Below are 59,944 nucleotides of genomic sequence, written 5' to 3'. Positions count from 1 at the left end.
AAATGTGATATTTGTCAAGTTTTTGTCCATAATGCATTGACACATAGTCGTATAGATCAACATGAAAATTTAAGCTTTGTATTTGTCAAAAATTCGTCAGAATGTGTCGACACATTCGTGGATAGGTCGACCAGTTGAATTAATTTTTCAATTCTGGTTTAAATGCTTCAGTATATGCCGAAACATAACCTTAACAGGTCGTCACATTAACTCAGAGGTCGACTCATATTCCCTTGTTGGTCAAAATATCTTCATTTCATATTCATGCACCCAAAGTTCTCAAGTCTCCAAGCTTCATCTTATCTCATAAAAATCAGTCAATCCCATTAAATCGCGTTTATTTCCCTAAATCCATCTCTTTATCATTTAGAGTTTCCTCAAATCTCTTTCATTCATATAATTTTTCCATCTTGTGTTCTTCAAAAACCCTCTTTATTACCCTAAGTCATAAAAGTTCAAAAGCCATACTTGTTCTTGTTATATCCTTACTTCCTTGTGTGTGTTATTGGTTGGTTGTCTTGTTTGGGTGTGTGGGTATTCTTATATTCCTCATTCTCTATCACATTTTATTCAAACATTCTCTCAAATACTTGGTATGCACATCTTATCTCAACTTTTTCAATGGCTCCTAAGATAGCTAAAACTAAGATTGATGCTAAGGGAAAAGGAAAAGCCAACTCTTCATCTACAGCTATAGAAACTTCTTTTCTATTGGTATCTTGAAGGTGTATTAAGGAATTTTAAGAGAAACACAAGGATAGGCTCGTTGTCAAGCAATATGTGTGGAAAGCCACTGAGGTTGCTAAGTTGGCTCTTTCTGAAGTTGTTGCTTTTGTCTCGTATCAGAAGATTGTCTACTTCTTGCAGCTCTCACAAGAAAATAATGAGGACCTTATTCGCGTATTCTATTCTGGACTACATGACAAAGATGGTTCATGTTTTAAGTTCATTATTGGAAATGTTGTTTATGAGTTTATAGATGATTTATGGAGGTCACTATTTGGAATAACTATTATTGATACTGATGTGGGAGATGAACCGGATTCGTTGGTGATAGATGTTCATACTCATATCTATTATAGAGGAAATACTGTTGTGAATGAAATGCTTAGAGCTCCTCGTTCTGGAGGTAGCTTTGAACCTCTTACTACTGGTCAGCTAAAGATGGTTCCAAGAATTTTGTTGTGGCTTGTTTCTCATGTTCTCCATCCAAAGAATGGTGGTTTCTCAAGAATTGACTATTCTGAAGTTCATCTGATCTACATTCTTCTAAACAAGGTTAAGATTAATTGGCCTCATTACATTGTGTCAAGGATGTTTTCTATAAATAAGTGCAACAAAGGTACTTCTTTTAGCTATGTCTCTATGATTTCAAAGATTTTAAAAATTTTCAACATTGGCCTGCCTAACCTGTCCTACAAATCTCCTAGGTCTGCACAAGAGTTTTCTTAAATGACTCTTACAAATTTGGGATACCTCTGGGATGTCCAGCGTAAGGCATATTACTTCCTTGCTAGTAAGAATTCCAGAAGAATTTATAACTTTGATGATCCTACTGCTTTTGAGGATGAAGGTGAAGAAGAAGGTGTCCATATGGAGGATAAGCATCATATTAGGGATCACCAAATCTCCATGAAGAAGATTATATGATGTATGATGAACCTGTTGGAGATAATCATTGTGCATATTCTAGTGATAATTATGCTGCCAGTGTCACCGTTATTACTATGCTTCAAAACATGCAGGTACAACAAGATGAGCGATATGCTGACGAGTGTCGAAGGTGAATTGCATTTGAGGTTGCACAGGTAGAGCAATACAATTTGATGCAGCAATGCTTGTCTACCCAAGATTCCAACTTCTAGGCCTTTGCTTCATACTCGACTGAGGCATTAGTGTCCTTACGCATGGATATGAATGTGAATCATGAAGCCATCGTGGCCAGAATTAATCACCTTAGTTCTGCAGATAAGGATAACTCTCATTGTTATGAGAGTTTCCAGAGGAAAATGTGTAATGTTATTGATTCTCAATACCGCAATGAAGGACCGGGTTGGCATAGAGGTGAATGAAGAGGACGTGAAAGAAGATGGCTTGGTGTTCAAATGATGTATTGTGAGTTTGATCTGGTGGTGTCTAATTATGTTTGGTGTCTTTAGTTTTTCTACATTTTACTACTTCATATTTCGATTCGTCATGCATTTGCCTTTTTGGATAATGGTTTCTTTGGTGTTGGTTTATGTATTTACAATGGTTCTTTAACTGTTTGGATTTAGACAATGATTGTTATATTAAAAACTTATGGTTATTGTAATTGTTGTGTTGGTTATTAATTGTTATATGTTCTAGTATATCTTGAGCATATACCTTATCTTTGCAAATTGCCTCTGTATAGTGAATATATGTTATATTTCTAATCGTATGTTTGGTCTCTTTTTATGTTGTCAAAGGGGGAGAAGTATGTTGCACGCATTCAGGGGGAGCTTTCCATTAACTAGAACGCATTGTCTCAAGTTTTTCCATCATAAAAAAGGGGGAGTATGTGAGTGCATATTTTTGTTTAGATAGGTTTTTGTATGATGTCAAAACTAGGAATTAGTGTATATGTATATTGGACGGTATCAGCTGAGTCTAGATGTGCATTCTAGCGTTCTTGCATTAGGGAAATGGTTTGGAAAAATATTATGCAACAAAATATTGTGTCATTAATGAAAAACTAGTTTTAGGTGAAATTTTCACATGACAGGTCGACACATGCGTGAAATAGGTCGACACATAGCTCATCTGCAAATGCATAGGTCGACACATTATAGGAACAGGTCAACACATACGCTACAGTATTAAAGCCTCTCAGATTCTCTTTTATGTGTTGATTGAACAGGTTGACCTATAGGCATCACATTTCCTTGATAGGTCGACACATGACCTCGGACAGGTCAAAACATTTCTTCAATAGGTCAACACATGGCTCGTACAGGTCAGCCTATTGAACAAAAATGTTGTAAAATCACTCTTGTTTTCATTCCTTTTGCATTCTTTTTGCTCTCTATTGGTCACATACATATAAATACCATATACATGCACCATTATCTAGTAAGGTTTCTAGAGTGAGTAAAACCTACAAGAATCCAGGATTTCAAAGAATCTCATCATCTTCAATTCAATCTATGCATACACACAATCAAATTACACATAATCATTTTTTGATTGGGTGTCATCTAGATTAGGATTGATAACGTCCAATTAGGTTTGTTGTACCGAGAATATTGGGTTGAGATCTTTGAGGGATTCAATCAGAAAAACGAGTTGGGGTTTTCCTTCAAGATCTTTAGGGTTTGAAGGTTTTGGACAAGATTGTACAACTCGAATCTGATCGAGTGAAATCCTTAGGACTAGGTGTGTCATGCAAAGAAGGAGCGTGGAACGATGGATCATGTTGACAAATCTTGGGTTCAACAAGTGTGGGCTTGGGATTAATTCAGTCAGGTGAAAGCCTTGAGACAAGGAGGTCGTGCAAGGAAGTAGCAACAATAGGTGAATTGAAGCGGCATTATTGGTGTCTTAATCAATCTTTGATCAAGGTTTTTGGAGATGTTATAGTCAAGAACAAACTTAGGATTTGCGGGTGATCTCTCATCTCTTGTTTATATACATTTGCAAAGTAAGACTTATTATAATAATATCTCAATTTGAATTCGAATTCGAATTCGAATTAAGGGCAGACATACCCATAGCGAGGTCGATTGGGGAACTACCTAAAAAAGTCCTTGTGTGCTCTCTTTTTTTCTATCTCTTTTATTTTTCGATTCGCAAATTGTCAATTGCTTTGATCACCGGATCAACATAGTTTGGATCATAATTTTGATTGCATTTTGAATTTTGTGTTTGTTATATTGATCACTAACCATTTGATTGTGATTGGATTTCTTAGAACAACAAACACCATATAAAATTCCAAACTTTATTTTTTGCACATCAAGTGTTCAACAAATTGTTTGACTTAATTTGACTTTAAATCATTGGAGATAGATTATACTATTATAGAGTATTCAATTAGTTGTGCTTAATTGTTATTGATTGACCTATGGATTGTTAGCATAACATTGACACCTTTATGCATATCCGGGTTATTCAATAGTAGGTTCAGTTAGACAATTTTTGATCCGAGAAATATTTGAAACTTGCTTCCGCGTCATAAATTTTTCTAAGTCAAATTTTTGAATAATTTTTTAACTTGGGATATATCCTCAGCATAACATTAACACTCGTGTGAGCTGGTCGGGTGTCATTATTTGGATTGGCTCTACCCTTTTTTGCTTCTTTTTTTCATTTGCCAGCTATTGGATCTTGTGAGGGATTTGTGGTTACTCTCTCTTATTTTGAAAACAAATGACAACCAACTATGTGGCGGGGCCAATTAATTTTCTCTTTTGATTGATCCCCTACTCCAATAACAACTAATAGGATGTTATTAAGTTTTTTTGTAGTTTTAAAATATTTTCAACATTTCCTTTTTGATATTTGAGTTCAAAATGAGATAAAACTAAATAAAAACATACATTCTAAAATAATCGAAATAAAAGTGAAATGAGTATATAAATAAACCTATTTATATCTTACGAACATGTTCACAAAAGAACAAACTTAAAAGGACTCAATGAATAAAAATTGAGGGTAAAATTGATCGAAAAATTAAAATGAATGCACCAAAATAATCAGCGCGAAATAAACTTCTATAAAACATATATGTTTTTATCAAATTTTGAAGTAAAAAATGACCAATTAAGAGGCTCAGGTTTATTAAAATGCGATAGAAAAAAGAGTAAAAAATAAATAAAACGAGCACACCATATTAAACTACGTGAATCGTAGATTAATAAAATTGACACCTGCAAGCTCAATTTTAAAAAAATTTGTTGGATAATTTTTTGTTTGATAGTTTTTGAAAATTGACTCGACCAGTCTGTCTGTAAGTCCGAAAATTTATTCCGGTCGATATTTTAAGCATTATTCGAGTTTAAATGCATGCTATGTTATGCAGGTGATGCAAATATCTTGATAAATGAATCAATTTATTGAATGAGGGACAAATTTGGGGTATGACATACCCTAATTTCGATTAGAGTATTTAAATTGATTTATTTGTGACTATTACATGATTTGTTTAATTATTATGTGTTCAATTAAATAAATAAATGTTGGAGGGTGTATGGTTAGTATTGTGTAGAGTAGAGAGAAAAACTAGATTAAATCTAGAATATTAGTAATTTATCAATTAAAATAAATTAAAGAAATAATAAAAAACTAGATAATAGTAAGAGATTGGGCTGAATTAGGAATTAGTAGAATAATGGAGTGAAGGAATACGAGAGGAATAGATGTGAGGAGGAAAATATAAATATTGGAAGTGGGAAAGTTAGGTTAAGTCTAATATAAGATTAGAGATAATCTAGTTCTAAATGGGATACATAGAAACTTTGAAAAAGAGACAATGAGGCAAGAGTGAGACCAAAAAAGCTAGAGGTAGAAGAAGAAGAAGAACTCATTGCTTCTAGGAAAATAAGGTAAGGGGGAGATTTCTTCTTTAATGGGTGTTAAGCATGAGGGATAGAGTTGAGGAATCCTTAACCTCCAATAAAATTGTATGTGTTGTATATGAAATATGTATAATTATGTTGTATTGAGGTTATATGATGATTTTGATTATCAAATTCGTGTACCAATATGTGCTAAATATTTTATTATGAGTGTTTTCATGTTATGCCATTGTTGATGTATTTTAATGTTAAAGGGTGTTGTGAAAATATGAAGTTAATTGAGTAAGGATGTTAAATTGGTGCAAATATTAGGATATAGATGTGTATATGATATTTTAGATCGTATTTAGGTACTAGAAGTGGAAAATCAGAGTTCTGAGTTGAACTCCATGCAACAAAACGAATTCTGCAAGTTGCAAGTCAATGGCAGGCGCCATCGTCATGGCGCCATCGTCATGGCGACCAAGTCGCCACGGGCTTAGAGTTGATGGCAGGCACCATCACCATGGCGGGTTACCTGCCATGCATCCAAAGTGAGAATGAGCTCTTGTGCATGGAATTGAGTCCTGATTCCAGTTTTTTCTATTGTATGATAAATCGAGGTGTTATTGCATACTGCTTGGTGTCTATGATTGATTATTAGAAGTGCTTAATTAATTTTAATATGATTTAAATGATGATTTGTGTTGTGTGGTGCAAATAGTGAATATTATGGTGATACTTGTCGTGATTAAATGTTGTTGTATATTGATACATTGTCTATCATGATTATGTTGTTGGTGTTATTGGTGTTGTGCACGGTCAGAATAGGGACCCTATGTGCATGTGTTTATGTACATGTTGAGAGTCATGCATCATGGTGTACGGACTTTGATCAATTTTTTGTGTGCTTTGGTCCCATGGTGGGGATCGGGAGCGAGTAGCCGGTTCTAGGTGGGGACTAATGAAGTGTTACCTATGGTGGTCATAATGACTTGGTGTGCTCTGATCCTATGATGGGGACCGAGAGCGAGATGAGTCTGAGTGTTCATATTGGTACCACGTGCATGTTAAGTTGGTTGTTGAGTACAAACGCATTAGTGTTGCATTTATGATTGATCATTTAGTGATATGTTGTATGGATGAGAATATTTGGTGTGTGGATGTTGGTATGATTAACATGTGTACTTGTTGTTGTGTTATATTCTACTTTTGCTTGTTTACACCGCTAAATTATGGAAGTGTATTTTCACCCCTTTGCTTTTATTTTGTCCATCATGGACATCTTGCAGATAACTAGGATTCGAAGTTGGTGTAAGTGGCAGATAGCTCTTGGAGTTATTTTCATTAGTTTATCGCATTTTCAGTGGTTTAATGCTCTGATTCGATAATACTGGGTAGGGCGAACGACGTTATTCTATGTTTATGTTTTTGTTAATCGAGAGTTTGATGTTATACTCTTGATGTTTGAGCTTATGTTGGTGGTGGAGACTTTTGCCACATTTGTTTTAATTCAAATAAAATATTTTAATGAGACTTAATTATTGTGAAGCATGCTTATTTGATGAACTCCGCTGCGATGATACCCTAAGTGAAGGTGAGCATGCGATGGCAGATGTATGTGATTTTTTTATCTTAATTGATAAGTGTTATGGAACATGTGTTGTTTTATGACGACGAGTTACATCTTAAATGTGTGTTTTGTGATCAATACTTAAATTATTCTATAATTTAACGCGTGGGGGATTTAGGGTGTTAAAGTAAGGACTCTAGCTCTATTTTCGAAATTTCTTGTTTTGTAGGTGTTGAACCTTCTATTTTTAGTATTTCAAAGCTTTGGCCTTAAGGAGTGGGACTTTCATTCAATAATTCGTTGTATGCTTCAGATTCCTCATTTTTATTCTCTTGGTTAGTATTTCCAACCAAACATGTTTTAAATCCATCAAGAGGAGGTGGTTCAAATGAGCACTCTTTAACACAATGGTCTATTATGTCAATTTTGCAACAGGAATCTCTAAAGAAGAATTTTTCAAGAGTTTTGATAAAATAAATTCGATCTTTTCACCTGCCACTTCGAATGCAAGTTTTTCAGGTTTAACATCTATGATGACTCAAACTGTGGCAAGGAAAAGTATGCCTAAAAGCATGACAAATTGAGAATATATCTTCCTCCATTTCCATTACGAAGAAATCGGTGAGAATAAACTTATGTTCTATCCTTATTGACAGATCTTTCCAGATTCCTATCAAATATATTATGGAATGATCTACTAATTATAAGGATATATTCATTGATTTCATCTAACCGATATTAAATTTTCTACAAATTAGTAAGGATGTGAGACTCGCACTTACCCACAGATCGTACATGACTCTCTCAAAACTCATGATTCCAATAATTGAATTGAAAAACATCCCAAACCTTTAAATTTAATGATAATTTATTTTAGACTATAGCATTGCACTCTTCGATCAAAGAATCGCTAAAAGATGATGGTTAAATTAAACTCTGGGAATGATTTAGCAAAGCAGTCATGAAATTTAAGAGGCTATGCCACAATAAAGAGAATACAATCCAGTTTCTTGAATTCTCTACAATATTCATTCCACTTACCTCTCTCCAAATAAACTTAATTCCCGTAAGTGAGAACTTAAAAAAATTAAAGTGTATAAATTCAATAAAAAATGAGAGAATTTTTTGATGTCCACGGGTGCACCCCTTGTACTCACAATCTCATAAAAATCACATACCATCAGCCCAACTCTTGAATGGTACAAACAATTTCATGTAATTTAGCTCATGTAGCACTTCTCTCATTCTTCCACAACTACTATTGGATTTTTCGAAAAATCCAGTTTGGACTGAAGTTTTATTGTATATTTAAAAAAAGGGGTAAAAAATCATATTCTTTTTCTAAAAATTTATGATTTTATACCATATATTCGAAAATCTGATATAAACAAATATATTTTATATTAGAGTTTTCAAAAATTCGATATAAAATAATAAATATCTAAAAGATTATTAAATTTCATACCCATTTCTTAAAAACAAATATAAAAAATATGTATTTTATATCTATTTCAAAAATTCCGATAAAACCTCTAAAATTTTCCAAAATTCAAAAATATTTTTTTCTAAAAGATGCAAAAAAGTTAAAAATATTAAAATAAAATATTATTAATATAGAATATCAATATAATCCGAGAGATGGCAGAATAAAACCTCATGTATAACGAGACTCTTGTAAATCCACTATATTTTTTCTATAAAGAAGATAAGTGTTTTTGACAGATTCTTTCCTTAAGCACCCTGCAATTTCAAGTTTTGTAAATGATGAAATTTATACATCTCATCATTAGTTAATCAACTCTTGGTGAAAGAAAAAAACGGTTGATTTGTCTTCCAAGTGTTCATAAAAAAATTCAAAAAGGAGATCAAGAAAAACAAGCATTGTTACTTGGTAAGATAACACATGACTTATTACTTAAACCTGATCATGGCTATTATTATGACTGTATGCATTTGAATTTAAATTATTGACTGGTTATATTCTTCTACTTTTAACAAGTACAATATTTGCATATGGTCAAGAAAACATATTTTCATAGTAGTGCCTAGTGATACTAATTATATTGTGGGATATGTCTAAAAAAACTCAAAAAATAAGATTTTTCCTCCCATTGATTTTTATCTCGAACGTGAATCATTTTGTGAGAAGTGTGAGGCGTTTCATAGAGAAATTTTAAAGGATTTGTTACTTCCTCAAATGTCATGAACTATTATTTTGAGAAAATATGACGTTTTGAGAGAGTGTTATATGTTTTGTCTTAAAAGTTGTGTCATATTTAAAATTATATATATTTTTTGAGATGATTTTTAGAGAGATATAAAGATAAAGAGAGAATTTCTTAGGATTTATTGTTCTAACCTTGTGGTAATCTTTGAAGGTTATACAAGGGTTATAAAACACTTTTAAATACTTTGAGATTAGATTAAGTGATTCATGTATTAAAAGGAGAAAATATCAGGTCATAAATTGAGTACAAAATTGATGTTTTTCTTAGATTGGAGAGCTACTTTCTTATAAATTATTTGTAGTATATTATTGAAGCCTCTAGATTGGTAGTGGACTAAAGAGTTTTTTCGTCGATAAAGTATATCATCTTAGATTCTATCGGATATCAAAAAACTATGCGTGTTCTTGTTCTTTATTATTTATTTTGTGGTTTTTTTGCACCTAATTGATAAATTAACATTGTTTGATATTCTTTAGTTTTGTATATTGGTTTTGTCTCATTCATCAAATTTTTGATGTGTTTGAATCCTTCATTTTTCATAAATGTGATGAATCACTGTATATGAACAAGTACTTGAATTATGGGTGATATTTAAAACAACTATGCTAATTTTGAATGGTGAAGAACAAATCCACTATGAAGTAATTGATATAATTCAAAAAAAAATTATGATAGTGAGGTGAATATGAATGATAAAGAAAAGTATTTACATTTGTTGATATCTTTACTTAGAGATTTTAAACATTTCAATGATATCTTTTTTCATGAAAAGGAATACATTACCACCTTTGAAGAAGTCCAAGTGACAATAAGAACCAATGAGTTAACTAAGACGTAAGATTTGAAATTAGATGATAGTGAAAAAGACTCGAATATTTAAGAGGTGTGAGTGAGAATAGGGAAAACTAAAAAGGGTTAAACCTAGTACTAGTACACAAGAGTTGGCAAGTGAGAGTACAAATGCTTCATAATCAAAAAAATATGTCACTTTAAAAAAGGATTGTTCCGAAAACGGGAGCAGAGATTACTCTATTAAGATTGTAGTTGCCACAAATGAGAATGACTTTGAGAGCTCTAGTGTATTAGTGGTAACAAGTTTGAAAATAGAAAAGAGTTGGGTCATGAACTTTGGATTCTCTTAAAAAAATGTGAAGTTTTTCTACTCGTAATAATAAGACTTGCAAAATTTATGGGATGGATATTGTTAAACTCAAGATATTTGATAGTTGCGAGTCCCTTTTACGCAACGTGAGTTATGTTATCTGATTTAAGCAAAATTTGTGTTCTTTAAGATTTTTAAATGGTTCGAGTTATTGCAGTATAATTGAACAAAATATGTTGAGAATTTCTCATGGTGCATTAATAAATATTAAGGGTCTAAAATATCTAGTTTGTATACTTTATATGATTCCACTATTATTTGTATGAATCATTAACTAGTCAAGACTTTCTCGATAAAATTAAACTATGATACTTAAGATTATGACATATTAGTGAAAGGGATTTGGTTGAGTTAACTAAGCAATGTTTTTTAGGTAGTGATAAATTAAGCAAATTAAAAATTTATTATCATTGCATACTCATCAACCAATATAGGATGGAGTTTAGAAAGGGTATGAATAATTCTAATAAAATATTTGAATCTTTGAAGTCAAGCAAAAGTTGAAGCACATGGAAGTGATTTATATTTTTTCATTGTGATTTATGATTTTTTATAAGAGTATTAGTCCATATTTAGAAAAATAAAAGTGACACTATAAATTTTAAAGAATAGCATGCTCATATATATAATCAATTGGGAAATAAATTGAAAGTTTTAAGAAGTGATATGGCATAGAGCTTGTTTCGGAGAAGTTTAACGAGTTTCGCATGACATGAGGTATAAAGAGAAAAGAATAAGATCATTTTGGAGCATAGACAATTTACTGAAACAAAAAGTTGAAGAAGGGAAAAAGAAAACGAAGACTCAAACAACTAAACCATAGACTAAAAATGTTTCCAATTACATGAAATATTCCCTGTAGCATACTAGTGCAGCTTTTAAAAATTATTCCTTACTGCAATTATTTCAGAATCTCTAGCTTATATATAATTGCAATAGTAGTTTCATCAGATTAAATGAGCATAAAAGAGAATGACCTGGTGTACAATAACACAGGATTAGATGACAATTTTCAATGGCAAAAAGAAACTTTTAACAGTTGCCATTAAATTCTTAGAGGATATACACAGAAGCAATGGAGCCTTGTGAAATCACACTCAATGGCATTTTCGAGTTTCGCACTAGTCCGATCAATGTATCTCGCCACTCTGTCTGCTGCTTCTGCTACCGTTCAAAGAAACCGAACTCTGGCTTGAGAGATGCGCCACATCAGAAAGCGAGACAGACCCGCCTTGTGAAAAAATTAAACCGACAGAAGTTCCAGAAGAATGCATTCTGGATGAAATTGATGATTCCTTTTTGGACCCTAGTTCAGGCCGAAACTCCGAAGGTGTTGTTGAAGGAACCAGGTTAGACAGTAAAGAGCCGACCGGGTACGGAGCAACTGGAACATCAATAAGAGAAGATGCTGATGGACTGTATCTCATCGACCCCACAGCCACGGGATGATCAAACTTGCACGTCGAGCCAAACTTGCAGTGCCCATTTTGTAAATAAAATGAACAAGGCTGTACACCCTGTTTTCTAGAAAATTAATTAAGTACGAAAAAAAGTCCCAAAAGAATACAGAGATTAAGGTTCTAACCAACATTAGAATAAGAACAAGAAAAATTAAACGTAATCACAAGTTTCAGTATCGGTTTCGGACACCGACACGTACACCTTTTTTCACATTTCACAGTCTATTAGATTGAGTTTAAAACAGTCACAAGCTAGTTAATTTTATTTTTTAACACATACAACTTTTGAATTACAAACACTTATAATGCACCAAGTATTAATATTCTCAGGTTAAAATTTAAAAGGAGATATAGATTGAATAGCAAGTTTTACATTAAGACAGTTACATATATATATTCCAATCATGTGCATTCATCCAATAACTTGAGCTTAGGAGAGTTGCCCCTTGACATGGTATCATGGCTTCAAATTCAATGACCAAAGACCAAAGTTAGATTCATGTATCCCCCATTTTTCGAAATAAACAGACAAAGACTGTGTCTCAGACCAAGCTTTTGTGTGAGGGAGCAGGATAGATACAGAAAGCCAATCATGTTCCGTCAAGGAATCAAGCAAGGTTGTCAAAATCGAGATCCTTCCTAGGATCAATTGGGGAGAGAGAAAAAATTCAATTGTGTGATCATATATCATGATCAATAGAAAAAATACAAATATTGATAACCTTAAAATCATCAAACATTTATTTCAACTCCTGATATAAATGCATGTATTATCCACACGTTTATATGGATGATATCCGAAATTATAAGTTCAAGAAGCATAAATGTAATCAAAATGTAATCGAAATGAAAGAAAGCTAAACAATCAAATCAACAAAGAACCAAAATTGGATATCATTCATACCGGGCGTAGAGGAAGACCAATGGGACTAAGAACTGGCCGTGCAGCAGCGTGGTCCTGTGGATGATGATATCGACAAGCCAATCCAAATTTACAGTCCCCATTTCTCAGATAGTATTGGCAGAGCGGTTCGCCAGGTCTTTCAGGAAATACTTTTTCCTGCAGACTGCTTCCTGCAGGGCCGGGAGAAGATGGCAGAGGAGTATAAGGTCTAGCAAAAGCTGATGTCGATGACGACAACTGGGTCACTCCATATAGAGAAGTAGCCCCGACAGCAGGTTGCGCACCAGGAGATAACACGGGACTTACAGGAGCCTGCACCAATAAATTCATCACAATGTTGCAAATACTAATGCAAAGAAACAAAAAGACTTTTCCCATTTTTCAAATCATGTATAATATATACACACACATAAGTGCCTCTCACCGAATAAGGACTCCATCCAGGAAAAGGAACAACCCCTGGGGAAAGAAGCACAGGACCATAAGCTCCCTGTACATATGAACCGGGTAACACAGGAGGTCTAGCCACTCTCAAGCTTGTGGAAGCTCCTCCAAACTGCTCGGGCAGAGGAACAGTTGGAGATTGCACCTGTTGATAAAATTGAGGTGCAGATGCTGGCAATGACGTGCCTGCAGGTTGAGGATGGTGGAATTTACATGTTACGCCAAATTTGCACTGCCCCGTTTTCAAATAATAGGAGCACTCATTCTCACCCTGTTTAAACAAAAGGCATGACTTAATCATTAGCACAATTATATGTAAATTACATAAAGAAGAAGAGAGAAATGAGGGATCATACCGGACGTAATGGGTATCCATAAATATTTAGTGGAGCTTGGCTTAAATATCCCCCTCCATTTTTGGGATGGTGGAATTTACAGGACGCGCCAAATTTACAGGTTCCAGTTTTTAAATAATACTGCTCATAAGAAGAAAGTCACAATTAGTATAATATTTATAATATTTATTAAATAGTAAATATAAGAAGTTTCTGAATCATGTAATAAATTAATAACAGTATCATTTGAGTACATCTCAATTTAAACCCGCAATTCCCTACTTGTCAGCACTCAACATGCAAGTGTTTCACAGCTAGGCTCTTTCGAACCAGTGTTCTTGATGGAAATCCAGCCATACAAGCCACTTTGCGGCACCGCTATAGTGGATTATGGTGGAAATACCAGCATTATCGACTGATATTTACCATTGCAGCGATATTTAAATCGCCATGTATATCCACCATTGCGCTGCCGTGGGGTGCCGCCATGGCCAACATTTCATAACACTGCGAACCAAAAAAAAGACATCATTTAAGAAACTATACCTGACACGGAGGTTCCCCAAGCCGTTCAGGGTAGTCCCCTGTAGCTCTTACGGCAGCAGCAACCTGAACAATATCAGACTCAGTTGATTCATTTAAACACTTTAGCAAATACATACTTAAAGGCTTGTGCATGCACCTTTCAATGAAACTCATTCATAACATAAACCATTCATGAATAACACAAAAAAAAAACATCTACTACTAAAACAAACAGCACCGAAACACTTGCATGAAATTCTAACATAATGCAGATATCTCAAAATGGCAAAAACCAAAAACCCTTACCGCAGCTCGATCACGGGGGTGATTGAAACGACACCTGCCACCATAACCACAAAACCCAGTTCTCATATAATAAGCACAATTAGGCACACCATGTCTCTCCGGGTAAGATTCACCACCACCACCACCACCAAGCGTCAAATGCCACATCGACTCTGCACATGCAATACCAAATTCAAAACCCTAATTACAAACCAAAACAAAATCCCAAACCTAACCTAACCTTAACCTAACAAAACACTCACAAACAGAAATAGAAACAAAACAACCTCCGAGAGCAGCTTCAGCTGTCGGTGAACGCCATTCATGTTGTTGACTAAGCGGGTTGGATCCATTTCTAGTGGGGCTCCGGCCGTACAAGTCCATTCGTGTGAGGCTCCTGTACAGAAACTTTACACTTTGATCTACAAATGTTCCGGAAGATCGGCGAGCTTAGCTCGTCTTACTTCCTCGTGAGACAAAAATGGGTTTTTGTTCTCACACGTTCCTTGTGTTGTTCGTTCGTGTGTTTGTGTTTGTGTCTTTCTAGTTTTTCACTCTCTCTCTGGAACTGTACGGTTACTGATGATACGTTGGTCTTTTCAGCTCAATTTTCTTTTCAGTATTAATGATTTTTTCAATTTTTTTTCTCAGCACTACTATAGTCGCGTGCGCGCCAAATAGCAGAAATGTTGTGTTTCGCGGAATATTATCGCAATTATCGCATTTCATTATAGCTCGTAACGGAAAAGGCTATGCTTCAATCTTCACTAGTTTCACCAACTCCTCAGATCTTAGCCTAGAAAAATAATTTATTAACTTTAAACTTTTAATGGTAACATAGCATTAATTAATAAATGTATAGTCTATTTATTTCATAGAAGAAGTAATGATACTAATAATGTGGCACATAGTACACGTATTTTTAGATGGAACTCATTTCAATAAACTATAAAGTGAAGTAGTGACCGACACTCGTTCTTGGGAAAATGACGAGATTGTCCTTCGCCTTCCTACTTGTTTTGTTTGGTAGGTTGGGGTTGATATTTAATAATATACGGATCTATGGATGCTATAATTGAGTTTTACAGGTGTTCGCATCAAAGCGATGTGAATTTAAACGGAACTATTTTTTAAAGTGAGACTATTTCTTTTTTATTGGGAAAGTCAAAGTATATTAATTACTACTAAGAGAGTAAAAATATGCTTAAAGTAAGAAAATTCATTGCATGGAAGTCTCCATGATTGACACGTTACAGACTAAACACCCCCAAAATATGATGGATCCTTCCATTATATAACATAAACTTTTCTGATTAGAATTCGGAAAAGTTTCATAACATATTCTAAAAATTTGACTTAGTCGGGATTAATTTCACTTTTAAAAAAGAAAAGAAAAAAAGGGAGATCATCAAAGATGACGATATAGAGGTAAGGTTTGAATTTCATAGAATACTCTAATGGTAAAAGGCGTAAACGATTCGTTTTATATGTTCATTCATAAGAAAAATAATTCATAAAAGATCTCAGATTATCAGCCTATATCATTGGTGGGTGTATTTTAGATTGAAAAAAGTGAGAGAGAGTTGTGAGGATACTATTCTATTGAATATGTTTTGAATGAAGTCAAAACTATGATACTTAGTATTTGTGTATATTGGATCTTGTTGTTTATGTTTAGATTTGCATTATCATATTAGGACATTTAAAATCATACTAAATAGGTCATTACAAGTCAAACCTTATGATTTTTCATGAAAACAAGTCTATATGTCGATACATCAAGCCTGTGAGACAATACATAATGAAGAATGATTAAAAACACAATTGTGCCTTTTATGAGTCAATGCAAATTGTGAATGAGTCGACTCAATCTGAAATCTTGTTTATCTGAATCTCTAAGCTCATATCAGAAACTTCGACAAAAATTCAAGGCTTTAAAAAAGTTCTTAAAGGAACCATTGAAGAATGTGATAAGCTTGAGATGGAAGTTTCTGAATTAAAAGATAACATTTTGGTTTTGGAAAGAGAAAAGGAAATTTCAACTAAACAATGTTTAAAACTTGAAGAAGCTTTATCTCAATCCCCACAAACTTCTAACAAAATCATATACAAATATGAAAAAGCATTTCAAAAGTTTCTGAAAAATGGGCTAGAAAGAAGTAGAATGGCTTATATGATTTATGGAGTTAGTTAGAATAAGAAAAGAGGAATATGATATGATTCTGATGAAGATGAGCAAATACCTTTTGCAGATGATAAATCTAAATCTCCTTTTTCTTATCACTACACACTTACACAAACACAAAATTTTACTAATGCCAGAAAACCCAAAGTTTCCAGAAACTCTGGGAGAACTAATCACAGAAGACCCAAAAGATTTTGTGTACCAAAGGATAAAATAGTCTATGTTGCAGATATCCTATGCAGCAGAGTTAAGACACCAATCATGGTACCTGGACTCTAGATGCTCGCGACACATGACGGGAAGAAAGCATATGTTCCAAAGCCTGGAACTTAAAGATGTTGGCTTCGTAGGTTTCGAAGGAAATCAGAAAGGAAGAATCAGAGGCTCCGGAATAATTGGTAATGGATCTCTTCCCTCTACCTCTGATGTTCTTTATGTAGAAGGATTAATGCATAACCTGTTATCCATAAGTCAATTAAGTGATAACGGTTATGATATAATCTTCAATCAAAAAACATGCAAAGCAATTAATCAGAATAATGGAACAGTTCTTTTCACTGGCAAGAGGAAAAACAACATTTATAAAATTAATCTTTCAGATCTAAAAGATCAAAATGTAAAATGTTTAATGTCTGTAAATAAAGAGCAATGGGTATGACATAGACGTTTGGGTCACACTAGTATGAGAAGGATTTCTCAGCTAAATAAACTCGAGTTAGTCAGAGGTCTACCTAGACTGAAGTTTTCTTCAGATGCTCTTTGTGAGGCATGCCAGAAAGGAAACTTTTCAAAAACTTCTTTCAAAAAGAAAAATGTTATTTCTACCTCTAAGCCTCTGGAACTCCTTCACATTGACTTGTCTGGACCTGTTAAGACAGTTTCAGTCAATGGAAAGAAGTATGGACTGGTCATTGTTGATGATTATAGTCGCTGGACATGTGTAAAATTTCTAAAGCACAAGAATGAGTCACACTCTGTATTCACTAGTTTTTGTTCAAAAGTGCAAAACAAATTTGACTCTAAAATCATCAGAGTCAGAAGTGATCATGGTGGCGAATTCGAAAATAAGTTGTTTGAAGAACTTTTTGATTCAAATGGAATATCCCATGATTTCTCATATCCTAGAACTCCACAATAAAATGGGGTTGTAGAAAGGAAGAATATGACTTTCCAAGAAATGGCCAGAACCATGATCAATGAAACAAATGTGGCTAAGCACTTTTGGGTTGAAGTAGTAAATACAACGTGTTATATTCAGAATAGAATCTCTGTAAGACCTATTTTGGAGAAGACTCCTTATGAACTATGTAAGGGAAGAAAACCCAACATTTCTTATTTTCATCCCTTTGGATGCTCTTGTTTTATCCTTAACACTAAAGAACATCTGAACAAGTTTGATCCAAAAGCACAAAAAGGTATTATGTTGGGATACTCAGAGTGCTCTAAGGGCTACAGAGTATACAATACAGAAACTAAAATTATGGAAGAATCAATACATGTCAGATTTGATGATAACCTTGACTCTGAAAAGTCAAAGCTAGTTGAAAAACTTGCAGATCTGGAGATAACACTTGCAGGTTCTGACGAAAAGACTAAAAAATCTAAGGAAGCTGAAAGGCAAAACCCAAAAACAACTGAAATCTCAATGATCACACTAAAATATACGTATTTTTGACTCCGATTTCACATGCATTCTAGTTGTTTTATTATCATTTTATTGTGTTATTGCTATGTTTTTCTTTGTTTACAGGTTTTTACTTTAATCGGAGCCCCGATCGAGAAAAGGAGTGAAAAAGGGCTAAAAACCCTAAAATTCAGCATTTTGTGCTTATGGCCTACCCCATGGCGGACGCCACAGACCAAGCCATGACGTGTCCAAGTCCAACTTCCTCAACTCCCACGTTTCCCCACTTCATCCACTAAGGCGCCCCACTTTGTGCTTGTGGCGGGCGCCATAGCCTTGTGGCGGGCGCCACAAGAAGGAAACGGTTTCCTCTATTTTCAAGTTGAAGGGCATCCAAGTCAATTCCACTTTTTTTATTTGCTTATAAATAGAAACCCGAATTCAGTTTTACAATCACCCAAACTTAAAGCAGACAAAGATCTGAACGTTGGAACAAGGCGAAATCAGAAGCAACTTTGTTTCACTTAGGCATATATTCAGTTTTATAAAGTGGTAATCGCTTCGCATTGGAGTGTTACCACAATTGTGTAATTGAGTCTGTGATAGAGTCTGTACTCGAGTTTGGAGCACTTTGGAAGGAAGTTAATCCTGCCGCCATTTTCTTTTCCACATTGCAATTTACTCAGCCCTCCGATTGGAGCAGGTTTTTATTACTCGCCTTTACTTTATTTATTTTCCGCACTCGCTTTTACTTTATTTATTTCCCGCACTCGCTTTTACTTTATTTATTTTCTGCACGCTTTAAATTATTTATTTCCCGCACTCGCTTTAAATTATTTATTTTCCGCAATCGCTTTAAATTATTTACTTTCCGCACTCGCACTACTTTTATTTATTTTAATGCACTTTTACTTTACCATGTCTAGCTAAATTTATAAGGCTAGAATGTAAGGATCGTAATTAAACCAGTAATTCGTACAATTGTTCGTAGAAACACTTAAAGGGCTATTTGAACTTTCAAATTAAGTTTTCCCGCACTTCAATTCCGTTGGGTAAGATCAAAAGCCGTCCAACGTCTTTTTAAACTTAATTGTTTTTAACTATTTCAAAAACAGCGAAAGCGCTTTGTCTAGTTCATTAGGAGTTTTTAACATCAAGAAGAAAAGAGATTTTGAAACTATTTTCGGACGCGTTTATAAGTTTAGAGTCTGGTTCGTGAGAACCTCTTTTGGTTAAGAAATCCAGGTTATAATACTTTTTAACTTAGTCCAGATACTATATTTCTTAAAAATAGGTTTACTACTCTAACAAAATGCGCGCCTTTTTATAAGTGACAATAAGAGGGTTTGATTAGGGAGTACAACTCGGTTCTGAATACACGAAAGCGACAGTTCCTGTTAAATTAGTTCTTTTCAAAGTAGGAAACATTGCCCATAAGTAGTTCTATTAGCAAGTACTTGGATTATCATTTAATTATGTGAATTACATTCGACCTTGTCTTTATTAATTAAATTTATTTTAAAACTTTACTTTTCAATTGCACACTACAAAAACACCTATTTTAATTGCCTTTGATAAACACCATAACAATAGATAACGATAGATTGACACTTGGTCTCTGTGGTTCGATAATCTTTTACATTACTCTGACGCGTTCGTACACTTGCGAACATCAAGATTTACAACGCATCAAGTTTTTGGCGCCGTTGCCGGGGACCAATTTCGTCAAATTTCATTTTCCTGTTGTTATATCGTTTAGACTTAGGTTATTTTCCGCCGGTCGATGCGAAGAACTCGCAGCACCGGAAGTTTAAGTTTAGTAAACCCTCTGGCAGAACCTGAACGTTACGCTCGCGCACGTTTATTCTTTCATAGAATTAAGAGAGCTATGGCCGAAGATCAAAACCAAAGACCTCTTAAGGACTTCGCTCAACCATCTAACGAAGAACCTAGTTCTAGTATAGTAAACCCAATCATCCCAGCCAATAATTTTGAACTTAAACCGTCCCTGTTGCAACTAGTGCAACAGAGACAATTCGCGGCTCTCGCTACCGAGAATCCAAACCAACATTTAAAAATATTTCTTCAATTAGCAGATACTTTTAAAACCAATGGAGCTTCTCCTGAGGCAATACGTTTAAGATTATTTCCTTTTTCCCTCAGAGATAAAGCTCTATCATGGTTAGATTCCCTTCCACCCAATTCCATTACGACTTGGGATAACCTTAGAAGAGTTTTTCTTGCTAGATATTTTCCCCCGAGTAAGACCGCCGTTCTTCGAAACCATATAACTAGATTTACCCAAAACCAAGGAGAATCGTTGTTCGAAGCTTGGGAGAGATATAAAGAGTTGTTACGAGCATGCCCACATCATGGCTTAGAAAATTGGTTAATCATTCAAACCTTCTATAATGGACTTCATTACAACACAAAGATGACCATCGACGCTGCCGCAGGCGGTGCTCTGATGAACAAACCTTACCCTGAAGCTAGTGCCCTCATCGAAGACATGGCTCAAAACCATCAATCATGGGGAGTCGAACGAGCAACAGTTGAGAAGAAGGAAGCCCAAGGAGGAGTGCATGAACTAAGCTCTATAGACATGATGCAAGCTAAAATGGATGCATTAGCCCTTAAGGTCGAGCATATGTGCATAAACCCGAATATTGTAGCCGCAGTTTCGTCGGATTGTGAGATATGTGGAACCCAAGGACACCAATCCGCAGAATGCAGTCTATTAAACGAAACCCACTCCGAGCAAGTGAACTACACCCAAGGGAACCCATATTCGAATACCTATAACCCTAGATGGAGGAATCACCCTAACTTCTCCTATAAAAACAATAACCCTATTCAAAATAATGCACCTCCGAGACCTAGTTATCAAGCCCCTAGATCAAATCAACCTATGCAACCTATACCACCAAAGCCGAGCCTTGAGAAAATTATGGAAAATTTTATCACCGCTCAAACCCAACAAAACAAGAAGTTCATGAACCAAAAGATTCATGTTAACGAATTGATTACTTAGTTAGGAACCAAGGTTGACCAAATAGTTACTCATACCAAGATGCTTGAAACCCAGATCTCTCAGGTAGCTTTAAACCAAGCTCCTCAAACTACACCTGGAGGACAATTCCCTGGACAACCTCAACAAAGTCCGAGAGGACAAGCCAATGCCATTACCCTACGAAGTGGGAACGCTTATGATGAGCCACCAAACCCAAGATTAAGTGAACCCAAAACTTCTAAGGAATGTACCAAACCCCCAGACAAAGTAAAGGAACCAGAGGAATCTGAAAACCAGGAAGGTCGAGAGAAAGGAGAAGAACCTAAAGATAAAATTTACGTACCACCCCCGCCATATAAACCACCTATACCATATCCGCAAAGACTCAAACAAACCCAAATCAATAAACAGTATCAAAAATTTATTAAAGTTATAGAAAAACTTCATGTAGAAATCCCTTTCACAGAGGCCATCACCCAAATACCTTCTTATGCAAAGTTTCTGAAAGACATCCTTACCAACAAACGTAGACTTGACGATCCGAAGCCTTTGGAATGTAATGCAATTTCCGAGGACAAATTAGCAAAGAAAGATAAAGATCCTGGAAATTTCTCCATTCCTTGCCTTTTGGGTAATCATGTCATCGAAAAAGCTTTTCTAGACTTAGGAGCTAGTGTGAGCTTAATGCCTCTAGCAGTTTGTGAGAGATTAAATTTAGGAGAATTACAACCCACTAAGATGTCACTTCAGTTAGCCGATATATCTGTCAAATATCCGATAGGCATTTTAGAAGAGGTTCCTGTTAGGATAGGTCAGCTGTTTATCCCTACTGATTTTGTCGTCATGGACATCAAAGAGGACAATGATATACCAATTCTTCTAGGTAGACCATTCTTATCAACTGCAGGAGCCATAATAGATGTCAAGAAAGGAAAGTTGACATTTGAGGTAGGCGACGAGAAAATAGAATTTATACTTTCGAAATTTCTTATGGCACCTGTGATGGGAGACTCGTGTTATGCCTTAGATATCATTGATGAATGTATTAGAGAATTAGAACAAAAAGAAATTATTAAGTTACCATCAACCCCTATAAAGGAAGATGATGACTTTGAAGAACCTTACATCGATGATAACCTTTACGAATGTTTATCCCTTACTCCAGATCCTATACCATGCCCTAAGAAACTAACCTTAGAACTTAAGGAGCTGCCTAAGAACCTGAGATATGAGTTCCTCGATGAAAAGATGAACCGTCCAGTTATAGTAAGTGCTACCTTGAGCCAAGAGGAAACGAACCAACTTTTAGACGTTTTACGAAGATATCCCCCAGCCTTAGGATATAATATCTTTGACCTGAAAGGTATAAGCCCATCCGTATGCATGCATCGGATCTCGCTCGAAGAAGATTCAAAACCCTCTAGGGAGCATCAGAGAAGAATAAACCCTATAATGAGTGATGTTGTTATGAAGGAAGTTCTTAAGTTGCTTGAGGCAGGTATAATCTACCAGATCTCGGATAGTAAGTGGGTGAGCCCTGTGCATGTAGTACCTAAAAAGGGAGGCATCACAGTCGTGCAAAATGATAAAGGCGAACATGTAGCAAAACGTTTAGAAGGAGGATGGCGGATGTGTATAAATTATAGAAAATTAAATAAAGCAACTAGGAAGGATCATTTCCCTTTACCATTTATAGACCAGATGTTGGAGCGTCTAGCCAGACACTCTTACTTCTGCTATCTAGATGGATACTCTGGATTCTTCCAAATACCTATTCACCCCGAAAATCAAGAAAAAACTACCTTTACATGCCCCTATGGAACTTTTGCCTACAGACGAATGCCTTTCGGCCTCTGTAACGCCCCATCTACTTTCCAACGCTGCATGATGTCAATCTTTGCAGATTACCTAGATGGTATCATGGAAGTGTTTATGGATGATTTCTCAGTTTGCGGATTTGATTTCCACAATTGTCTTGCTAACCTTGAGAAAATCCTTGAGAGATGCGTGGAGGTGAACCTCGTGCTAAATTGGGAAAAATGTCATTTCATGGTGACCGAAGGAATAGTTTTAGGACATATAGTTTCTGAAAAAGGTATAGAGGTAGATAAAGCTAAAATAGAAGTTATAGAAAACCTAAAACCACCAAAAACAATCAGAGAAGTCCAAAGCTTTCTTGGACACGCTGGATTCTACCGGCGTTTTATTAAGGACTTCTCCAAAATAACTAAACCGTTAACCGGACTTTTAATGAAAGATGCTGAATTTATTTTTGATGAAAAATGTAATGACGCATTTAATCTTTTAAAGCAAGCATTAATCTCAGCACCCATTATGAAACTGCCCGATTGGTCGGAACCTTTTGAGATAATGTGCGATGCTAGTGATTATGCAGTTGGAGCCGTTCTAGGACAAAGAAAAGATAAAAAGTTACATGCCATTTATTATGCCAGTAGAATCTTAGATGCTGCCCAACTTAATTACGCAACAACCGAAAAAGAATTACTCGCTGTAGTTTTCGCTATAGACAAATTTAGATCTTATCTAGTAGGAGCAAAAATTATTGTTTACACCGATCATGCTGCCATTCGTTACCTATTAAGAAAAAAAGATGTCAATCCCAGGTTACTCCGATGGATTCTATTACTACAAGAGTTTGATTTAGATATAAGAGATAAAAAAAGGCACTGAAAATGTAGTGGCCGATCACCTTTCTAGGCTAGAACATCTAAAACCTGAACTAATACCCATAAATGATGATTTCGCCTATGATAGACTGATAGCTAAAGTAGAAACCATTGAAGCAAATAACCTAGATCCTTATGAGCATTCCCAAAATTCCTTAGCAATAAATAACGTACCCTGGTATGCAGATTTCGTTAATTACCTAGCTGCTGATATAGTACCCCCTGATCTTGACTACTACCGCAAGAAGAAATTCTTCCACGATGTGAGAAACTTCTATTGGGACGAACCACTCCTTTTCAAAAGGGGTAAAGATGGCATCTTTCGCCGTTGCGTCCCAGAAGAAGAAGTAAATAATATTATCGAGCATTGTCATTCTGCACCTTATGGTGGACATGTGAGCACCTCTAAGACATACGCCAAGATTCTTCAAGCTGGCCTATTCTGGCCTACCATATGGCGCGATGTCTATGCTTACATTGTCAAATGCGACAGATGCCAACGCACTGGAAACATTTCAAGACGTGATGAAATGCCTATAAGAAACATTCAGGAAGTAGAACTCTTCGACGTATGGGGTATAGATTTCATGGGACCTTTTCCACCATCCTTAGGAAATAGGTATATCTTAGTAGCTGTAGACTATGTGTCTAAGTGGATTGAAGCTATAGTTGCACCCACGAACGACACTAGGGTAGTAATCAAATTATTTAAAAACTATATATTCCCTAGATTTGGAACACCACGTTTAGTCATAAGCGATGGAGGATCACACTTTATATCAAGAATATTTGACAAACTTTTAAGAAAATATGGAGTTAGGCATAAAGTAGCAACACCGTACCACCCACAAACTAGTGGCCAAGTAGAAGTATCTAATAGGGAGATAAAACAAATCCTAGAGAAAACTGTTTCTATTTCTAGGAGAGACTGGTCTCAGAAGCTTCAAGAAGCGTTATGGGCCTATAGAACCGCTTTCAAAACCCCTATAGGAACTACCCCTTACCAACTAGTTTATGGAAAATCATGTCACTTACCATTAGAATTAGAGCATAAAGCCTATTGGGCCATTAAAACTTTGAATTTAGACTACCTAGCCGCTGGAGAAAAGCGTACCCTAGACATTCATAAATTAGAAGAACTTAGGCAATCTGCCTACGAGAATGCAAAAATATATAAAGAGAGGACAAAAGCCTATCATGGCAAAAGAATAGTAAAGAAAAACTTCAATGTAGGCGATTTTGTTCTCCTTTTCAACACTAGGTTATGACTCTTCCCTGGAAAGCTACGTTCAAGATGGACTGGTCCTTTCGAAGTATCCAAGATTCTGAGATCCGGAGCCATAGAAATCAAGAACGATACCTGTAGTCCATTCATTGTAAATGGACAAAGACTGAAGCTCTACGAAGGAGGAGACATTCCAGCATACTACTCGAGCCACACCCCGATTGATCCGCCGATTCATACTACTACAGGTGTATAAATTCTAATCGTCAAGCTATTGACGTTAAACAAGCGCTGCGTGGGAGGCAACCCATGGTTTTTCATTTTACTTTTTCGCATTTATTTTATTTTATTTTATTTTATCATATTTTCACCTAATGTTCCTGATGAGGCGGGACATGACACTGATGATGAATATGATCGGCGAGAGAGATCTCCCGTACCCCATGTGTCCCCCCATCATCCTTCACCACCACACGCCGCACCATCTTCTTCTTCTGCAGGTACCACTCCTGGCTTCTATATTACATAAGAGATGTGGCGTGACCACATGGCTAGAGAGCAAAGGCGTGATGACCTCCTCTCTACCATCCAGCAACAAATGGCGGACAACATGAACTTCATGCATGAATCACAGCGGAGGACAGACAGGTCCTACGACACTGTTCTACAGTCCCTGCAAGTGATTACAAATACGCAAGCCCATCAACAACAATACAACCAACGACACATGGCACTCATTGAAGCTACTCAAGGTTCCATTATTGGTAACCTTCGAGAGGTGAGGACCGCTCAGGATTCCCTGCAGGCGAGGATGGATCAGAGAGACCATCGTCGTACCCGTTCCCGTCGTCCACCTCAGGATAGCGAGGGCACTAGTGGTCAGCAATAGGTTACCAGGTAACTCTTCCCTTATCTTATTTCGAAACATTGGGGACAATGTTCGATTTAAGTGTGGGAGGAGCATTTATCGTTTTCCTTTTATTTTCAGTTTATTTGCTGTTTTTAGATTATTTATTTCCTTTTAGTTGTTTATTTTCCCTTTCAGTTGTTTATTTTGCTTTTTAGTATAATGCATGAGTCTGACGAGTCACCAAATATAGTAGATCCTTAGTACAATCTAGTCTCCCCATACCTTTAGCCCCACCAATTTTATTTTATTTTGCAAAAGAAAATAGTGTTATTCCGAAAGTTTTCAGGTTTTTAAGACATGTTTTGAGTAAGGATGCGGTGACTTGGGATAACTTTGCAAAACATCAGTATCTGTTTTAGCACCATAAGCTTCGTAAATATAAGAATCATTCACAAAACCCCATATACCATGGCCTTAATCATCATTTCTGTATAAGTCCTTAGTAGTTTATCTCAGCAGTCAGCTCCGGCCTACGCATCCTCTACGTAGGGGACCAATGCAAATAAGTGAATGATCCAGAAAAACAAAAAAATAAAAGAAAGCAAAAAGGCAACTCCGGTATAGGTGACCCTCACAAAGTCATTTAAACCAAAGAATTGTAAAAAATTGCTACAAAAAGAAAAAGAAAAGTAGTACTCACTGTTAGTTGGTTCAGAGGTATCTGGCACTGAACTCGGTAGGGCGGATTACGATCTGATCCCCCACAACTACATTTGGGTCCAGAAAAGGATTTACACATATTTATGTGTCAGAAATCCCATGCTCTGATCATAACCACTAACAAGCCACTCTACTATGAAGTATGTACGGATAACGGGCTTAATGTGATTGCGCCTGAATGAAAAGGACACAAAAGAGATGAAGAGGCAGGCCTAAGTATTGTGGGATAATATGGGTTGGTTAATATAGGAATAAAGTTTATGTCCGTATTTGCGGATTAGTGTCATCATGATACCCTTAGTTCACTCAGTTAGTACCTATCACTGCATCCCGACTTGAACTTAGAATTTTTACCTGAAGCACTCGTTTACACAAATTTTCTTTTATGAGCTTTTCAATGTTTTGCTTGAGGACAAGCAAAGGTTTAAGTGTGGGAGAGTTTGATCACACTAAAATTTACGTACTTTTGACTCCGATTTCACATGCATTCTAGTTGTTTTATTATCATTTTATTGTGTTATTGCTATATTTTTCTTTGTTTACAGGTTTTTACTTTAATCGGAGCCCCGATCGAGAAAAGGAGTGAAAAAGGGCTAAAAACCCTAAAATTCAGCATTTTATGCTTATGGCCTATCCCATGGCGGGCGCCACAGACCAAGCCATGACGTGTCCAAGTCCAACTTCCTCAACTCCCACGTTTCCCCACTTCATCCACTAAGGCGCCCCACTTTGTGCTTGTGGCGGGCGCCACAAGAAGGAAATGGTTTCCTCTATTTTCAAGTTGAAGGGCATCCAAGTCAATTCCACTTTTTTTATTTGCTTATAAATAGAAACGCGAATTCAGTTTTACAATCACCCAAACTTAGAGCAGACAAAGATCCGAACGCTAGAACAAGGCGAAATCAGAAGCAACTTTGTTTCACTTAGGCATATATTCAGTTTTATAAAGTGGTAATCGCTTCGCATTGGAGTGTTACCACAATTGTGTAATTGAGTCTGTGATAGAGTCTGTACTCGAGTTTGAAGCACTTTGGAAGGAAGTTAATCCTGCCGCCATTTTCTTTTCCGTATTGCAATTTACTCAGCCCTCCGATTGGAGCAGGTTTTTATTACTCGCATTTACTTTATTTATTTTCCGCACTCGCTTTTACTTTATTTATTTCCCGCACTCGCTTTTACTTTATTTATTTTCCGCACTCGCTTTAAATTATTTATTTCCCGCACTCGCTTTAAATTATTTATTTTCCGCACTCGCTTTAAATTATTTACTTTCCGCACTCGCACTACTTTTATTTATTTTAATGCACTTTTACTTTACCATGTCTAGCTAAATTTATAAGGCTAGAATGTAAGGATTGTAATTAAACCAGTAATCCGTACAATTGTTCGTAGAAACACTTAAAGGGCTATTTTAACTTTCAAATTAAGTTTTCCCGCACTTCAATTCCGTTGGGTAAGATCGAAAGCCGTCCAACGTCTTTTTAAACTTAATTGTTTTTAACTATTTCAAAAACAGCGAAAGCGCTTTGTCTAGTTCATTAGGAGTTTTTAACATCAAGAAGAAAAGAGATTTTGAAACTATTTTCGGACGTGTTTATAAGTTTAGAGTCTGGTTCGTGAGAACCTCTTTTGGTTAAGAAATCCAGGTTATAATACTTTTTAACTTAGTCAAGATACTATATTTCTTAAAAATAGGTTTACTAGTCTAACACAATGCGCGCCTTTTTATAAGTGACAATAAGAGGGTTTGATTAGGGAGTACAACTCGGTTCTGAATACACGAAAGCGACAGTTCCTGTTAAATTAGTTCTTTTCAAAGTAGGAAACATTGCCCATAAGTAGTTCTATTAGCACGTACTTGGATTATCATTTAATTATGTGAATTACATTCGACCCTGTCTTTATTAATTAAATTTATTTTAAAACTTTACTTTTCAATTGCACACTACAAAAACACCTATTTTAATTGCCTTTGATAAACACCATAACAATAGATAACGATAGATTGACACTTGGTCTCTGTGGTTCGATAATCTTTTATATTACTCTGACGCGTTCGTACACTTGTGAACATCAAGATTTACAATGCATCAAGTTTTTGGCGCCGTTGCCGGGGACCAATTTCGTCAAATTTCATTTTCCTGTTGTTATATCGTTTAGACTTAGGTTATTTCCTGCCGGTCGATGCGAAGAACTCGCAGCACCAGAAGTTTAAGTTTAGTAAACCCTCTGGCGGAACCTGAACGTTACGCTCGCGCACGTTTATTCTTTCATAGAATTAAGAGAGCTATGGCCGAAGATCAAAACCAAAGACCTCTTAAGGACTTCGCTCAACCATCTAACGAAGAACCTAGTTCTAGTATAGTAAACCCAATCATCCCAGCCAATAATTTTGAACTTAAACCGTCCCTGTTGCAACTAGTGCAACAGAGACAATTCGCGGGTCTCGCTACCGAGAACTCAAACCAACATTTAAAAATATTTCTTCAATTAGCAGATACTTTTAAAACCAATGGAGCTTCTCCTGAGGCAATACGTTTAAGCTTATTTCCTTTTTCCCTCAGAGATAAAGCTCTATCATGGTTAGATTCCCTTCCACCCAATTCCATTACGACTTGGGATAACCTTAGAAGAGTTTTTCTTGCTAGATATTTTCCCCCGAGTAAGACCGCCGTTCTTCGAAACCATATAACTAGATTTACCCAAAACCAAGGAGAATCGTTGTTCGAAGCTTGGGAGAGATATAAAGAGTTGTTACGAGCATGCCCACATCATGGCTTAGAAAATTGGTTAATCATTCAAACCTTCTATAATGGACTTCATTACAACACAAAGATGACCATCGACGCTGCCGCAGGCGGTGCTCTGATGAACAAACCTTACCCTGAAGCTAGTGCCCTCATCGAAGACATGGCTCAAAACCATCAATCATGGGGAGTCGAACGAGCGACAGTTGAGAAGAAGGAAGCCCAAGGAGGAGTGCATGAACTAAGCTCTATAGACATGATGCAAGCTAAAATGGATGCATTAGCCCTTAAGGTCGAGCATATGTGCATAAACCCGAATATTGTAGCCACAGTTTCGTCGGATTGTGAGATATGTGGAACCCAAGGACACCAATCCGCAGAATGCAGTCTATTAAACGAAACCCACTCCGAGCAAGTGAACTACACCCAAGGGAACCCATATTCGAATACCTATAACCCTGGATGGAGGAATCACCCTAACTTCTCCTATAAAAACAATAACCCTATTCAAAAAAATGCACCTCCGAGACCTAGTTATCAAGCCCCTAGATCAAATCAACTTATGCAACCTGTACCACCAAAGCCGAGCCTTGAGAAAATTATGGAAAATTTTATCACCTCTCAAACCCAACAAAACAAGAAGTTCATGAACCAAAACATTCATGTTAACGAATTGATTACTCAGTTAGGAACCAAGGTTGACCAAATAGTTACTCATACCAAGATGCTTGAAACCCAGATCTCTCAGGTAGCTTTAAACCAAGCCCCTCAGACTACACCTGGAGGATAATTCCCTGGACAACCTCAACAAAATCCGAGAGGACAAGCCAATGCCATTACCCTACAAAGTGGGAACGCTTATGATGAGCCACCAAACCCAAGATTAAGTGAACCCGAAACTTCTAAGGAATGTACCAAACCCCCGGACAAAGTAAAGGAACCAGAGGAATCTGAAAACCAGGAAGGTCGAGAGAAAGGAGAAGAACCTAAAGATAAAACTTACGTACCACCCCCGCCATATAAACCACCTATACCATATCCGTAAAGACTCAAACAAACCCAAATCAATAAACAGTATCAAAAATTTATTAAAGTTATAGAAAAAACTTCATGTAGAAATCCCTTTCACAGAAGCCATCACCCAAATACCTTCTTATGCAAAGTTTCTGAAAGACATCCTTACCAACAAACGTAGACTTGACGATCCGAAGCCTTTGGAATGTAATGCAATTTCCGAGGACAAATTAGCAAAGAAAGATAAAGATCCTGGAAATTTCTCCATTCCTTGCCTTTTGGGTAATCATGTCATCGAAAAAGCTTTTCTAGACTTAGGAGCTAGTGTGAGCTTAATGCCTCTAGCAGTTTGTGAGAGATTAAATTTAGGAGAATTACAACCCACTAAGATGTCACTTCAGTTAGCCGATAGATCTGTCAAATATCCGATAGGCATTTTAGAAGATGTTCCTGTTAGGATAGGTCAGCTGTTTATCCCTACTGATTTTGTCGTCATGGACATCAAAGAGGACAATGATATACCAATTCTTCTAGGTAGACCATTCTTATCAACTGCAGGAGCCATAATAGATGTCAAGAAAGGAAAGTTGACATTTGAGGTAGGCGACGAGAAAATAGAATTTATACTTTCGAAATTTCTTATGGCACCTGTGATGGGAGACTCGTGTTATGCCTTAGATATCATTGATGAATGTGTTAGAGAATTAGAACAAAAAGAAATTATTAAGTTACCATCAACCCCCGTAAAGGAAGATGATGACTTTGAAGAACCTTACATCGATGATAACCTTTACGAATGTTTATCCCTTACTCCAGATCCTATACCATGCCCTAAGAAACCAACCTTAGAACTTAAGGAGCTGCCTAAGAACCTGAGATATGAGTTCCTCGATGAAAAGATGAAGCGTCCAGTTATAGTCAGTGCTACCTTGAGCCAAGAGGAAACGAACCAACTTTTAGACGTTTTACGAAGATATCCCTCAGCCTTAGGATATAATATCTCTGACCTGAAAGGTATAAGCCCATCCGTATGCATGCATCAGATCTCGCTCGAAGAAGATTCAAAACCCTCTATGGAGCATCAGAGAAGAATAAACCCTATAATGAGTGATATTGTTAAGAAGGAAGTTCTTAAGTTGCTTGAGGCAGGTATAATCTACCAGATCTCGGATAGTAAGTGGGTGAGCCATGTGCATGTAGTACCTAAAAAGGGAGGCATCATAGTCGTGCAAAATGATAAAGGCGAACATGTAGCAAAACGTTTAGAAGGAGGATGGCGGATGTGTATAAATTATAGAAAATTAAATAAAGCAACTAGGAAGGATCATTTCCCTTTACCATTTATAGACCAGATGTTGGAGCGTCTAGCCAGACACTCTTACTTCTGCTATCTAGATGGATACTCTGGATTCTTCCAAATACCTATTCACCCCGAAGATCAAGAAAAAACTACCTTTATGTGCCCCTATGGAACTTTTGCCTACAGACGAATGCCTTTCGGCCTCTGTAACGCCCCATCTACTTTCCAACGCTGCATGATGTCAATCTTTGCAGATTACCTAGATGGTATCATGGAAGTGTTTATGGATGATTTCTCGGTTTGCGGATTCGATTTCCACAATTGTCTTGCTAACCTTGAGAAAATCCTGGAGAGATGCGTGGAGGTGAACCTCGTGCTAAATTGGGAAAAATGTCATTTCATGGTGACCGAAGGAATAGTTTTAGGACATATAGTTTCTGAAAAAGGTATAGAGGTAGATAAAGCTAAAATAGAAGTTATAGAAAACCTAAAACCACCAAAAACAATCAGAGAAGTCCAAAGCTTTCTTGGACACGCTGGATTCTACCGGCGTTTTATTAAGGACTTCTCCAAAATAACTAAACCGTTAACCGGACTTTTAATGAAAGATGCTGAATTCATTTTTGATGAAAAATGTAATGACGCATTTAATCTTTTAAAGCAAGCATTAATCTCAGCACCCATTATGAAACCGCCCGAAATGATCTCATGATATGTCAGATATACGTTGATGATATAATTTTTGGTTCAGCTAACCCTTCTGTTTGTCAAGAATTCTCTGAGTTAATGCAGGCAAAGTTTGAAATGAGTTTGACGCAAGAACTAAAATTCTTTATGGGAATTCAAATCAACCAAGCTTCCAAAGCCACATATATATATATCAAAGCAAATACATAAAAGACCTTCTGGAAAAAAAATTGAAATATCATAAAGCAAACCAGCAAAGACTCACATGCATCCTACCTGCATTCTGGAAAAAGAAGAAGTAAGTCAAAATGTTTGTTAGAAGCTCTATCGTGGTATGATAGGCTCTTTTCTCTATCTGACGGCTACACGACCTGATATTCTCTTCAGCGTTTGTCTTTGTGCTAGATTCCAATCAGATCCAAGGGAATCTCATCTAACAACAACTAAGAGAATCCTAAGGCATCTGAAAGGAACACCTAACTTTGGCCTGATGTATGAGAAAACATCAGAGTATAGGCTCCCTGGACATTATGATGCAGATAATGTTGGGGACAGATTGGAACGAAGAAGCACATCTGGAAACTGTCAATTTCTGGGAAACAATCTTATATCTTAGGCTAGCAAAAGACAATCAACCATAGCACTCTCTACTGCAGAAGTAGAATAAATATCAGCTTCATTATGCACTACTCATATGCTATGGATGAAGAATCAACTAGAATATCTTCAAATATATGAGAGTAATGTTCATATCTTTTGTGATAATACTGCTGCCATATGCTTAAGTAAGAACCCTATTCTGCATTCCAGAGCAAAGCACTTAGAAATAAAACATCATTTTATCAGAGACTATGTTCGGAAAGGTGTAATTTCTTTAAAATTCATCGATACAAACCACAAATAGGCTGATATCTTCATAAAACCCCTTGCTGAAGATAGATTCTCATTCATTCAGAAACATTTAAACATGGAAAATTGCCCAGAATGAGTCAAATATGTGCTTCTCTAAAATGGCAAAATAGGCTATAACTTAACATCTGGCATCTGAATCTGACTATGATATTTCTATCAGTTAGAAGTTATCTGAATCAGAAATCCTCAGGACCCAATCTCTTGGTATTCCTGAAGATCAGATATATCAACACGTGGCCTCTCTTGCGTCTGACCTTGGATCTTCTAGACAATTGTCTAGCACAGAACTCAAGAGACAGACTATTGAGATCTCCTCGAGCAATGTGCAGATTTGTGGGATTAGACATTCATCATTAGCTATAATTAATTTACCCCTTAGCGTGTTAACTCAATTTCTGTGCCATTAATTAGTTGTTGTTTAATATTCCCATGAAATGGTGTCGTTTTGCATGCTAACCTTGTGTACTTATACTTGCCACAATTCTCACTTTCACAGTTTTCACTCACATCATACACAAACCCTCGCTCTTAACTCTCTCTCGGTCTTCAAGCATTCTTCAAGTGTTCATCAATCATTCTTCATCTTCTACATGGATTCTCAACAACAATAACTTTACAACTTTTCCCAACAAATGGAATCAACGGAACAACATTCAACCTCTTCCCAACAAACAACTACTGCAATTGTTGCCATCTTTACTCCTATCTACAAGGAACCTCATATTTTGGATCGCCCGCCTCACATTCATCTTGCAACTCCATTCGACAAACTGGAAGTTCTTTGCGAATCCTTGGTAGATTTTGATAATATGAAGAGAAATGGGATTGACCTCACGGAGGAATTGATAAAGCAAGGTTGAGAAAACTATTTTCAAATACTCTATGGTCCAATCTACGCCTATCTGGTCAAAGAATTCTAGAGATTTGCAGATTCAGACGACCACTGCATAGTCTCTCACGTTCTGGGGGTGAAAATGGTTATCACTGAGAAGTCCATAGCCAAACTTCTGAATATGGAGAAGACAGGAGGAAGAAGAATCTACAACATAAACCTTAGGGCAAAGTACATGTCCCAGGAGATTATCCCAACAATCTTCAAGCAGGGTGATGAAGGAAACTCCTCAAAGAACAAGGAACTTCACCAGAATCTAAGGGTCTGGCTGAAAATTATTTTGGGGACTATTCATCATCGCCCAACATCCAACTCGTCAGACTACATCAACACTGACCAAAAATGCATCCTATACTGCCTACATAAAGGACTCAAGCTGAATTTGCTAGCTTTGTTGTTCAAACATTTGAGGGACTCTGTCAGGAACACCAGAAACAACATGAAGCCCAAAACATACATTCCCCTAGGAAAGATGATCTCCGATGTTCTGATAGAGAGCAGGTTGATAGATCATCTGATTCACCACAATCTGATGGAGGATGTGACAGTAGACACCGAAAGGCCTCTAAATTCAAGGAATCTAAAAAGCACGGGAATCATAGAGAAAGTTATGGTCAAACCCTTTCTAAACACCTCTTGGGAAGCTATGAAGGATCATAGAAAGATACCCAATGGTCTTTATCTCTTCTCAAAGATAGATCCCTCAGAGGTAATCGCCCACTATCTATAGGATCTGGCTAATCAAGGGGTTAACATCTCAGATTTTTTGGTGGATTGGCTACCTGAACATCCACCAAATTTCATGAAGAGGATGCGAGGGCCATCTGAAAGAAAGTCAAAGAAGAAAGCTTAGAAGTCGGGGGAAACTCTTGTATCCAGACCACCAGTGCCTCTGGTCTCCTCCTCCTCTCCAAGTAAGTCCCAACCATCTGACTCTCATACTGTTCATCTAAGGTAACTATTTTCTTCCTTACCTTAACCTTCCCCCATTTACACACACTCTGAACCCATAACCTCCACCATAAATCCCTCTGAAACTCCCATATCTAACCCACCATCACCTCCCCTTCAAAAATTCAATCTCACCACCACAACTCTGCCTATATCTGAAGCTCAAATTTTCAATGAACCCATATCACCACCCTTCTCCACACCCTCATCCCCACCTTATTATACCATCTCCTCTGATTCTGACTCATCTTACCCTCAATCCTCTACTCTTCCTCAACTACTGGCTCGCACCCTCTCCGCCAAAAACTCACCTTAGCCAGAAACCAGTATTCATTCACCATATGAACAACCACCAACACCACCCTATTAATCTCACATAGAAACCCCCTCTAAAAACCTAATTACCCAACAACCTGAACCTCCCACTGAAACCATCCCCACACCACCAGCACCCATATCTCCCACCTCTAAACCTGAACCCACATTTCCCACACTGGAAGAGGCAGTAGCCTTATTTGTTGAGTCTTCAGTGGAGAAGATCAAATCTCTATCTAAAAACTCTAGAATCAGTGATGATCCCTCTGTAGTGAGGATTCACTAGAATAGAGTGACCAGATGGATGACATCTGAGGCTTTCAAGCTGAAAGACCTCTCTGAACAAGTCCGAAACGACTTCATTAGAGAAACTGAAGAGAGGTTACAAGACTGTCTAGCCAGAGAGGAAAAAGAAAAAGCTCGCAGAGAAACTGAGGAAAAGGCTCGTTTGGAAGAAGAAGAAAGAGCAAGAAAAGCTGCAGAAAAGGTCGCCGCTGAGGCTGTTGCTGAAGCTGAAGCCAAAGCCAAGGCTGATGCTGAAGAAGCAACACACATAACTGCAGAAGAAGCTTCCAAGGCTAGGGATGATGCTCTGACTCAGGGGGAGCAATCTCACTCTGATTTCACTCCTCTAGTGTTGAATACTCTAGAAGAGTTACAGAAAAAGCAGTAGATTATGAGAGCAAGATTAGATCAACAGGACTCCGTCAACTCCAACATTCAGAACCTGCTGACTCCACTTCTTTAGAGGATTCTGCCTCCTCCGAACCCTTAGGCACTTAGGATTTTCTTGTTATTTTCTCTACGTGCTTATCTTCCATGTTTTCTCTAAGTGCTTTTCCCTATGTTCCTTTATATTTTGTCATCTTATCTATACTTCTCTTTCATCAATGAATTATGGTTTACCTAATCTCTTTACTAAGTCTTTTTAAGTCTGAAAAAAAGGGGGAGAATAAAAACAACTCTGATGAAATATTATCTAAGCCTCTTACTGTACTGCGCACATTTAAAACTTTTATTATGAATTCCTAAGCTCTGCATGAAGTATCTAAGTTAAAAACAAGCTATACTATGTAAGGAGATCTGGTAAGAACATCTAAAACCTCTTAAGCATCTAAGTTAAGGGGAAATTGACTTATCTCAGGGGGAGTCGTCATACATCTGACTCTGAGATAACTCCTTTAAATTTTTATGAAGTATCATTGTTTCATCATCAGTCTGAAGTTTTTGTCATCATCAAAAAGGGGGAGATTATTAGAATAAGATTGTGTGTCTATAATTCATCTCTAAGGATTTGATGATAACAAAGGATGAAACAAATTGGCACCCTAACAAATTTATCTAAGTGTGCAGGACTCTGACAGAAAAAGGATCAGATAGACAAACATCTGACATCTTGCAAGTCCAGAATAGACAACTTAGAATAAACTAAAGCAGACGCTCTGACTCTGAAGAAAAGCAAGCTCACAGAGTCTGACGGAAGAAGACTCAGACACTCTGAATCTGAAGAGTTTCATACAACTGGTCTGATGATTTGTACTCTAAAGAAGGCTCTATAGAAAAACACATCAAGAACTTCTGAAGAAAATCTACTCTCAGCAACTATCTGAAGTATACACGCTGAACAAGAATATTTGAACCCCGTGTACTCTGACTCAAGGTGAACCACAAAGACTTACAAAGTGTTCCACTTTTGGTATGAATCTTTATTTGGAAAAGAATAAACACTCTCCAAAATTTCTATGGAAAGGATAACAAACTTAATGCCATTAAAGTCCATCATTGCCAAGATATTCATTAATGCCTCAACTAACGGTCTCTTGTTCAAATCACTATATAAAGGCAGGATCATCATCATACAAAGGAACGAAAGATACACACAAGAATACTACAACCAAAAATCCATATTCTCTTTCATTCTTGTTCAAATCTGTTCGCACGAGTTGTTGCTCTAAGTGTGAAACCCTTCAGTTTTCATTGTGTTAATACTGCTTACTTAGAAGCACTAAACACTTTATTGTATTTTCAAAATAGTTGTTGAATATTTCCTCAAGTGACATGTGATGTCTGTAAACTTGAGAGGGCTAAGATATTTTTACTCTCTTAGACATTTTCGTTGTAATCTTTCTAGATTATTGGATTAAGTCCTTGTTGAAGGCGAAATTACCTTGGTCGGATGGACTGGAGTAGCTTTGAATTTCAAGCGAACCAGGATAAACTTTTGTGTTGATAGCTTTATCGTGTGTTTTATTTGCAAAAGTTTTTATTATTTGTGAAAACAATTCAAACCCCCTTTCTTGTTTTTCTCTACCTTCAATTATTACATTAACTATACTTTAATGTCGTTTATCGTATGCTCTTTATTTTTGTCATTTATTTACTTTATGATTTTATTTTAACATCTCATATCATATTTTCTCTTTGTCCACTTGGACACTTGTTTATGTCTATGTTTTTTTTACTTTGTCCATTTGGACTTGTTTTTCTTTTGAAGACATTATTAACGGAAAAAACCTCTAAAATTTGGCTCTCTTGATTCATGGACTTGAGGTTACTATCATTGGCATTATTATGGAGTTATGGACTTAGAATAGGATCTTGACTCTTGCTTTAGGAGTTTGTGATTTGAGACCTTGGGATTCATCTAGTACCTTTGACTTTGGGCTTCTTTTGAAGACTTGGCTTGGTTACTTTGGTTTCATCTGATACATGGATTATTCTTTGCTTATTTGGATTGCTTGAGGCTTAATCCAAAGGATGGAATTCTTGCTTGACTTATGTTATAAAGCTTGTTATCTTTTTCTTAGATCTTACCTTCCTAGCTTTTACTTAATGTTATAGGATAATCTCTCCATCTCCTCCCCTTGTTTAATTTTCAAAATCTTGTCTCTCATTTTCGAAAGCATTCTTGTTTTCAAACTTGAACCACTTTCTCAATAAACCTTGACTTTTGTCAATTGATTTTCAAAACACTTTCTTAATAAATGCTAATACATCTTAAGCATATTCAAACCAAATTCAAAAGACTAAAAAATACATAACATATTCAAACTATTATGTGCCCTTTGTGCACTTTTTCTTTTAAAACTTTTTCTCAAAGTTTAGACATGAGTCATTTCCATAGTTGAGATGTAATTCTTCTATATCCATAGTATTGATGATAATTATTTTTAACCAAAGAGAGTTAGTGGCATACTTATTGATATTTATCCAAGTTGGAGCCCTTCTTCGTGGTGATGCAAAGTTCTCATACTTGTGGGTGGCTAGTTGAGTGTTCTTCTTAAAATGACAAAATGACTTTTCATTAAAAAAATGAATCAAAACAAACACCTTTATTATTTTTACCACGAACTACGAGGTTTTGATCCTCCATTTCACTTTGTTGGTATGTAGGAATGAGACTCAGGAACTCTTGGCAAACACAAAATTATAAAAACATTTATCTTCTCATCTCCCTAATCTTTTTTTGCAAACAACACCATTTTTAAGGCAAAATGTAGAGATTTTCAAAGAGGTTCCTATAGAGTACTATAGACGTTTAGGGATCTAGTATCATCCCTTTGCATAACCAACCCCCATACTCTTATCTCTTTTTATTAGTTTTTGTTTAAAACTTCTTTGGGTTTTGTTCATTCTTTTTTCCTTTCCTTTGGAAATAATAAAAGCACGGTGGCGACTCTTGTTTTGTGAGTTAAGTTAATCAATAGCTTAATCTCACAATTTTTACCGCTACAACTATCTCTTGCTGGACCACGAGATCAAATTGTCTCTTCGAAATTGACAACTTCCAGAAGTATTTTTCCTTTCTATTCAGTCTCTAGCATAGTCAGCATCACAATAGCCTATTAATTTATATTCACTTGATTTTTTATTAAACAAACCAAGGTTAGTAGTATTTTTCAGATACCTAAAGATTCTCTTAACATCAATTAAGTGAGTCTCCTTAGGATTTGATTGGAAGCGAGCACATAAGCAGACACTGAATAAAATATCAGGTTTAAAAGTTATTAGATAATGGAGAGAGCCTATCATACCTCTGAATAGCTTTTGATTTACCTTATTGCTTACCTCTTCTTTCTCCATAATTCATGTAGGATGTATTGAAGTCTTTGCTTGCTTACATTCTGACAAGTTAAACTTATTTAGAAGTTCTCTTGTATACTTGCTATGATGAATGTATGTTCCTTCTTAACGTTGATCAATCTGGATTCCTATAAAGAGCTTGAGTTCTCCCATCATACTCATTTCAAATTCTGCATGCACTGACTTAGTAAAATCCTTGCACAACGAAGCATTAGTAGAACCAAAAATAATATCATCAACATAAATTTGCACAACCAGAATATCATTCTTAAAGGTTTTTCAAAAGAGAGTTGTATCCACTTTCCCTCTGGTAAAATCATTTTCCAAAAGGAAGTTACTTTGTTTATCATACCAAGCTCTAGGAGCTTGTTTCAGACCATATAACGAATTTTTCAGTTTAAATATAAAATCCGGGTTTTAAGAACTTTCAAAGCCAGAGGGTTGGTGCGTATACATTTCTTTATAAATGTATCCATTTAAGAATGCACTCTTAATATCCATATGGTAAAGAATGATGTTATGATTGACTACAAACGAAATTAAAAGACAAATAGACTCTGACCTGGAAACTGGAGCAAAGGCTTATATATAGTTTATACCTTCTTATTGACTATAACCTTGTGCTACCAGTCAGACATTGTTTCTAATAAATTCACTATTCTCATTGAGCTTGTTTCTGAAAACCCATTTGGTTCTAATGACATGGAAACCCTTTGGTTTCTGAACAAGATCCCAGTCGTTTCTGGTGAATTGATTCAGTCCCTCTTGCATAGCCAAAATACATTCATTATCCAGAAGAGCTTCATCAATAAATGTGGGCTCCATTAGAGATACTAAATCGAGAAGACTTTCTTCAAAAGGTTTCTTTCAAAGCCAGAGGATTGGTGCGCCTTTATCTCCCATAATCAATTCTTCAGAATGAGAAGTTCTTGGTATACTCTTCTTCTGATGAGTTTGACCAATGACAACTTCTGGTTGAGTCGCTTTTGAGACTTTTGCTTCAGATTCTTTAGCTTTTCCTTCTGAGTATTTTTCTCTAGAATCATTATCCTTGGATTCTGAAAGATTGATCTTCATATCTGCAAATTTATCAACTAGATTTGACTTTTCAGGATCAAGTTTATCATTAAATCTAACATGAATTGATTCTTTGGAAATTCTTGTCTCAGTGTTAAAGATTTTGTATCCTTTAGAGCATACAGAAAATCCTAATAATAAACACTTATGTACCTTAGAATCAAACTTGCCAAGATTCTCTTTATTGTTTAACATAAAACACTCACAGCCAAAAGGATGAAAGTAAGAAATGTTCGACTTTCTGTTCTTCCATAATTCATAAGGTTTCTTACCCATAATAGGTCTAATAGTAATCCTATTATGAATATAACAAGTTGCGTTAACTGCTCCTGCCCAACAATGCTTAGCATATCAGTTTCTTGGATCATGGTGTGGGCCATTTCTTGCAAAGTCCCACTCTTCCTTTCTACAACCCCATTTTACTATGGACGCATATGAATGAATGAAGCATGAATATGTGCAGATGAATCTCAAGTCATAGGTTCTATGAAAAGTGAAAAGGGTAGGGCAAATTTTGGGGTACAACAGTTGCCCCAATTTAATCAGCTTAAACCTGAATGGTCGAATTGCGAGAGCTTTTCGGATATTCAAGGTATGAGTGGATTAAATATCGAAGTATCCAAAAATTTACCTGTTGAGAATGGTTGTATAAGGTATCAGGATGGCAACCTGACTTTTATAGGTTAATCTGGTGGATTTTATTAATGTACTGTGGGGATATTAATGGTAAATGAAGTCATGATATGCATGTTATATGCTTTATCATTTTATGAAACCTGAGGCCATGTATGCTAATCAGAGAGCCCATGAATGTTTCAAAATATCATTGCAAACAAGGGGTTTCGAGAATGAATCATCAGTCCAAAATCTGGAAACAAAGTCAAACACAGAGGTTTGAAAAAAGGAAAGGTCATCAACCTTACAGGTTGGGAAAAAGGTTCGTCAATCACATAGATTGAAAAAGGTTCATCAACCACGAAGGTTGGAAAAAGGATTCAACAACCATGAAGGTTGGAAACAAAGATCATCAACCCTAAAGGTTAGAAAAAGGATTTAACAACCATGAAGATTGGAAATAAAGGTCATCAACCCTAAAGGTCAGAAAAAGGATTCAACAACCACGAAGGTCGGAAACAAAGGTCATCAACCCTAAAGGTCGAAAAAAGGATCCAACACCACGAAGGTTGGAAACAAAGGTCATCAAACCTAAAGGTCGGAAAAAGGATCCAACAACCACGAAGGGTTGGGACAAGAGGATCATCTGCCCTAAAGGTTGGAAACAAAAAGGATCATTAACCCTAAAGGTTGTAAAAATATACCAAGCAAACTGGGCTTTAAAAGATGCCAAGCAAGTTAGATTTTGGAAGAATCACCAAACTAGCTGGTTTCAAAAGGTACCAGGCAGGTATTGGTTTTGAAGATGTCAATAAAATATTGGGCTTTGATTTCTCTGATTTACACATACTACTTCATATTATTCTAGATGAATGATATGTATGAGTGAAACAATGTGATTTATACATGTAATGATTTATGCAATGGTTAAGTCAGATGCTCATATAGAGGGTGGTGGGAATTTTGGGCTAGGATATGAGATCATCCGGACATGATTCTTCGACACCTACTTCAAGCTCAAAAGTTGTTGTCACGTAACTGGATTGTGTTTGAAACATGGAGAGAGCTTGTACCTGCATAACCTGCCTATGCCCCAATATATTGGGTACCTGCACCAACTGCCTCAACTGCCTATGCTAACATGTCTCATACGTCTGTGCCATACCCATTGCTCCTCATTAAGAGACATTAAGTATTTTACATTTTGATCCTCAAGATCATAAAGTCTGATTTTATAAATTTTATTATTTTTCTTTCCGTTAAAAAGGATTGTACTGTCTTTCTGACTAACAACCTTACATGACTTTTGAGCAAAAATGATATCATAACCATTGTCACTAAGTTGACTAATAGCCAATACGTTATGCATCAAACCATCAACCAAAATAACATTTGTAATAGAAGGAAGTTTACTGTTACCAATTGTTCTGGAGCCAATGATCTTCCCTTTCTAGTTTCATCTAAAACCAACGAATCCTCCAGGCTTAAGTTCCAAATCTTAGAACATAGACCTTTTTCCCGCCATATGTCGTGAGCATCCACTGTCCAAGTACCATGACTGGTGTTTCAATTGAGCTGATAAGGATGTATGCAACATAAATTATCTTATCCTTAGGTACTGATAAGTGTTAAATTATGGTAATTTTTTGTGTGAATAATTGACACTTATTGACTTGTTTCAATTGAGTTTCATGCATAAACCTCAACTTTTACATATATATTATATAGTTTACGTTATCATGTAAATATTGCTTAGTTTGATATTTTTCATCTCTTTTTGTAGGTTTTCATGCATAATTTAAGCATTGGAATCATAGGCAAAAGGATGGTTTCAAGCAAGACCTAAAATAACAATTTTGAAGATTCCATGTTTTCCTGCTTGGGCTCAGCGTGGTCCTAGCATTCTATGAGAAATAGGGACATGGAGAAATTACACTTTTCGTGCTAGGAGCAAGCTTTGAGCGCACAAAGCACGCTCGTGCTAGGAGCGGGCTAAGCATGGGCCTAGCACGAGTTATGGTGGTTTTCTATTTTTCATCGTGGTCGCGCTAAGCGAGCTTAACACGATTCCACTTTTTCAGCCACTATACATTCATTTGTGAACAGATTTTTAGGGATGTTTTTGGTAACTTTTAACCCCAATTCCATCGGAACCATTCTTTGTGGAGTGTAGCTTAGAAACAACATTAGGGGTTTCAATCTTGAATATTCAGAGTGGGATTTTCATCAATCTACTTGACACATTGAGAGATTCTTGTTCATCTTCATTCTTCTCTTTGTACCTCTATTGTTGGGTTTGTATGTAAGTTTACTTTAATAATATTTTTTATTAATCATGGCATTGTATACGATCTATTTTACAATCTATATCGATGTTATCTTTGATTTCAATATTTGTCTTAATAAGTTTGGATTGCTATAGACATATACAGTTCAAACTCGATCTAAGATGAACATCTATTAGATTCTAAACTCTAGACATATATTTAGGTCTAATATTCACTGTGGGTATCATATCTTAAGGCTCCATATTGTCTGATAGGCTGAGAGATCGTCGATTAGATAATACGGTAGAACTCTCGTCGGTGTTCCATACATGGAAACTAATGTGAGTGATACATGATAATTTGATAAGTGTTTTAGGTTGTGTGCAACTGATTGGTAGATTTACGTATTAGATAGGTGGATGAAATTCATTCTTGAAGAGTTCTCTCTGTTACTTTAATTACTTGTGCATATGTTTTACTTTCCGCATCTTTTTACCTTACAAACATAAGCTTAGAAACGTAGAGATCGTTGAATGGCATTTGATGTCACACTAATCCTTGTGGAGACGATAAAAATCAAAATACTTACTTTTGCTTACTGCTTTACTGCTTCAACAAAATGGCGCTGTTGCCGGGGATTGGTGTTTAGATATTGAAAGCATCGTAATAATTTCTATCTTTTTAAGCTTTGTACATTTATGTATATTGTATAGATACTTGTATATAAACTTGTCTATATTATATAGATACTTTCTCTGTACTTGTTTGTCATACTAGTTTATCTTTGTATATATTCTTGTTTTTTATAACGTTTGTTCAAGTGTTTGTATATACTTGTTTTCCATCAAACTTGTTCAAGTGTTTGTATATATTGTTGTTTCCCTTCACCTTTGCTCAAGTGTTGGTTAGGGGTATCCGTTGGTGAATAACTAGCCACACAAAAGAGGCAACATGGAGTAGTGTATACAAGATAAAGGCGTCGAGCTAACAACGTAAAACAAGCGCTTGTTGGGAGGCAACCCAACCTTTTAAATATTTAATAGCTTTTCATTTAGTAAATAGTCATTATAGAGTGACAGTGGATGCAAAGCTTGAAAAAAGTTGGCATTTTTAAAAAACCTTATTTTGCTGATGCCGCATAGTGCGACCAAAGGGCGCTTAGTATGCTATGCTGCACATGGAAACATATCTCAACCACTTATCCACTTTCACCCAGGTCTTTTGACCCATGTTGAACTTATTTTGTTTTATATTTAGTAGTAATTTAATTTAAAGTTATTATGTTGTTAGAGACTTGTTTTGTGTTTGTCCAAAAAGCTTCTCTTTGATTGGCTTAAGGAGACATGGAGTGATTGTTTCAAGTTTGAATGCATCAACAAGAAAATGTTATGGTAATGATAAAAGTTTGAAAGGAAAGCACATTATTAAGGTACATGTTTAATGTTTTCTACAACATAGCATGACTATGAAACTTATTCTTTGTACAAATATTATGCCATTCATTCTTTTGCAATACTTGTTCATGTTTGAATCAATTTAGATCATAGTCAAATGTGAGGAGCATTTCCATTGTTTAGTATATGCACAGGAGACCAACAATTCTTGTTTTAACTCGTTTGAATTATGTTTAGTCTTGTATTCGTGTTGATTTGTATGAAAGAACTACAATAATCAAGGCATTTTGTTTGGTTTTGAGCATAACCACTTGACCAAAAAGTAGTCTACCTTGTGAGTGAGTGACAATTTGCTTACCTCCTTTGAGCCTTTTGTAAGGATCCATTTTGATGTCAACTTTTGGAACTTGTACATAGTTCATTGTTGATTTTAGATTGGATTTTGAAAAAAAAATCTTGAACCCTCAACCGTAAATTGTGGTTTGAATTTTTACTCTTGCCTTAGAAAGTTTGGGAGCATTCACATTACAATGATTGGTTGCATTCAATTTAGGGAGAAAAGGTTGGTTACTAAGAGGTCGAAAAAGAAAATTTTGGAAAAAGAAAGAGAAAAGTGAAAAATAAAAGAAAAATAAAATAAAAATAGAAATCCTTGAAAAATAAAAAAAATATAGCAAATAAGTTATGTAAAAAGGTGTAACAGTTGTGCAATGAGAAAAATGTGAATGAAATTTGTGAATGCTTGAGATTGTGAGAGGTGATCACTCCCATATGATTAGGCAAGATTTTTGTTTAAATTAACTTTAAAAATAACATTTCTTTGTTACCCAAGCCACATTACAACCCTTGAAGTCCTTTTGATTTGTGTTTTATGGTTTCGATATGATTTTTTTGGATGAATGCATAATTTGATCAAGATGTTAGCAAGATTGTTGAATGTGAGTCAAGTCCCTCATGTTTGTTATTCATCCATTAATGAATTTATGTGTTAGGTGTGATTTATTTTTGAATGTGTATTTCTTTAGAATTTTTGATATGTGTTTTATGCTCAGAATATGTTTCATAGTCATGGTATTATTGTAGTATAGTGGTAAGCATAACTTTGCTTGTACTTTTGAAATTCGAATCATGCATTTGATTCCGTTTTTAAAAACTTGTTGGCCATGATTTCTTGGTGATTACTTTTTTTTTCTTTAGGGTGATTGATTATTGTTTGAGGACAAATAAGTTCTAAGTTGGGGAAAGTTTGATAAATGCTAAATTATGGTAATTTTGTGTGTGAATAATTGGCACTTATTGACTTGTTTCAATTAAGTTTCATGCATAAACCTCAACTTTTGCGTATATATTGTATAGTTTGCGTTATCATATAAATATTGCTTAGTTTGATAGTTCTCATCTCTTTTTGTAGGTTTTCATGCATAATTAAAGCATTGGAATCATAGGCAAAAACATGGTTTCAAGCAAGACCTAAATATAACAATTTTGAAGATTCCATGTTTTCCTGCTTGAGCTTAGCGCGGTCCTAGCGCGCTAGGATGAAGAGGGACATGGAGAAATTGCAATTTTCATGCTAGGAGCATGCTAAGCCCGGTTGTGTTAGGAGCGGTCTAAGCGCAGTCTTAGCATGAGTTATGGCGGTTTTCTATTTTTCACCGTGGTCGCGCTAAGCGAGCTTTGCACGGGTTTGGCGCGATTCCACTTTTTCAGCCACCATGAACATATTTTTAGGGATGTTTTTGGTAACTTTTAACCCTAATTACTTAAGAATTATTCTTTATGGAGAGTAGCTTAGAAACAACATTAAGGGTTGCAATCTTGAATATTCACAATGGAATTTGCATCAATCTACTTTACACATGGAGAGATTCTTGTTCATCTTCATTCTTCTCTTTGTACATCTATTGTTGGATTTGTATGTAAATTTACTTTATAGTATGTATTTTTATTAATCATGGTGTTGTATATGATATATTTTACAAATCTATATCGATGTTATCTTTGATTTCAATATTTATCTTAACAGGTTTGGATTGCTATAGACATATACGGTTCAAACTCGATCTAAGATGAACATCTATTAGATTCGAAACTCTAGACGTGGATTTAGGTCTAATATTCATTGTGCGTATCGAATCTTAATAATCCGTAATGTTTGATAGGCTGAGAGATCGGCGATTAGATAATACAGTAGAACTGTCGTCGGTGTTATAGATATGGACACTGATGTGTGTGATACATGATGATATTGATAAGTGTTTTAGGTCGTGTGTAACTGATTGGTAGATTTGCGTATTAGATAGGTGGAGGAAATTCATTCCTGACGAGTTCTCTCCGTTACTTTAATTACTTGTGCATATGTTTTACTTTCCACATCTTTTTACCTTACAAACATAAGCTTAGAAACGTAGAGACCGTTGAACGACATTTGGTATCGCACTAGTCCATATGGAGACGATAAAAATCAAAATACCTATTTTTGCTTGCTTCTTTACTGCTTCAACAGGTACCCACTTTCTGGGTCCTCTATTGTTAGTTTTCCCAGAGTTTCTAACACTCTTGGGTCTTTGTGCAGAAGGATAATCACGGGAAATTTGTGCATGATACTTAGGTTTCAAAACTGAGTTGTTACCCTTTTTAAGTTTCTGTGTCTGTGCAAAAAAATCAAGCTCAATGCCAGCATGCACGAAATGCTCATAGAGGGGTTTCGATTTTACCTTATAACATTTGTCAGGTTTTATAGTTTCTATACAACCTAAAACTTTCTTGCCATTTCTGCTAACTCCATAGATCAAAGAAGTCATTTTGCTTTTATCTATGCTTTTAGCCAGAAATTAATGAAATGCTTTGTCATATCTAATTATGCAAGCAGTACCAGAAGCTTCTGAGACTATTTCTTCCTCTAGATTTGAAATTTTACTTTTCGAAGCAAAGTTGTCACTTTCTAAAGAAAATAATTTTTTTATTTAAGGAAGAAATATCTTTCTCAAGATCACTATGAGTTTTAGAAGAAACTACTTGGACTTGTTTAAGGTCCTTGTACCTAATCTGAAGCCTCAAGTACTTTTCCAATATTTCAGAGATACATGATTCTAAATCAGAACGAGATAGTTCATAAAATACCTCTTCAGAATTAGAGTCTGATTCTGACACCACCTTGTCTTCTGGTTCTTCAGAACCTTCTAGATCAGATGTAGTTGCCATCAATGCAATGTTGACTTGTTCTTCATCTGAATCTTCTTCTTCGGATTTTGAGTCATCCCATGTAGCCATCAACCTCTTCTTTCCTTTAGAAAACTTCTTTTTAGGCTTTCTGTCCTTTTTCAACTTAGGATATTCATTCTTGTAGTGGTCTGTCTCCTTGTACTCAAAGCGGATAACCTCTTTACCAGAAACTTGCTTCTTCTGTCCAGACGAAGAATTAGAATGACCAACAGTCCTTTTACTACCTTTGAACGTTCCTTGACCATTTTGCATGTGCTTCCAAAGTTTGTTGACCCTTTTGGAAGTCAGTGCACTTGTTTCTACATGCAGGAATCTTGGCAGATTCTTAAAAAAGTTGATACGTGATCAGTGCACTTGCTCTGTCTTCTGCATACGTTGCCTTCACCATCTACCCTATTTAATTGCATGCTAATACATGATCAATGCACTCACCATCAAACACTAAACTTATATCTTAAAAAAATGTCTTCATCACCATATTACATGATCAATGCCCATACCGATGGTGAAATATTTGAGTGTCACTTATTCGGTTTTTCTTTTTGCAACACAAAAGTAACCCGGTTTATAATAAATAGATGATCAAATTTTAACATTTGAAACAAAGAATATAAAATAAATTGCAGTGTAGTCATGTGGGATAAATCATCTACAAAAATCTGGTGTTTTTTACAAACAACCAAGTAAAGTTTTATCAGTTGAAGATTCAAGATAATGACGATGTTCATCATATGGTTCTCAGTCATGAACAATTTGGGTACAATGATATAGAGTTATATATATTAACACAACAAGATCAAGTGTCTCAGTTCGTTGATCCATCATAAGTGTTTTATGAAACTGATGACGACGAACAAGCTGAAGTTGATGTTGTTGACGAGGAAGAAGAAGAAGTTGAGTTATTGGTTGATGAAATGGTGAATGATGAAGGAGAAGAATAACCACTACCAACTAGTCATGTATATTTTCCACCTCAACACATGACAAGCTTGAATTTAGGAACATATGAACCTTCGTTAGATATATTTTAAAATCCTTATGTATAAATTCAAGGATCATTGAAAGAAGGAGACAAATTTCGCACAAAAGAAGACTGTGTCAGAGCCATTAAAAAGTATCACATGGAATTATCAGCTGATTATAGGGTTGATTGAACTAATGCAACAAGGTATAAGATTTATTGCCGAAATAAGCTCTGCCTGTTCCGATTGTTAGCATCTTACCAGAAGAGGAGTAGTTCTTGGGAGATAGGTTATATGGATCCAATTCACACATGATTAATCACGAGCCCAATACAAGACCATCGCAAACTAAACTCTCAGTTAATATGCGATGAAATTTTTTCTGTCATTAGCGACAATCCATCATTAAAGGTGAGTATAATAATCTTGTATATTATAACACAATACAACTATACTCCATCATAAAGAAAGGCATGGATAACTAGGATTAAGGCATTTGAAAAAGTGTTTGGCAATTGGGAGGAGTCATATAAACAACTTTCAAAGTACTTGGTGGCTCTTAAACATTATGCTCCAGGGACTATTGTTAATTTGGAAATGTTGTCGGCGTATACCCCAGACGATACTTGTGCTATTGGTAATGAAATATCCCACTGACTCTTCTGGGTGTATCAACCATGCATCAAAGATTTTGCTTTCTGTAAACCTATTATACAAATTGATGGTACATGGTTGTACATGGCAACAACAACCCTTTTCCAATCGCCTTTGCCCTAGTTGAATGAGAGACTGTCGGGGGATTGATTTTTTTCCTAAAAAATCTATGATTGCACATTACTCCTCAACCTAACTTATGTTTGATCTCAGGCTAACACCCTTCAATAGTGAGTGCCTACAAAAACATTGATGATGGCTGACAGGATCCTTCTTCGACATATGTCTACTGCATTATACATGTCGCTCAAAATTTCATGATGGAGATCAAAGATAAAACATTGCGGAAAAAAGTTGTCAATGCAGGGTATGCATTAACAGAACCTTCTTTGAAACACTACCACGAAGACATCAGATTGTCAAACACATATACAGTAAGGTGGATCGACAATATTCCATTGGAGAAGTGGACTAGGGCATACGAAAACGATCAACGATAGGTCCATATAACAATAAATCTTATGGAATCAATGAACTCTGTCTTCAAAGGCATCAGAAACCTACCTATAACCGCTTTAGTGAAAGCAACTTATTTCAGGCTAGGGGCGTTGTTTGAGACCAGACGTTCCAAATGGAGTTCAGTGTTACAATCTGGGCAGTTGTTAAGTGATGCTTCAATGAAATTCATTAAAGAGGAAGCTGCCAAAGCAAACACACATGTGGTCATGGTGTTTGACTATATTAAAGATTGGTACAGTGTTGCTGATTCAATGGATCACAATAAAGGCATGCCGAGGGGACACTATCGAGTGAAACTAGATAGAGGTTGGTGCGACTGCGAAATGTTCCAAGCCTTTCGTATGCCCTGCTCCCATGTCATAGCGGCATGTTCAAATGTTTGACGTGATCCTTCCAACTTACTATCCAACTTTTACAAAGTCATAAGCCTTTGCAATATTTATAAAATTAGCTTTTCAGTGGTAGCAAAAGAGGATTATTGGTCTGCATATCAAGGGGACATTCTCTGGCACAATGAAATAATGTGAAGAAAGAGAAAGGGTCGCCTAAATAGTACCCGTATTTGAACCATAATGGATACGGTGAACAAAATGGTTAAATTATGCGATTACAACCATCAAAACAATTTTGTGAGGAGTATACATCATCTTGTGAACATCTCTATCAGTTTTAATATCCACCCAAAAACGAACTTCTCCATTTTGGTTGAACATCGTATCAAGCCATTGAAATCTTCTGATCTTTTCACCATCTGCAAAGTTTCCATCTAACCAATGGTTCAAGTTCCTGTTAAGATGTTTGAATGTATCTACATTCCAAAGTCGGATCTTCATTAGAGGTTGCACTGCTGAAAAGATTAAATCAATATTTCTCTTATGAATATATGGACACAAGTATGAATATACATAAAATTTAAAGAAAATTGAAGGAGATTGAAGAAAAATGGAAGGAGGGTAAAAAATTATGTGAAAAATTATGGGAGATATGATGTATTTATAGATGAGTGCACATGCATGAGCCATTGCTTTGGGCGCACACAAACATGGCTACATGCATGCGCCATTGCATATGGCGCTTTCACATGCATGCGCCACATGCCTTCACATGCATGCACCACATGCCTTCACATGCATGGCCCAATGCATGCGCCCAAGCCAGTGGCGCCTCTGTTAAATGAAAAATAGATGCGCTAGTCCAACTGGCACATGCTTCCTGAAATGTGGTTATTTTTGTAAATATTTTGAAAAATAGGTTATTTTAGAATTTTAATTGAAAAATATGGTTATTTAAAAAAAAATCTAAACTAACGGTAAACATAAATTTATAAGTTTCAAGGTTTTTACCATATCTTTAACCAGTAGGGGTTGTTTAAAACTGAACCAACTCAATAGAAAGTCGTAAAAAACCACATTTGCTTTAGATGTGTTTGAGTTATTTTTTAACAAAATCGCACGGTTCGGTTTGCGGTTTGTATTTTGCAAACTGAACCAAATCAAAATAAACCGCATTACGTTATAACCCAAACTTCATTTATCTCAATCCAACCAAAAGCCCAAACCTATTATGTCTTAGCCTTACAATTACAGACGATTTTCTCTTACTCATACTTAGTGTTTCAATTTCAGCCTTCTCAAATCTCTCCTAGTTGTATCACATCTTCTTCTCATATTTCTTTTCATGTATATCTCACATCTTCTACTCTAACATCTCTTATGTTCTTTCTTTTTCATCTTCTCGTTTTAATGTTATTGTCCTCTCTTCCGGTTACTTTTTTTATCGCATCTTTCTTCTCTAACCTCACATCTCTTTTATTCTTTCTTTTTCATATTCTATATTCTCTCTTCTCCTCTATTTTTTCTATTTCATTATAATATTTTTGATATTGTTTTATGCTACTATTTTATGATTTTTATTTCACTTTTGTCTAATCTATTTTTTGTATATTGAATGGAAAGTTGTTGTTCAAAAGTATTATGAGTTTTATTGTTATTTGGTATGAATAACTAAACATAGAGTTATATTGTTCTCTATATGTGTAAGTACGATTTAATAAAAATATTGTAAAAAATTGAACCAACAAAATCAACCTAAACCACATTGGTTTGGTTTAGTTCGATTTTGTTTCTAAAAACTAACCGAACCAAACTGAACCACACACTTTTTTGTCTTGCGATTCAGATGATTTTTAGTTTCAAAATCGCCCAATTTGCATTACAAACACCCCTATTAGCCAAATGCAAGAATTTCTACTTCACATCATTCATAAATCAAATTATAAATAAATTTAAAGATATCTAATCAATAAAAAAAATTAAGAAGATATATAAGATAAACAATAGAATAATAATAATCCAAATGGTAATTCAGTCAAAGTATAAAGTTTCCATCATCATTTGCTCATCCTTAACCGAAATAAATCATCTATTCATGATAAACGATGAAGGTTTAAGAAATTACACAGAATAACTCCTCTTGAATAGTGGCTCTTGAAGCCTAACAAGGTTCATATCCCAATATCCAAGTGTAAAATCTCAAATTTTCTAAATTCTCCTAAGGCCTAACATGAGCGTGGGGACTTGTTGATGTGGCAAGTAGGAATTTGTGTATGTGGCCCTTGGTGCCTGAACATGGATGATCTGACAAGTGTGAGTGTCTAGACTTGGTCCTAAGAGTTTGGACGTTAATCACAAGAAGCTCTTGGTGCTTTTTTGAAGGTTTCATCATCTGGACATGAAGGTTTCAATCGTTTCAAAATCTAAAGGAGATTGTCTTATGATAAAAAGTCTCAAATATTAGAGCTATTGAAAGTACAAGAAATAATGATTTAAAATTAAAAGATAAAACTAATAAAATAATGACTAATCAATGAACATCAAAGATTATCCGGATACATGCTTTAGTGTTGTACTAAAGTCCGACAACATTTACAATATGCAAATTCTTCCACGAAGATATTATTGAGATGGACAAAAAGAAAGCGGTTAAGGAGCATCTCATGCACCCAAACAAAATCTAAATCAATATCATCTTGTCACACACTTGTATAAGGATTTGAGGGTGTTTTTTTTACTAAATTCTCTATGCCTGATCAATTTGAAAGTGTTTTTTATTATTAATGTTCCATCAAAATTTGGTAAGTTTAACACAATTTTCTTACTCATCTAAATCTGAATCTTCCACCAAGAATTTTTGCCAAAATGGTGAATTATATCCGATAGTAATTGGGGTTGTTGCAACAGGTTGTTCTTTCGGTGCAACGAAGTTAGGATTATCGATAAAAGTTGGCTCAGGTGCAATAGAATCAGAAACGGCAATAACATTTGTCTCTGGTGAAATAGGATCTTGAACAAAGATGTCATGTGGCTTAAGTTTAACAAGATCAGGATCAGTAATAGCGACCAAATCTTGCAGAGAGTTCATGTTGTTTCCTGGTGACTCGGGATGAAGTTTAAATTCTGGTTGCACATAAGACATTATTGGATTATGTCCATAATTCATAGAATCTTCAAAGTTTAAGTTTGAATGAGTTTGAAAAGATGTGTCGCTAACATCATTTACAAAATTCTCCCAAAACGTCAATGATGATTCAAGCAGATTCAATTGTTCCATGTTTATAGAGAGAATAGACACATTATCAACATTTTCTCTAGATGGCATTTCAGAAGTTTTCAAAGGAATTTCAATGTCAGCTAAATTATTAAAGGGACTATGTCTCATATACCTTCGTTTTCTCCCCATGTTTACCGTTACTGATTGGAGACCTACCTCTTCCTTGGATTTCTGCAACACTTGACCAACAGAAGAGAGTAAACTTTGTTGATTCAGTTCTAACTTTAGCAAACGATCCTTTGAGTAATGTAACTGCATCTCATTTTGTTTCCACTCCTCTTCTTGCATATGAAATTCCACAAGTAGTTGTTCTTTGTCATGTTTAATTTTTTCTATCTCGGCTTTCAAATTTCTTCGCTCTAATTCTGTTAATGGAGCACCACTAGCACTAGCAGCTACCACCCGTTTGTCATGTGCATTAGACAAAGAATGGCTATGAACTGGTTTGCGTCGATGGATATTATTCATAAGATGTGGTTGATCTCTTACGAAATCTTCATTTGCAAATTCCCATTGCTCTTGATCAACTTTTCTAAAGCCCTAATCAACGCAAAAACCATAACACAGTTCAATAAATAAATTAAAAAACAAACAACAACAACAACAAGAAAAGAACAAACTCTATTTGGATAAACAATCTAATTAAACGCTTATAGAAAAAAACATTTAGCATATAAGTGTTTATGTATAAACTATTTAAAGTCAAATTGTTTGCATATAAGCTATAAATTGTTTTGAAAAGCTATTCTAGAGTGCTTATTGAAATTAAGTTCAAACGTTGTCTCCAACAATCTTGCAAGTGTTTGTGGTAGTAGGTAAACTCAAATAAACTAATCAAAATATACCAAAAAATATGTTAACAAATTCGCAAAGATTAACTTTATTAAAACCCTAATCAAAGGATCGAGAATCTCTATTACGATAAAAGCACGTAATTACAAGAATTTTTTTATTTCAGAAGTTAATCTTAAATAAAATGGTTCAAATTACACAATAACAAAATCAATTTAAAACGATCTCGGCCATCAATTTGAAATTGAATGATTGTGTGTCGAACTTATTTCCTCAAATCCAAATCCTTAATCAAACAAAAAATCATAAGGCAATTCAAACAATCAAAAACCCTTTACGAGGATAATCTTAATTAAGTATTTTTAACAAACATGACTTTAACAAACAATGTCATGTTTGAATAACCTTAATTAAACGCTTTTAATAAAAGAGATTATAATATAAGTTTATGTATAAGTTATTTCTGTAATAAAATATAAAATAAATTCAAATAATTTTTATAACATATTTTTTATAGAGTTTACGAGGATTCCAAATGTAGTTTTCAAAAAATTTCCTCTTTTTTTTTACAAGTGTTAATAGAAGTAAACAAACTCAAATTAGTCGATTTTGATGTTAACAAAATCATAAAGATGCATTTTTCTAAAGCCCTCATCAAACCAAACACTATGACACAGTTCATTCAATCAATAAAAAAACTTTAATGACAACGATCAAAAGGAAATACACAAGCATCATTAACAAAAAACAAATCAAGTTAACAACAAATTAATGAAAATTATGAAGTATGTTAAATTTGCTTACATAGGTATTAAGCTGTCTGATGAAACTTGAGAAGTTATTATGTTTAAAGAATTTGGGCAACAAATTCTTCGAAAAATCAGGCTGATTCCAAACAATGAAACTCTTATTGGTAGAACTCCATGAAACAATGGCATCAGTTGAAGGATCACTAACCATCTCAAAAGTCTTAGAGAGAAAATGAGGTATGGAATTTGAACTACTCTGACCTTCCTCCATCACAACACAACCTCAAACCCTAAAATAAAAATAAAAAAATGACTCCTCAAACACCCTTTAAATAATAAAAAAAATCCCTATAAAATTTTTCAAAAATAAAAAATTAATAAAATGTTCTTCCTTTATATCCCCTTTTCCATTTCAGCTAGGTTTTACCAATTTCAGTAACTATTATCAATAATTCCCAAAAAAGGTATTTCTTTTTCAATTTCAAATCTGAATTCAATCTGAATTGAAGCTTACATGCTTACCTTCACTCCATTACCAGCTGGCAATGAATCACAATCTAAAAGGTGATTTTTTTTACTGATTCAAATGTAGAAAAGATAGGGGCCAAACTTTAAACAACATAACCAGAATAAAGAAACAATTGCGACTTTTTTCTTCTTCAAAATGTTCATAAATTTTTCTTGTCCATATTTGCCAAAATCTCAAAATACTCTGACCACTTTTTGAACCGTATATATCATTGAATTTACTATTTCTAAAAAAAGATGTATTTTATAAATATTAAAATATAATATAATATTTTTAAACTTATCAACTTCGTGAACAAGTCTTAACAAATATTTATTCAAATACAATTTCTTAACAAAGAAATTCTTTTTGTATAAACATTTATTTATAAAAATTAAATTTGATATTTAAAAAATTATCAACTTTTAATTATAATAATTAAAATTAAACTTAAAAAGATATAAGTTTATATTATAATATATATTTATATAAATTATATTATCCCAATATAAAATTAATATAGTATTATAAAGAATAATATTATTAAATTATTAAAGTAACTGAGGTCTTTGAAAATAACTTTATTCATATAAAGAAAAGTTATTTTTTCTGAACACTTTGCTTTTTTTTTTTTTACCAAAAATAATAAATAAAAATATCAATTCAAAAAAGTAAACTAAATATTTTTAAATATTTTTTCCCACGTTTATCCAATGGAGTGTAATTTAAAATAAACATTTATTTATTATTCTCTAGACTTAATCGCGGTTTTAATCTTTTTATTTTATATTATTCATAAAATTAATTTATTTATTTTAAATTCAAACAATCTTGATATTTCTTATATTTTTCACTTAAAATTAATGTGTTTATTAATAAAATGTGATAAATTATCATACGAAGATCTTAGTAAAACTTTAAAGGTAATAAATAAAAATTATGAATATTTAAAAAATAGACACGTTAACAATATTTTGTGCAAAAACTTGAAAATGGAATAAAAAACTTATCTGAAATTTTAAAGATTAAAATTATAAATTACACATCTTTTTAAAATATATGACATCAATTTTCAAACAAAAAAAATATCAAAATTATTTGAATTTAAAATAGAAAAATTAATTTTGCGATGAAAAAAGAAATCTAAACTGTAACAATTTTATTTTCTTAAATAATTCCTTTTAAAAATATATAAAATATTTTTTACTTCTAAGTCTCGTGTGGTGGTTTTTTAGGCTATTTTAGGGACCAACTCTTCTGAGGCGAGAGATATTGTTGGCGGTCGGTGCTACATGGATTGCATGAGGGCGGTTAGGATAATCATGTGTAATGATTACTGAGAGTGTTGGCTCTTTTAGATAGTAGAAGATGGGTATGACTTAGAGTCTTTCCTTCCCCCTTCATGGGGAAAGATATTTATAGAGGCTCTCTTGGGCCTAGGTTGTAAAATTAGTAGACAGTTATGCCATACCTTTATGACCAAGGACAATGAGAGCCCAATCATGCAAATTGTATTGCTGCATCTAGGCGACCTCTTGGCAACTTATGGGTACCTAATTGTCCATTTATAGCACCTATGGATTTCGCTGGGTGACTCGCCCCTCTCCCATATCTCCCATCTTTCTCAAGCTATCCCTCTTGGGGGCCAGTAAAAATATAACACTACATAGTCCCTCAAGCACGAGGGCTTGAAATAGGAGAGGTGGTTTGGTAAGAGCGCTCATAACCTTAAGAATCCCTTGTACATATCTATCCCATGTGGGATTTTTCTTAATTAGGGCTTACATTGTATCCTTAGGAGATACTTTATAGTCAAGTCCCTTTGGCGAGAGTTTATAGTTCGTTGGTAAAGCTTTTGGAATATTTTTGGGCAGTAAATGTAACGTTTTGCAAGTTAGAAACGCAATAAAGGTAAGACAATAAAAGATGAAAAACACTGATGTAAATGAACAAAGTAAATAAAAGTAATTTGGTAAGTTAAATGACTTGAAGATAGAAAAGGAAGCAAAAGTATATTTTGTAGGGATATGACTTTTTTCTCTTAACGCTTGATACTTCAATTGTACTCCTAATGCAATGCTAAAAAATGCCAACTTTTAAAATGAAAATTATAATTCACTTAAATACTAGTAGAAAATAACCGTTTGGAGGTTACCACCCATTCACGAGATGACATGTGTCAGAGCACCTCTTCCACGTTTGCTGGTAACTTCCCACATTCAATTACCCACGATTAATCTCCACCTTAGTGCACTGGCCTTCGACTTCGACAAGCGCCTCCCTGCGTCGACCCAACGCTCTTGACTCTATGCTTTCGTCGATCCAACCTCCGACCGTCCTTTGGTCGACCAGGCTTTGCACTCCCTGTGGTGAAATTTTCCAGCTAACAAATTGCCCCCTGAAAAGGCTGGTTTCGATCCGAGCTCTTCGATCGGGAAACATGACTTTTGACTTTCCAAATTTTGGCTAGCCATCTAATCATTAATAATGGTTTTGTGCGTGATAATGATTTTCCTGCGTTGCGGTTTCCCAGACACACTATCATCATTACTAGCTATCCTCTAGGTCGTGGGATCATAGACAACGCCACCAACTCTCCCACTACCTCCTAGTTGGACACTTGTTAGTCGACTGACGCTTGGCTATCCATTGCTTTTTGTCGTATCAAGACTTCCATTGTGGCCAATCTCTCTTCATCTAAATCAGTTAATTTATCGAACATCATTTCCCAATATTATTTTGACAGAATATCATACTGGCGTTGCACCCTGACTGACTGTAAACAAATCTCTACTGGTAACACAACATTGTGCCCAAATGTTAGACGAAAAGGCGTTGAGTTCGTCGCCTCTTTTGGGGATGTTCGACAAATCCATAGAATTTGGTCTACAGTCTTGTGTCAGTTCTTTGGCTTTTTGGCAACATGTTTTCTAATTAAACTGATTATCACTTTGTTGGCTGCTTCGACTTGGCCATTTGCTTGTGCGTAATACGGTGTAGAAGTTACCAACTTAAAGCCTGTTTCGACAGTGAATTCTTGAATCTTTTGCCCCACAAAAATCGAACCTTGATTTATGGTAATAGTTTCTAGAATGCCAAACCTATATATGACGTGTTTTTGAAGAAATTCGATCACAACTCCTTGATCCACTTTGATCAAAGGGATAACTTCGATCCATTTTGTAAAATAGTCTATTCCGACTAGGATGAGCTTTTGTTGTTTTGATGACGCCGGTCGAATCTCACCGATGACATCCAACGCCCATCCCCTAAAAGGCCAAGGCTTAATACTTGCATGCAACTCACTTGCTGGTACATGTTGGATGTTCACATGCATCTGGCATTCTTGACATACTTTGGTGAATTCGATACAATCCTATAACATATTGGACCAATAAACGCCTTGTCGGAATAACAACCAGTTCATCTTATGACCTGCTTGATGTGTACCATAAGCTCCACTGTGTACTTCAGATATGGCCAAGTATGTTTCTGTATTCCCAAGACACTTAAGCAATATTACCTCTCTAGTTTTCTTCAGCAATTCGTTTCCCAATCGTACGTAGCTCAGGGCCCTGTACTTGGTTTTCCTATCAGTATTTTCGACGGGATTCTCTAGATACTCTAAAATTGGTTTTCTCCAATCTGATGGTGATGAATTTCCAATAACAAAAACTTGGTGTCTCGCGAAATTTGTCGAAACCTTCATAGAAGCTGACACTGCCGTCAGGGTTATCTTTCCCCATTGTCTCTTGAATGTTCATACCAGGTGGTTGAGGTACATCTGACACCATCTTCTCCTGTACCTCAATAATCTCCTGGGGTCTTGATTTCGATATTTTGTACCTCGAAGCGATCTGGGCTAGATCATTGGTTTCTTGGTTCTCATTCCTTGGTACATGCATAATGCCGGTGATTTCGAAGTACTCCAATAATTGT

At 35.5% G+C, this 59,944-nt stretch overlaps 2 protein-coding genes and 2 non-coding genes across 6 annotated transcripts; all 4 read right to left on the bottom strand.

Moving 5' to 3' along the window:
* Window positions 1–11,283: 11,283 nt before the first annotated feature.
* Window positions 11,284–15,217, bottom strand: LOC127091520 (zinc finger CCCH domain-containing protein 32). 3 transcript variants are annotated; one of them, XM_051030187.1, is made up of 7 exons: window positions 14,720–15,217; window positions 14,454–14,605; window positions 14,169–14,231; window positions 13,644–13,763; window positions 13,268–13,558; window positions 12,844–13,155; window positions 11,284–11,996 (listed from the first exon to the last, which is right to left on the bottom strand). In XM_051030187.1, exons 1-7 carry the CDS (start codon window positions 14,814–14,816, stop codon window positions 11,610–11,612), a joined length of 1,422 nt encoding a protein of 473 aa, XP_050886144.1. In that variant the 5' UTR covers window positions 14,817–15,217; the 3' UTR covers window positions 11,284–11,609. The 3 variants fall into 3 exon arrangements, with proteins under 3 accessions (XP_050886144.1, XP_050886146.1, XP_050886145.1); XM_051030189.1 differs by lacking the exon at window positions 11,284–11,996 and adding an exon at window positions 12,170–12,578 and having other exon boundaries at window positions 14,720–15,215; XM_051030188.1 differs by lacking the exon at window positions 11,284–11,996 and adding an exon at window positions 12,170–12,574 and having other exon boundaries at window positions 14,720–15,215.
* Window positions 15,218–20,513: 5,296 nt separating this feature from the next.
* On the bottom strand, window positions 20,514–20,620 carry LOC127099762 (small nucleolar RNA R71). The gene has a single exon (XR_007794235.1). It is a non-coding gene; the product is annotated as a small nucleolar RNA R71 (small nucleolar RNA).
* Window positions 20,621–29,406: 8,786 nt separating this feature from the next.
* LOC127099761 (small nucleolar RNA R71) lies at window positions 29,407–29,513 on the bottom strand. Its single transcript, XR_007794234.1, has one exon. It is a non-coding gene; the product is annotated as a small nucleolar RNA R71 (small nucleolar RNA).
* Window positions 29,514–52,835: 23,322 nt separating this feature from the next.
* On the bottom strand, window positions 52,836–55,811 carry LOC127093128 (heat stress transcription factor A-4c). Its single transcript, XM_051032031.1, has 2 exons — window positions 55,553–55,811; window positions 52,836–54,496 (listed from the first exon to the last, which is right to left on the bottom strand). The coding sequence occupies exons 1-2, from the start codon at window positions 55,766–55,768 to the stop codon at window positions 53,501–53,503; spliced, it is 1,212 nt and encodes a 403-aa protein (XP_050887988.1). The 5' UTR covers window positions 55,769–55,811; the 3' UTR covers window positions 52,836–53,500.
* Between the last annotated feature and the right edge of the window lie 4,133 nt (window positions 55,812–59,944).

This window comes from Lathyrus oleraceus, chromosome 6 (genome assembly GCF_024323335.1).
Source record: "Lathyrus oleraceus cultivar Zhongwan6 chromosome 6, CAAS_Psat_ZW6_1.0, whole genome shotgun sequence".
Lineage (NCBI taxonomy): Eukaryota > Viridiplantae > Streptophyta > Magnoliopsida > Fabales > Fabaceae > Lathyrus > Lathyrus oleraceus.
The sequence above is the reverse complement of the archived record's forward strand: the minus strand, read 5'-3'. Positions and strand labels throughout refer to the sequence as shown.

Excerpts from the sequence above, each read along its gene's own strand:
- LOC127091520 (XM_051030187.1), bottom strand. The coding sequence starts at position 14,816 with ATGGACTTGTACGGCCGGAGCCCCACTAGAAATGGATCCAACCCGCTT. Across the intron at positions 14,606-14,719 it reads AGCTGAAGCTGCTCTCGGAG|AGTCGATGTGGCATTTGACG; the intron begins GTTGTTTTGTTT and ends TTGCATGTGCAG. Across the intron at positions 13,764-14,168 it reads TTGGGGAACCTCCGTGTCAG|TATTATTTAAAAACTGGAAC; the intron begins GTATAGTTTCTT and ends TCTTATGAGCAG.
- LOC127093128 (XM_051032031.1), bottom strand. The coding sequence starts at position 55,768 with ATGGAGGAAGGTCAGAGTAGTTCAAATTCCATACCTCATTTTCTCTCT. Across the intron at positions 54,497-55,552 it reads TCAGACAGCTTAATACCTAT|GGCTTTAGAAAAGTTGATCA; the intron begins GTAAGCAAATTT and ends TGCGTTGATTAG.